At 33.7% G+C, this 72,089-nt stretch overlaps 1 long non-coding RNA gene and 1 pseudogene across 1 annotated transcript in view; both read left to right on the forward strand.

Annotated features, from left to right (window-relative positions):
* LOC116662758 overlaps nt 1-1,606 on the forward strand; it is a 15,971-nt gene extending 14,365 nt beyond the window's left edge. Inside the window, exon 3 of the long non-coding RNA XR_004318781.1 lies at nt 1,299-1,606. This is a non-coding gene — a long non-coding RNA (uncharacterized LOC116662758). The remainder of the gene's footprint in view (nt 1-1,298) is intronic.
* A 32,894-nt stretch (nt 1,607-34,500) lies between these two features.
* Nucleotides 34,501-35,764, forward strand: LOC102510811 (annotated as a pseudogene).
* The last annotated feature ends 36,325 nt before the right edge of the window (nt 35,765-72,089 follow it).

Consider the following 72,089-nt stretch of genomic DNA (forward strand, 5'->3'; position numbering starts at 1 on the left):
GTGGAACATGGAAGAAGAACAGAAATCACTTCAATGACACTAATACCAGTATTTGGGGGGGGCTCTATTGTTCAATTCTACTTTATGCTTCATGGCTTCAATACATGTTATACATATTATCTTGCATATTTCAAATATTTCGTCAAAAAACAAATTTGTGAAAAGCCCTTGTTCACTGAATTTTCCATTCTAAGTACTGGGCTATGAAACCAAAGGGCACTTGACCTCCAAAATGAATACATGTGCTGCTTATCATCTCAGAGTTTTTAAAAAGATTTCCATCATCTTTTCTCCTTAACAGAGGGGAAATACAAGAGAGTAGTTGTTCCCTCATGGGAAAAAGCTTCTTATTGCTAACATCATTATTCTTTTTTGTTGCTGCTAACAATATCATCCACTAATGCTAAAGGAGTTCTAACTCCTTCAAACATCCCTTTGGGAAAGAAAAAATGATCACGCAAATGCCAATGACTTAGATCTATTCAATACCTAGAATGGCTACCTTTTTCAGTGCCCTTTGGGACACCCTCAGTCATTTAATTTTTAGAGAATTGCTATTTATTTATTTTCTATTCCCTGTCATGGGTTTCTTGTTTTCCCTTCCCCAGTTTTTCTACTAAATCAAATCAGAGTCCATTTGGGTCCTACTTGAGCAAGAAAAATGAATACTTACAAAGGAAAATACAATTTCTAAATGATCTCTAATTAATTGAAATTAAAAAAAAAAAAAGGACTGCAATTTGGAAGACCAGGCAGTCAATATTGGTAATGTTTATTAATCAAGAAAGAAGACAGACAACTTTAAAATTGACTTTGCCGTTTTATATTGTCATTTTTGCTTATTCTACGTTTCCAGTGAGGTATAGGTATTCATATTTGAGCAACTTCTTTATCATGTCAATGATCACAGTATAGCTGAAATTAACTATACTTATCTCTGTAACAGCTAAGCGTTGCAAAGCCTGAATTAATTTCACACTTGAGATATCAGATATGGGTAAAGTGAACTGACAATACCTATTTCTCTTGCAGGATTTTTGAAGATTTACTTCTCTCTTTTGGTTTCAAACATATAAAAGACCACTCCAGTTACTTAGCAGCTATGATTACACAGAAGACACTCTTTATCTAAACTTGTATTTCAAAATATTAAATAAGAATCTAAAGGGACCAGAAAAGATTGTAAGTCTCAAAATATGTGAAATGAATTTTTATAAAAATGTTTATTCTGGGTTATTATAAAGACTGCATAAATCCACAAATGTCCATAAATATCCTAGAACTCCAAATCTGCATAGTTCCCTATTATTTCTAAGTAATAAATAACAGTCCACTTCATTACCATGAATATCTTCATTACAAAATTTCATGCAGGAATACAGAGAATATTTCCCTTTTTGGGGGGGTTTATTTTTTCTGTGACCAATTCACTGTAATTCCTGTGCCATTCAGTTCAAGTGGAGTTTTCCAAAACATTGAGAACCTTGTCTTTTTGAAGTGCAATGTTTTTTGTCGTGATTAGAAGAAAGTATACAAAACTGAAACTTGGAGCAAAGGATGATTTTGAATGTCGGGGGCTTTTAATGAATACACTGAGAATATTGCCATTGTTTGAAAAACAAATAACACTAAGGATATTTAAAGAGGGTTTATTTTTCTTGAATACTATAAAATCAAGGAAGAAGAAGTTGCTGGAATTGATTTAGTTATCTAAAATGTTACCAAAGACTCCAGCTGTTAATCTATTTCCCTTATATTATCCTGAGGCACATTGACTTCCTGTTCACATGCTGCCTTGAGGAATCAAGATGGCTGCCGCAATTCTACATATTATGTTCCACAAATCAAGCAGGAGTGTGGAAGGGTGACATCAGCTACTTCCCTCCCATTTTATCAAGAAATTTAAAACTTTCTCACAAATTCCCAATAGACTTATGATTGTATCTTATTAACCAGAGCTCTCACAGAGCTGGTGCTACTGAAATGGTTGTTTCCAAATGAATACATAATCACACCCAATGTAATTTGTGACCTATTTTCAGATAAAGGCTTTTTTGTGAGATGGAGTTTGTGTAGACAAATAGTAATGATTGTCAGAGACTCAAGAAAGTATTCAAGCAGGTAAGAATCAGATCTAGAACTGAGAATGAGGAATATTAATCAGACAGCAGGGTGGCTGCTTCTGTTTATTTTGTTTTAACACAGATTTATCACACACCTGCTCTGTGCCTAGGGTTAAGAGCAAGTCACAAAATAAGACAGTTTCTATCCTCCAGTAAGTTGCCCCTTAGAGGAGAAAACTAACAATTAAATGGGCAATGACAATGTAGTAAAATACGAGCCATGACTACAAAATATGGTGTTCATTTGAAGGGACCTTCAGCCAGATGTGGAGTCACTAGAGGTGAAAAGTTTGTGGACTTAAAGAGGTAGTATCTTGGCTTAAAAAAGATATAATCAAATTCATGAAAGCTTTAAAAATAATGTTTAGTATTCAGTTGTATATGTATACCAATTTCTTTTTTTTTTTTCATTTATCTGTCAATAGACAATTAACCTTGTTTCCACATCTTGGTTATTAAGAACAATGCAATGAACATGGAAGCATAGATATCTCTTCAAGATCCTAGTTTCAAATCTTTTGACTATACACCCAGAAGTGGATTACTGAATCATGTGCTTTTTGAATAAAATTTCATACCATTTTCCATAGTGGCTGCTTCATTTTATATTCTCACCAACAGCGTACACGGGTCTCAATTTCTTCAAAGCCTTGTTGACACTTACGTTTTGATTTTTAATTTTATTTCTAATACATGAAGACATTATTTGCATAAACCATGACAATTATGAAAAAAAAAGAGTAATCTTAAGAAGACTGTGTCAACTGATAGAGATGCCAAGAAAATGAGGCACTTACTGGTATACCTACAACTCTACAGGAACCAAGGAGCTTAAAGATATTCCGCAAAACAGTATTGATGATTTGGTGCAGGGGGTAAAGAGGACAGAATGCAAGAAATATTAAGAGCTGTGTGGATAGCGGGGTAATTGAGGTAGGGAACACTGTTCTTTTGAGAAGCCTGCTGTTGAACAGAAGGAAAGATAAAGATATAAATAAGTATGAGCGCGAAGGTTATGAATAGTATCTATTTTTAGGTGCAAGTGAGCATTGCTTTGGATATTTAATATATTTCTCAAAAAATACATAAAAGCCTATATGGCCAGTTTCTTCCTTACAAAATTTAAACTCTCAGATAACCACAGCAATATCCGTTTTTTGTTTTCTTAACTTTCTGAAAGGTTGAAATCACCTCTATTTAGCAAAACAGCAAGCATTGCAGAAACACTGTTAAAGTAATACAAATTTGTATTTCTGACTGTGTATCTGTGAACAGTGTGATGTCACCCAAATATAAGTTAAATAATTACCGATTAAATAAAGGGCTGCATGATGACCCTCTTAGTGGTGTGGTAGGTAGAAGAGGTATAGACCACTCAGCCTAACCTTGGCTAGACTCGTCACTAACACCATGCAGCTGGTAGCTTGGCAGTAAAGAATATTACTTTTACTATGAGCAATATACGCAAGTTAAGTAGTTTGAGTTTCTGTTTATTTTAAAAATTCTGGTAGTTTAATGAGTCAGGCTATTTTTAGAAAGCCAGAAGTGTGTGTGTGTGTGTGGGGGGGTGCATGGATTAGTGTCACAGGCCTCATGCAGAGCCACCTGGTACGTGCTTTTTTTAATAGCTGTCCGTCCCCAATAAGGGCTTGAATACTTAACTTGTAAGACACTTTATCAGAGTTGTGCAAAGTGATTACATCTTGAATGACAAAGAAGTGCAGAAGCTATAAAATAAATTTTTAAAGTAACTTTAAAATACTTCTTACTTTCACTAATTTGCTACTTCTAGGAAAATGTTACCTGCAATCTGTGAAGTTTCTATCCATTTTCCCCTGTAGACTCCATTAAGTTAATCAAATCATTGTAACTTGGTGCTTGCCAATCTCATTATCATGTATTATGTAGTTGTCTTTTAAATTCATTAGACAGAGACCTTCCATTTAAAGCACATTAGTTTCTCCACTCTTCTGAAACCTTTAGCCAGAGGTGGAAATTTGTAAGGTCTAAGGCAGTATCCAGAAAGAAAGATATGTGACTTGGGATTTTGTATTGGAGTAAAAGCTGAATCAGTTTTCCCTATCAAATTAATGGAGCTTATTCTTCAGAGTCACTCACTCCTGTGTTTAATTTTATACTTTAATTCTTTTAATTAAAGCAGCATTTCTCAACAGAGGCACTGCTAACACTTTTGAATGGGTAATTCCTTGTTGCGGGCTGGGAGGGGCTGTCTTGTGCTTTGTAGGCTACTTAGCAACATCGATGCCCTTAATCACTAGATTCCAGTAGCTGCGACAATAAAAAGATGTCCAGATAGTTTCAAAATCCCCAGCTGGGAGCCTGTGGATGATCCCCATTTGAGAATCACAGACGTAAAGCCTCCCCCTTCCCTCAAACGATACAAGCTTCAGCCACATAACACCTGCACTTGGCCTGGACAGCAGTTATCAAAAGAACCATCAAAGAAGGTATAATATTATTTTAGTTATAACCCAGAATATTATGTGTGAATGAGGTTTTTTAATTTATGCATTTTTGTAAGTTTAACTAGCGAAACATCTTAGGAGTTTGATTTGTTTTGTCTAACTTGTAAGTTTGACAAGCTTGCTAACCTGAGAGTACTGCAGTTAAAAAAAGCAAAAAAACTCCTTTCAACTAAATAGCACCCACTACACAGAAAACGTTAAAATGACTGTGGAGTATGGCTATATACCATTTACATGTTAGGTGCAATGAAGAGTAAGTATTGTGACTAGAAGTAAATGCTTCTATAATTGATGAAGTTAAATGTAAAACACTAGGCCCTTTGTACTATGTAATAAAGTCTTTATTCCACAAATTGAAAACTTCATGAAGAAATGTAAACCTGCAAACCTAATAATACACTGTATCAATGCACTCGGTAGCGATGTAATAAGATCATTTTTTTCCTTTCTTAGAGAATTCATTAATACCTTGATATTCCTAAAACAGCAGTATATAAGGACTGTTGATCAAGAGACCCTTCTATGCATAGGATTTCCTTGATTTAATATGTTTGTAGTATATATTTTTCCTAAGAAAAAGATAGTCATTTGGAGATGAAATAAATAGCACGGGGTGAAAATGTAAAATACGGCAGGGTAAAATAGCTAAATTATTTCCTTCTGAATCACTGAAAAATCAGTCAGCTTACATGATTTCTAAGTTTTGTTACAATCTCTAAAAACAGTCAATAAAGTATAACTTTCAAATAGGTGTATGTATTTAAATATACTTGTGATTTAATAAAATAACGAATACAATTTCACAATAGTGTAAATTAATGTCTGGTAAATATACATTATTTGTTTTAGATTTTCTGACTTCTTTTTCAATATAACCTAGAATTCTCTTAACCTAAAATATGCATAAAATTTTTAAAATATTTACTTGTAGGACAATATATTTTATCTGAATGCCATTGGATTAAAATCAAAATGTCATTAGTTTAAAAAGAAAATGTCACCATAAAGTCTGATTAATGATACTGTATTGGTTAACTAACAGCAGCAACAATGAAACTGTCCCCTAGAGTCTCTCATTTCAATATGTTTACTGATGTCAAAGGAAAAGGTATCAAGGGAAGCCTCTAGCAATAGTCAAAGGTGAAAAAGTGTTTTTCCACCACAGAATAGACTCTAGAAATGAACACTGTATTTAGGAAAAAGACTGTGTGTGTGTGTGTGTGTGTGTGTGTGTGTGTGAGAGAGAGAGAGAGAGAGAGAGACAGACAGAGACAGAGAGACAGACAGAGAGACAGAGAGACAGAGGGAGAAGAACAAACCATTGGGGTTTATGGGTGAAATATCTTGTCAGATCAGGGTTTCTTGATCTGGATTTCACTGACCCCTTAAGACCCCTCTGGGAGATATGAAATCCTAGAGAAAAGAGAGTGTTGAGGTGGTCATGAATTATTTTCTAAGAGAAGGAATTATCTGAGTTCCCCCCAAGCCAGCGTATAAAGATCCAGTTGTCTAGAGATGTAAATTAACTGTTTTTGGTAAAATTAACTTTGATGGAATAGTGTTTAGTGAAATAGAGGGAAAAAAATTCTACCTAATTATTATGGTCCACAAGTGCTTAACTAGTATACAATTGACTAGTTGGTACACCTCCAAACCTAACATTATTTTGTTCCAAAAAATTTAGAGAATGATTCCTCAAAATCTGTCATTATTTTTACATGCTGTGCAACACCACAAAGACAACAAGTATCATTTTCTGTAAAACTTAATACATAATAATGGTTCATACTTATTGACAACTCACTGAATGCTCAAAGCTGGAATGGTTGCTTTCCATAAGATCTCATGTTTCTTTTAATTTTTCTAATACTTTAGCAAGTAGGAACTATTATTATATGCATTTTATTGATTGGAAAATTTAAACTTAAAAAGATTAATTCATTTCCTAAAGTTCAAGGCAACACCATATGAAAAGTAATATGTTTCAAGTGTGGGGGACTTGCAAGTCCTATAGTGCTATGATAGATTTCTCTGTCACTACCAGATGTTAATATGGTGTTGAATTACTAAGATGAGATTAACCAAAGGGAACCATCAAAACAATGTAGTCAAACTTATATCAGCCATTCTGTCAGCAACGTTTTTTCCAGATACTCAACTATGCCAATAATTTCTTCCTTCTAGACTTTGCAGCCAAAAGGAGTACAAGTACCTAAAAAAAATATTAAACATTTTTTTTCTGTAAATCTGCACCAAAGCTTTTTCTAAGTTATTGTGTAGGAATCTGAGGAAGTCACATGCAGAGATACAAATCATTGAGCAATTGGCCCAATTCCCTTTACTACGCTGGAAGCAGACAAGAAACACTGGAAAGGATTTGTAAGTTAACTGACAGTTTCTCAGCTCCACCCAATGAAGGAACTGGTTTCAAAGCACATCCCAATCAAGTACTTGCTCTGCACAGTAAAACGGCTTAAATAATTCTCCCTTTGTGGAGGGTGTCAGCAGAATGTAGAGACAAATGGCCCAGGATCACCAAAATCTAAGAATACGAGATACACCCAAACACACACAAACACTTCAAAGTTACTAAGAGACTAGATCTTAATCGTTCTCACTACAAAAAAAGAAATGATACTTAGGTGACATAATAGAATTTAGCTACTACTATGGTGACAATCATACTGTATTATATAAATGTATCAAATCAAGATGTGCACCTTAAACTTACACAATGGTATATACTAATTCTATCTCAATAATAATAAATAATAATAATAATAATAATAATAATAATAATAATAATAATAATAATAATAAATAATAACACTTCCAGGCAAACACTTCTCTTTCATAAGACTGCCTTGACTCAGCTTATTGTTTTCTATGCATGTCACTCATTTCATATACTCTAACTTTATCTCAGTTAATTCAAACACACTGAATCTAAGTAAAATCAATGTGAAGTAAGAGAATCTTATCTTTATTTCATATACATGGAAACTAAAGTTTAAGGATATAAAAACAGTTGCTCAAACCTGTTTTCCTGATGCCATCTTCTGTTTTTTATCATCTTTTCTAGCCTATTCTAAATTATAGCAGTCATCTAAGCAATGGATAGTTACTTTTCTGTTTAATAATGTAAACTGAATCATATAATTTCACAGTTGAATGTGCCTTTGAGAACATATAAAGTGGATGGATAACCAAAGGATGAAATCACCTGAACACTAAATTAGGAACTCTAAAATCATAAACTATCTTTAAAAGATATACAAAATATATCAAAACAGACATACAGAAGATAAAATTGACTTACTTTACTCTAGGTCAAGAAGCAAAACTTAGAACAATAAACAGACTCAATGGGGAATCATATTTTGGTAGAATTTTCTAGTAGCCTAAAAGAAACGACTTTGCTTAATGAGACACATAGGTCCCTGGAGTGTTGGCTTTCTAGCGAATGGACAAGGGTTTGGAAGATAGGATGTGCCGTCAACCTCGGTGTCTAAAAGTTTCTTCTAGATGATACTTTCACTCATACTCAACTCAGATGCTCTTTGAACTACTTTGTCATCATTCTACTCAACGAAATTTAAGCAAATATAAGGCTCACATTCTAAAAAAGCCAGTACAAAGAATGCCCTATATATACAATAGTCTTAGAATGTAAAGTATCCCTGATACCAAGTAATCCAGTTCAAATGACTACGTTAATCAAAGATTTTTGTCTTTGGCATGGAATACTTTTGCTCCCACGTTCTTCATGTAGTTTAATGTTTTAAATTTCCAAATCAGGCGTTGCTTACTTTATGAAGACTTCTTACACCCTCTAATCTCTTATTAATCCTGGCTGAGACAATCACTTCCTCAGCTAGACAACTTCTCCATTGTAATTATTTGGTTCCACGTTTACCTCGTCTACAAAATAATGTTGCTACATAGATAAGAAAATAAAAAGTCATTTCTCTTGGTCTTTATTCTTACCCGCCTAGCACAGTATTTTACAAGTAACTGGGTGTCAAAAAAGTATTTATTTTATAGATGAAAAAATCAATGATTGCATGAATAAAGGTTATTTGATACTGATATGTAATATGTCGGTTGCATGAAAGTGTAATAAGGTGCTTATATTAATATTTCATAAAGATACCCAATAAATTAATAATCAGATACCCAATAAATTAATAATCTATTCAAAAAGAAATAAATTATCTATTTTTGAAGAAGGATGTAGAAGGAAACTGGACCAGAAGCCAGACAACTTGGACTTTCATTCTTGTTTTATCACTTAAGAACTCTTGAGTCCTCATTTCCTTCAGCTTTAAAGTCAACGTATGTTATGCCTGCAGGTTATCTACAAATGTCCTTTAAATACACGTTGTAAATTTCCCTCAAGCACTGAAAACACCTAATTAAAATTTCAACAAACAGATTCAAGTCCTCTGATTACAAGGGAGCATGATATTTCTAGAGTGAAGATGCTATTTTAATAGCATGCCATATGCTAGAAAATACATTTAAAGTGTTAAGATTCAGAAAATTAGGTATGTTTACCTCAGTAATTCATTTTAATAATATCAAAAATACTATTATTAGCAAACTTAGCCCATTAAGATGAATTGTCTTAAAAGACTATGGAGAAAGGAGTGACTTTTTTTTTCCTTTCCCCTCTTTGTTGCAAACATTAATTCGAAACATGGGTATAATGTGTATACCCAACAGCCACATAACCATAGGTTCAAAGATCTCATAAAACCTTACTGATGAATCATAACAGGTTCTAACAAACTGTTACAGCCTAGTGGGCCAAAACATCCTTAATATTGATTTGTAAAGCTGTAAGCATTATAAAGAACAAAACATGGTAGAATTTTAAAAATTCTTTATTGGTTTACCTATTAGCTCAAAAATAGTAAATAACAAACATTTTTACTAGTGTCTACCTGTATGAAGAGTTTGTATTTCTATACATTACTGAGCAGATACAGCCATTCAAAAAGGGGAGAGTAGGTTGATTTTTATAGCAAAAGGAGAAAGTTGAGAAAAGAAAATAATAATTTGAGTTTTAAGTCAACCTCCATAGTTTTAGGTTCATATGTTTTAGAATATATTTTCTTTAGATCAAATCTCTGTCTTTGGGGCTCACCAAAGTGCAGCTAAAGGAAAAAAATATATCTTCCATGTATAAGAAAAGGATTCTCATTTTTAAAATTCCAAATTTATAACTAGGTTCAAAGATGGAGCTCTTAAATCAGGATATGGTTTTAATTTTAAAAACATAATTCAAAATGTCCTTAACTGTCCTAAGCAAACTTTCTGATTCAGATTATAAAAAGGAAAATCGTATTTCCCAAAGACTATAATTTAGCAGCTCTTTTTTTTTGCTGCTAAATAGATATATCTTTTTGAAAACAAGAGAAAAGTAATCAATCATATATAAGATCATTGGTTTTGAATATTTTATAATTAAAAAAAAGACAAATGAACTTTGCAAAACAGAAACAGACTCTCAGACATAAAGAAAAAACTTGTGGTTACCAGTGGGGAGGAGGGTTGGAGGGGAGTTAGGATTTACAGACACTAACTGATACAAATAGAATAAACAACAAGTTAATGCTGTATAGCACAGGGAATTACATTCGATATTTTGTTGTAACTTATTGTGAAAAGGAATATGAAAATGAATATATGTATGTTCATGTATGACTGAAGCATTGTGCTGTACACCAGAAATTGACACATTATAAACTGACTATCCTTCAATAAAAATACATACATATAAAAATAAATAAATAAATTTTTGTTTTTACCCTTTTCATTTTTTTAAGGCTTATGCAGTTGTCCTTGAAAAGTATGTGGCAGGTTTGCCATCTAAGTCACCATGGCCTGGATATAGTAAAAGACAGGTAATTTTTTTCTCTTAATTCAGTGCTACCTGATATGTACATGTCACTAAATATAATTTGGGAAACACTGTATACCTAAAAAGCTATTAGACTGCCTAATGGTCAGAGAGAATCAGAACTTTAGGTAATAAAGATAAAAATTTATTTTAATTAGGCATTTTGTATTTTAAGGAGTTATAGTGGGGTATACAGGTAAATTTTTTTTTCAGATTATACATGCTTTGTTTTATTAGTTGCATTTGAAGAAAGCTGTTCTTTTGTCATTTTTATCCTTTTGCCCAATGCAGCTTTTGTCATCCAAAAGCAAAAGGTTTTAAAATAATAATAATAAAGAAGTAAAGGCAAAAAGGTTTCTATTAAAAACATTTAAAATACGTTAAACATAAAATGCGTTTGTTGTTGAGGGCTCTTCCTACCAGCCTGCAAGAATTAAACGTATTAGTTTGCTCATGGTGTAAAATAAACTACCCCAAACTTAACACCTTAAAAAGATACACATTATTTTAGCACATAGTTCTGTTAGATCAGAAGTCTGGCATGATATGGCTGGATTCTCTTCTTAGAATATAGCAGGATTAAAGTCAACGTGTTGGCTGGGCTGAGTTCTTGTCCTGAGGCTCCAGAGGAAAGTTTGCTTTCATGCCCATTCTTCTCACTGGCATTATCATCTAGGGAGTCAAAAGAAGACACTAACTCTTCTAAGTCAAAATGTTTTATACAATGGTCTCTGCATAAATCTGGTATTTTCCCTTCCTTTTGTTGCAGTTAAAACTCTGTTTCCTTGAGGCTACAGGACTGAGGCCCACATATCCTTGTTACTTGTCACCAGGTGCCACTTACAGCTGCTTGAGGCCTTCCTTATTCCTTGACATGTGGCCCCTCCATCTTTAAGCAGCAATGTTGCTTGGACATCTTTTTTTTTTTTTAATGAAGTACAGTCAATTACAATGTTTTAATTTCTGGTATACAGCACAATGTTCCAATCATGCTGATACATATATTCGTTTACATATTTTTTTCAATTAAAGGTTATTACAAGATATTGAACACAGTTCCCTGTGCTATACAGAAGAAACTTTTCTTAAGTGTAACTATTATTAAGTAAAACACCTAGGTATGATTGAATCTATGACACTAAAGACACAAATAATCTGAGCTGAACATTTCTAATATCCAGAGGAATGACAAGAATAGAATAATATTTTTTGACTTTCTGGTTCAAAAAGAAGAAAAAAAAGGAATGGTTAAAAAGGGTCAACAGATCAAAGTAGTCTTGAAATCCAGACAGGAACTCAAGATGGATTCCCTTGATTAGGAGTCAAATTCTGGGAATAATCCTCTATATTATTTGGATCTACCCTCTAAGCTCTTGGCTCTGACACTGGAATTTTGATTGTGCAATCTGAGTCATAAACCTTTTTCATAAATGGTGGCAACTTTTTTTTTTTTGTATCTGAATTGTTTTATCAGGCTAGTTACTGGAGGTAGAATTTTGGGGTTTTAATAGCCTTCTTTTATTTTCTACTTTCTTAGTCCCTGTCAGTCCAAAGCTGCCAGTGTTGTTGCTTATATAATTTTCTCAAACGCCTTATGGGCCTTTGTGGATTTCACTAGTTTTCATTAGTAGAACAAAGCCATGTTTATAAATCTGAGATAATCCCTCTGGTTTCTACTGATGTGAATTAGGGACAATTCCCTTAAATCTCGTAGATGCCCTATGGTTAATCATGAATCTCTTGATGTATTTTTTCTGTTTTTCTTTTCCACCTGGAGTCAGATCCTTAGCATTTTCTCTCTATGCAATGTTTCCAGAAGCAATTTAGGAATATCAGCATCTTTGCTATTTGGATAGACTGAGAATTTCCCAATTCACCAAGGCCTCTTTCATTTTGTTTAAAAGATTTTCCCTCAATTTACCTCTTCCTCTTGCATTTTACTAAAAAAGATAGAGAAAATCAGGGTACATCTTCAAAATGTTGCTTAGAAATCTTCTTAGCCATATACCCAGTTAGATCACTTACAATTTCTGCTTTACCCTTACCTATAGGACATGATTTTGCTAAATTTTCTGCCACCACAAAACAAGAATCATCTTTCAGTTTCCAACATTGTTTTTAACTTCCCTTGGAGTCTTCTTCAACAGCGTTTATAAAGTTCACATTTCTACTAACATTCTGTTTATGGTGATGTAGGCTTTCTCTAGGGTTATTTAGAATTTTTTTTATAATGCTGTTTATTTTCTATGAATCTTCAACTATAGCATCTTTATATTTTATATTTTTACTAATAATCTGCTCAAGAAAATCTAGGCTTTTTCTACCATGCTGTCTCAAATTCTTCTGGCCTTTCTCCCACTGCCCAATTCCAAAGCCGCTTACATTTCAGGGTTGAGTTAAGGCAGCATCCTACTTTAGGTACCAACATCTGTATTAAATTCCTATTGTTTCTTAATAAACTACCACAGGCTTACTGGCTTAGAAAACACCCATTTATTAACTCACAGTTCTATAAATCAGCAGTCTGGCACAGCATGACTGGATTCTTCACTCAGACTACAACAGGGCTGAAATCAAGTTGTTGGACAAGCTCAGTTTTCTTCTGGAAGCACTTGTAAATAATCTTCCAAAATTAATTTTGTTTTTGGCAGAATTCACTTCCTTATAGTCATAGGACTGAGATCTCAATTTCCTTGGTAACTGTCAGCTGGGGGCTGCTCTCAATTAGTTGATGTTACCTGCATTCCCAGTTAGGTGGTCCCTCCCATCTTCAAGTGTGCCACATTACATGAAATCCCTTTTTGTGCTTCAAATCTATGACTTTTCCTTCTTCAGTCAGCCTAAGACTCTCTACTTTTAAAAGGCATATGTGGTTAGGTCAGGCCACCCAGACAATCTCTTTATTGTAAATTTAACTGTATCCTATAAATAACCTAATTACAGAACTAAAATCCATAACACTTACAGAGCAGGGAATTATGGAGGTCATTACTATCAGAAAATCGGGCAGCCATCTCAGAATTCTGCTTACGGCACCAAGTTGTTACATTTTAAGGAAATATATGAGCTATTGATGTCACTTTGATGGCTTATCTCTGCCATTGTGATAGTACTTATACTGTAGATGTTGGCAGCACCTAAAAACCCAGGCTTTTTTTTTTCTTGATTATTGTCTTGTTGAATTTGTGTGTGGCTATAGAGAGTTTACTTGCACAGCATCACTTCATGTATGTATGCGATAACTCTATTCATCTATATCCATTTATAATAGATAAATGCATATATACAACAGATAAACACATAGATAATAGACTGAAATAGATGTACAGATAGAAAAGGAGGAAAAATACTATACACCACTCCTTTTACTAGATTCACCGAATGCAACATTTTGTCACACTTGTTTTCTTTCTTGCTTGCTTTCTCATATGTACACATATGCATATTATTATTACAATTCAACAAGAAAGGGTTCTTCCTTTTTTTCCCTCCACCACTTATGTGTATGTTTTCCTTTGATTGCAAAAACGCTGACTCCTACAATATCAGAACATTTAATAATTTTTCAATTCTGTAACACACACATGAACACAAAAACAGCTTCAGAATATCTATGCCCATATCACAACAAACAAAGGTACTCAGTAAAATTCAAAATTAGTATACCATTCCTTTTTTTTATTTGACCAAGGATATATAAGCAAAGTACTGAGTTTAAATTAATTTAGATGCTTTATATGGTTATTTATTTACAATACAGTTTAATTTGTTTATGTCTGTATTCTATTTGAGCAATTTTTTTCTTCATCCTTGTCAAATTTCATTTTTCAATATATGAAAATTAACATGGTTATAAAAGTGAAAATTATAAAAAATATATATACTGAGCAGATTATCATGCCCTCTCCCACGCCATCCTCTCTGTTCCCATTCATCTACTCCTTTACATATTTCATAACTTCCTGATTATTTTTTGTTTTTTACAATTACTCAAAAGCACAAAACTATTTATGCTTTTTTTGTTTTGTTTAGTTAATATATCCTAAAAAATCACTCTATATCTGTTCACTGTTTATTCAACCATAATTTATCTAACCAATTTCCTATGTGGGCAAGTAATGTTTTTATTTTCTCTACATTTTGTAATAATAAACATGACAAAGTTAATATCATACATATGTATTTTTGTCATTTATGAGGTTTACTATCTTGGTATATTTGTAAGACTGCTGAATTGAAGAGTAAAGGCATAGATACTAATGATACTGTCTAATTTCCCTCCAGGAGAGATTCTATCATTTTGCACTGCCACAAGCAATGTGTCAGAATGTCTATTTTCTCACAACACTGATAACAAAGGTGTTGTCAAGCTTTCAAATTGTTGCCAAACTAATAAGCTAATAATATGTATTTGTGATTAATCTACATAATCTATGTAATACAATGCTTTAGCATTTATATGCACTCCACAAATATTAAAAATTAAGACATAAAAATAAACTCATTCTAAAGAAATATGCATGCATACATATTGCTCATTTGGAACAAACATCATATAAAAACTTTAGGCTAGATGTTGATTAATTAGGCATGTAAATGTAATTTTAACATGACCTTTTTCATCAGAGAAATATTACAGGCAATATACTTCCCGTTCCATAGACAATTAGTATATGATGGTCAATGACCGAGTATATGAAATTTGTTGGAGAATGCAAATGTAGAAACCGTACATACCCAGTCACTGACAAACGTGTGTTTGTGTGGTGAGTGTGTGTGTGGTGTGTGTGTGTGGCATGTGTGGTGTGTGTGTGTGGTGTGTGTGTGTGTGTGCGGTGTGTGTGGTGTGTGTACATATATAGGGGAACTTGCCCCATTTTTCTTCCTGTCTGATTGCTTAACCTAGGATATTGTTCCTCTGCCCCCGGTGCTCCTGTTCTCAGGCCTTCTATTTGGACTGTATTACATACACCACTGTCTTTCCCAGATCTTCAGCTTACAGATGGCAGGTTGTAGGACTTCTCTGCCTCCATAATTTCAATTCTGCTAAATCTTTTCCTATAATACCTCTTATTGATTCTATTTCTGTGGAGAATCCTGCCTAGTACAGCCTCCTAAGACTGTGGCCACCAGTAGATTCTTATTTTCAAACTAGCTCACAGTTCATTTTCCAGAAATTTATCAAAATTTTCTATAACTAGATGGTTCCAGCAGCTTCTGCTCCAGGCACTCTGATCTTGGCAGGATCTCTCTGAATGCTCCAAATTTGAAAAGCCAGATTTTGGGGTAGTTGTTTGCCCTGTAAACTTGATTCTCTGAAGGATTCAAGAAAAATATTTATTTTCAATTTATTCAGCTTTTTATTCTTTTAATGTTGAGAGTGATGTGTTCCAAAATCTTTATATAATAAAGGTGAACCTGGAAGTCTCATTATATTTCTTAAAAGTTTATTAGAGCTCTGTTCAAAGACTACAAATGTATTATCTCAGTGAATGACTACAAACTTATTATATTTGTGTAAACATGACCTAGACAGTTATAGAATATGAACAGTACCCCAGAAGTGGCCCCATGTCACCCTCCTAATCACTATGCCATCCTTTCTCTTTTTACTATTTAATGGCAGTTTATTTTCCCCTCAGTTTTTAATCCATTTCAATACTGCTGATCATTCTTGAATATGTTATTCTTTACACATATACACACATATACTATGGCATTATTTAGTAGTATGATTTCTAGGTCAGTTACATTAAATATTTTAATAGATAGTACCAATCAGCATTCCAAAGCAGCTGTACAAATTTACACACATTAATACATTTCATTGAATGCATTATATGGATTGAAAACAATTAACTTCTTTTGGTATACAGGGATGATAGAAATCATATGTAAGTTCATTCAGTATATTATTCAAGGTTTTACTGAGTCAAATTTTAGTATCTCTTACTGAGGATTTGTCATTTAAGAATCGATAACCATCTGCTATTATGCTTCCATGAAGTTGCTGGAATGTTGTGAAAAAAATTGTGATTTTAAGTCATTAACACATTCCCTTATCTATTATTTATCCTTGGTTATGAATCATTATTTTCTTCTAATTAAGTTAACTATGATGCACACCACTTCTATCATAGCATATGTTACGTAAAACATAGTTTCCTACTGGTATTATTAGGTTTAAAATCCTATTATGAGCACTATCATAGTTGTTTTACTTATTCTGGCATGCCTGCAGGCTGAGGTTAACCTCTTCAATTTAAATACTTCTACAACAATAGATATATGTACATATATATATCTGTATTATACATATTATAGATATAGATATATGTCTATACATGTGAGTGTAAGTGTCTGAGCAAGATGGCCCTGTGAGTGAGAGTGCCGCCGGCTCCCAGTGCTGGGCCGTGGTGCTGCTGCTTGCTCCCTGTAAGCTGGGGGGTCTCCAAGAAGGACCACATTGCCTGTGTACCACCAGCCAGAAGCCTGGGCCACCTGGAGGCTGCAGCAAAGGCCTCGGGTCTCACCCACCTCCCCCCTCAGCTCAGTCTAGTCTGCAGCTGTGTAGGGGTGGGCCTGTGTAGCAGGGATCCACACTGGGCAAAGGCCCCGGCTGAACACAGAGAGAGGAGGGTTTGAGGGAGCAGGACAGCCCTTGAGAACAGCCTCTAGAATGGGCTCTGACGAGTAGCCCAGATGTTCTTCCAGAATCACCACGTGTGCCCCATGGTCTGCATCCTGACTTAGCTGACCGCAGACTTGGAGGATGGAGGATGAAGGACTCTGTGCCAGAGTATTGGCCAGAGAAAGGCCCAAGGGTGCCCACTTACTGTGGGCCTGAACCTTTGAGTCCAGCCATGCCTCTGTCACCCTGAGCCCTCTGGAGCTGAAGTTCAGACAGACAGCCTGTGCGGACAGCGACTGGGAAGGTAGGCTTTCTCGGCATGTGAGGGCCCCAGGCATCATCTGTGACTTTCTTCTTTCTCCTGCCTATAGTGACTACCAAGTGCAAAAGTAGCTTGGAGTTGTGTCCACTGGCCTCTGAGGACCTCCAGACCCTTGGTTACCTGGTCCCAGCCCAGGGCAATGTTCCAGGCCAGCTTTGCTTCCTGTCCTGGAGGCAGGTGGGCTCTGGGATGGACAGGTGAGTCCCTGAGCTGGAGAATCTGCACCTCCTCCCAGGCTGGATCTGACGTCCTGTGTCCTGAAGGCCCCCAAAGGATCTTCTGCAAATGTGATTTCAGTGTCCCTGGCCCAATTCTGTAATGAGGTGCTGTGGATGCTTTCGTGGTGGACTGACAGGTGCTGTATCTCGGTTTTAGCCCCTTTCAAGGGGGTAAGGCCTTGAAAGGTGAGTCCCGTCCTGGGTGGGGGGCCCTCAGTGGTGAGCCTGGTGCTTGAAGCCCCAGCGTGGGGGCCAGAAGGGGTCCATGTAGGTGGGGGTCAGAATATGAGAAATAAAGGAATTGTGCCCACCTCCTGACAAATCTGCTTCACTGATTCAATTGCTGATCTTATTCAGAAACATCCTCACAGCCACAGCCACAAATAACGTTTAATCTGAGCACCCTGTGGCCAGTCAAAATGACACATAAAATTAACTATCAATGACGCCCAACTCTGTGATGGGCTTTACCCCCAGGAGTCCCACCATGTTCTTAAGACGAAGACCCCAGAAAGATGTGCTCTTGGCTCTAGCAGAGGGAAAAATCATCTTGAAATTCTTTCAGAAACTTCTGCACGACAACAGCCCACTTTTCAGTGGAAACACCTTTAGCAGAGTCTTTTCCCACTGAGAGAAGAGTGTCCCACCAACTGCAGCCCTTTTTCACCCTCCTGTTTTACCTCAAGTGTTAAAAAAAAAGCTGCATCACTGGAGGAAGACTTGTGAGGGTCAGACCCAGAGATGTAGGCCCATCAACAGACTGAAATTTGATCATAAGATTCTCCCCCAACACATCTTACTACCATACCAGTAGCAGCAGGATAAAATATAATCAATTCTCATTATTTGCAGATTTTGTACTAGTGAATTCACCTACTTCCTAGAATTTATTTGTAACCCCCAAATCAATACTTGTGAACATTTTGTAATCATGTATAGGTAAGGGCGGAGTAGTGACAAATTCTAGTTTCTCGGCCTGGATGCCCCAGCTACGACAGAACTAGGAAATACTCTGCGTTCCTGCTTCAGCTCTCATACTATAAATGTGTTCTTTTTAATAGTCTATTTAGTGCTAAATTAAAAAAAAAATTTTGTGCTGTTTTCAGTGATTTTTCCATTTAAAACAGCCCCCAACTGAAGTGCTGAAATACTATCTAGTGTTTCTAAGAGGAAGAAGGATGTGATGTGACTTTCCAAGAAAATGCATGCATTAGATCAGCTTCATCCCAGGCATGAGTTACAGCGCTATTTGTTGAGAATTCAACGTAAATGAATCACAATATGGTACCTCCATAAAATGGAGGAGGAATTTCACCCATCTGTGTATAAGGCTGCTCTGGAAAGTGCTAAAGTAAAATCTAGAGTGTGTGATAAAACTATTGGAAATACCAAAAAAAAAAGCTGCTAGCACAGTAGACAGCAGTGTTGTGAGGCTGAAAGCTAAAGAAATTTAGCGTCACGTTACCCAGGGTCAGGAAAGTGCTAAACCCTTCTCAGCTAGTGCTGGCTGGCTTGCAAGTTTCAAAAGGAAATGTGGCATAAAAATGTTAAACTTAGAGGTGAGGCAGTTTCTGCAGACCAGAGGCTGCAGAAAAACTGTTTAAAAAATGCCTGCTAAAACGTTGTACAGGAGAAGGATTATATAAAAGAGTAGGTCTTCAACGTTGTGAGACTGGCTGGGTTTTACGGACTGTTGGCAAGTGGACCTATATAACCCAAAGAGCACTTCAGCTGGTGAAAATGTTCTGATCAGACTCACAGGAACCTAACCCCATATGTCCCCTAGCAGCAGCAGTTCACTGTTAGTTCATTCAGTGTTCCCAGTGACTTTGTAGAACATAAACTATGGTGACAAAAATAAGAATGGACTGTATGATAACACTGGATTACAGCTCGAAGGACTGCAAGACACAAACTGTCCCCTGGGAGGAGTGCTCAGGCAAGACCAAAGGCAAAAAAGCTAAAAGGAGGATGTCAGAGGAATTTGCTGTCTCTGACATCTACAGATACAGTGAATGTTAAACACAGCCCAGCTCTTAGCCAGGTTAACACCGATTCATACATTAAATGACCAGCTGGACAACATCAAGGGTTCTAAGATACAAGTGAGAAGGAGAAAAGTAAGAGGAGAAAGAAAAGATACTTGAAAAATAATAGCTATATTTTTTCCAATTTTAGGAAAAATATAAGACCTCCCCTCTAAAAAAAAATCTCAAACCTGTTAGCAAGCACAAAATTAACACAAAGAAAAAACACCCAGGAATAGCATAAACATTTTTGAAAAATAGTGTTAAAAAGAGAAATCGTCAATTTTATAACATATCCAAAATCTCAATGATTCCCAAGCAGAAGAAATATGAATAGAACCACAAGAAACACCATAATCAGATTAAAAAAAAATCCCAATGATTAAAAGTATTAAAAGCAGCCACAGAAAAGTGATACATCACATATCGGAATTTCAAAAAAGAATTACAGCCAACTTCTTATCAAACATTATGCATGCCAGAAGACAAGGAAGTGACACTTTAAAGTCATGCGTAAAAAATAAACAAGTAAAAATACTAACATTCTATATCAGATAAAATATTTTTTCCAAGAATGGAAGCAAAATGAAATATTTTACAGACAAAAAATGTGAAGGTCATTTATCAATAGCAGACTGCAGTTTAACACATGTTAAAGGAATTTTCTCATGTAGAAACTCAGTTTTAGAAAGTGGTATTTTGTAAGCTTGTACAGAGTCTGTGATTCTAAAATAGGAACACAAAGTAACTAATTAATATTATTCTCAGAAGCAAACTACTCCACAATGTAATGATTTAAAACTACAGCCTTAAAAAAAAATATATATATATATATATATTCCTGTATTCTATGGATAAGGAACTTGGTGCAGCAGAGGCTGACTGTCTTTGCTCCACAGCGTCTGGGACTTGAGCTTTAAGACTTGAAGACTAGTGGTAACACGATGGCTACAGTTTTGTATTAACAGGAGGCCCCTTCGCTTATCTGTCTGGCACCTGAGCTGGAATAACCTAAAGATAAAGACTGCCAACCGGAGAACCTAGAGTTGGCCAATACGTGTTCTGGATCCTCACAGCACGGTGGTCTTAGGATACTCTGTCTTCCTACGTGGTATCCCATGGCTCTCAATCTGAATATTCCAGTGACCAAGGAGAAACTTGCACCGCCTTTCATTATCCATCCTCAGAGGTCACATAGCATCACTCCTGCCATACCGTGCTACAGTCCCAGCAGTTAAAAGTCTACCCAGGTTCACAGGGAGGGGGCATTAATCCCACTTCTCAATGGGAAGAACATCAAAGATTTTGCTGTCCTTTTAAAAAACGTACACACCTGCCTATAGTCTCTGATTAGCCATCAGTCTCTATCAGCAAGGTCTGTAGTTTGCTTCTGTCTGAATTATCTGCTCCAACTCCCTCCCTACCCTTCTTCTCAATCAGCTTACTTTTCTCCTTGAAAACCAATCAAATGACTACGAATGATCACTCTACATCTTAACATAGGGCACACTGTATACAATAAGAGCAATTATATTTTCCTGTCTCTTTGAGAGAGTATATGAATGGCCAAGCACCATTTTAAAATAAGGCCACTTAATTCATGAGACAGTGACCCTCACTGAACTGTAAAGGACCAGGAAAGGGTGGCAGGAATGGAGTGGAGGAAGTGTTTTACCAAGGTCATAGAGCTCTTGGTTTATGACAGCAGATCCCAAGGAGATGAAAGTCCTACTGCAACAGAAGTTTTACCAGCAAGAGTCAAAGGCCAGTTGTTTAAAACAGCATTAAATGTGAAAAATATGACTCAAAACTATGCAATTTTCTCATTTGAAATGTCAAGATTGTAACACATTTGGATAGACTATAGATAAGGCAATTAATTTGTGGTAACATTGATACAGAAATATTTTTCTGATCTTTTAAAGACAAATGAAGGATCCAATATTATGCTTTTATATCACAATAAAATCAATCTTCTTAACAAAGAAAATGAAAAAAGCACTATATTATACAAGTGATTTTTTCAAAATTCCAAGCTGAGAATAAGTTAGAAAAAAAAATCCCCTTTCTTATTGAAATGATACAATAAAAATCTTACTCTTCAAAAATTTAATTAAAATATATTCGAACATTTACTGGATAACAGATACTACATAAGCAGTTCACTTCTCCACTTCCATATTAAAAGTTGCAAAAACCCTAGAAGGCAGCTATTTTGATCTCCATTTTCTAGATGACATTACTAAGACTTAAGGGTTTAAGTAACTTAACTGGTACTGTATATTAATAAGGACAGAAGAAGAAATTAGATTTAAATCTATCTTATTCCAAAGTGGAGGAATTAAAAAAAAACTGCCTGAAAGCAAACATTCTACCAAACTGGTAGATAAGAGGCTAAAAGCCTAATTATAATTTTATTTGGATAAACAAAGAAATGTGACTTTTCTTACATTCAGATATTAAAAAGATAAAATAGCATAAGAAGCTATAAAAATATTCTGAAGCTCAAGAAGTTTTAGTAACTTACTAAGTGCACACATCTTGAACCATGGGCTGCAACTAGAACTCAAGTCTCATATTTCCAGTGATGCAACATGCTCACCTTTTCACTTTGTCATAATATTACATTCATTTGGTATTCTATTACAACTCCTTTCACAATCACTGCATAACTTATTTATGACCTACCTAAATCCTCCCTCCTCCACAGGCCTTTTTCTTATTACTTCATATAACAGTGACTTCCTAGAGCACTTACTCATGAGAGTAACCACTAGTGTATTCACAGTAACGTGGTATGTGTTATAGCAATCGATTATCATAGTAGTATCACTTTCATGAATTCGGTACTTTCAAAAAGATATGGAAACATGTTTCCCAAAGAAGACATACAGATGGCCAACAGGTACATGAAAAGGTGCTAACAACATGATTCATTAGGAAAAGGCCATCAAAAACACAATGAGTTATCACCTCACAGTGGTTAGAATGACCATTACCAAAAGGACAAGAAATAACAAGTGTTGCTGAGGATGTGGAGAAAAGGGAATCTGGGCATTGTAGGTGGGAATGTGAACTGGTGCAGCCACTATGAAAATCAGTATGGAAACTCCTTAAAAAATTAAAAATAGGACTGCCATGAGATTCAGCAATTCCACTCTGGATATCTATCCAAAGAAAACAAAAACACTGATTTAAAAAGACACATGCAACCCCGTCATACCTGCAATAATATTTACAATAGCCAAGACATAAAAAGAACCGAAATGTTCACTGATGCATGAACAGATAAAGAAAATGTGGTCTAGACATACAATGAAATATTTTTCAGCCACGAAAAAAATTTAATTGTGCCATTTGCAACAATATGGATGGTACTTGAGGGCAGTATGCTAGGCAAAATTGGTCAGACAGAAAAACAAAAATAATATTATCTCGTATGTAGAGTCTAAAAAAAAAAAAACAAAAAATGAGCTCATGGATGTAGAGAGCAGATTGGTGATTGTGTGAAGTGAGCGATGGGGTTTACTTCCTACAGTACTTACAAGTGTGCCTCGTGCACAGATGTTTATTAATGCAAACTAACATGGGAATGGAAGCAATCTTAAATTGCTGGTTTAAACTAACAAAAATTGTCTCAAGTATACTATGCAGAAATTTCTGGAAACAATACAATTACCCCACGAGCACAATACATTTATTTGCTCATTTATATTAATTGTTGATGTTTTATTTAAAGCTCTTCTTTAAGTATGCTGTGATGTGTTATTTTGTTCTCTTTAAAATGCATTCAATATTTTAATCATTGCCACAATATTATTAATTATAAGATATTAAGAATAATATTTTAATAGATATCTTTCCAGTGCTCTTTGCATAAAGATTGTAAAGAGCACAAGTTATGAGCAACTTTTATCTGGTGCAAACAGTATATCACAGAATAACAATTAAAATTATTTTTAGCAGATCATTTCTGCACTTCAGAAAGACTACAAACAGATTTTTCCCTTTTTTAAGTAGGTAGTTGAACTTATTCTGCTTGCCTCATCAAGATCTTACCAGATAATTCACTCTAAATTATTATATACATGCTTCCAGGCACTACCAAAAATTATTTAAATATATTAGAATAAAATGTGTTATATAATTTCATCATTACCCTGAATTGGAAAAAATGATATAGCCATTTCTTTCTAATTAAAAAAAGTTTGCTTACAAAATATTAAGAGACTAAGATGATTGCTTTAAGCATGTCAGATTAATAAAGTCTATTATTTTTAAAAACATTTATTTTGGATCAACCAAACATTTGCCAAAGTTCAAGATTCTTTAGTTCAACACACACACAAACACACAGACACACACACACAAGTTCTGAGGGTATCTCCACTAGGAGGTGGTTTTGTAACCTTGATAGCAATACATCCTTTGAAATGTATATGACTCAAGAGATATTTAATATTTGATGGAAGTACCACATCCACGCTCATCTCTGAGAGATGTGGCAACCCTTAAAGCTATTTAAATCATCCTCAAATCTGTATTCTTTTTTTTTTTTCTTTTTTCTGTTCAATTTGATTGGTATCTTCCTCCTTGCTTCTATTTGCACATGGGACTCAGTCACTTTGCATGGATTCTTTAACATGAATTATGTGAAAAGTGAACAGGCACATCCTTTACCTTGCAACATATAATAGTCAAGGTTTTGTTCTCTGGAAGCATTACTGAAATCACAGATGATGGGACTCTGAATGACAACACAACAGAAAACAAAATGAAATTGGGCGTTTTGACGGTCCACAGTTCTTTTCACTCTGCTGTTTGTATCCTCCTACTGTATTCCATCTCCTGTCTGCAAAAGCACACCTCCTCCTTCCCCATTACTACCACCACCCCAATGCCTCCATTATCACCACCACTTGTGCCATTTCCCTGAGGAAGCACCTTTAAAAAAAACACTAGACTAAGTAGAAATGATGGGAGAGTTTCCTATTTGTGTGAGCAAAGCACTCCAGCTCTTATAGAAACGCCTTGCCTTGACCCTCACTTTTCAGACTCTGTCTAGGTCCAGTAATTTAAATGCCTAATTAGATTAGCAGATGCTTTCTTAACTAACTCATGGTCCTCCACTAATAGGTGTCAGCTTTTAAGATACATTAAACAATTTTTTCTCAATTGCATGTATTGAACAGTACATTTTATATGTGACTATATTAATGATAAATTAAGTATATCGTTTCTATAGGGATTTATAAAGAAAGCACTAATCACATAACTCTTTCTTTAAGATGTAACTGAATTTAATAATCCCTGCTATTAGTGATTACACAGGATACCCTACTTTAATAGATTTGGGGATTTATTAAAACTTCAGATATTTTAATTAAAATTTTTGTTTGTATAGAAATATATCTGTAGGTAGCAAGGTGAAAAATAATGGTTTCTCACTCATGAAATAGTATTACAAGATAGAAGTGGCTTAAAATCTTGTTCGTGGTATAGAAGGGGAGTGTATATTTTAACACTGAAATCAAAGGGTTATTCTCCGTTGAATAAGAAAGGAAGTACAAGAGAGATTTTTTTCTTGCATTTTAGCATAACATCTTTCTTACAAAACTTCTTGACTACCTGTGATTTATGCAGCAAAATAAGCTTTCTTATGACACTTATGTTAATCTTTTTTCCCTTTCCATTACCTGAACATATCAGTATGTTTTCTTGTTGAAATAATTTGGACTAGTAATTTGCAAATTTCCTCTGACAGCCCTTAAGGTACAATAAATTTCTCAAATCGGTAGGAGCCCTTGAAATGTGTCTTCAGTATCCCTGCTGCAAATGAAACTAGCGAGCTACAAATGTGCCAGTGCACAGAAAATCAGAAAGAATGAATTTTCCCTTACATGGAATTGGATGCTCCCTTAATTATTTGTAACCCTGGGCTATAAGGAAGTTTCTCATTTCAGAATTAGATTTTACAACTAGGATTTTATTTTTTGTTTGTTTGTTTATTTATATGCCTGTACTACATTTAATGAGTTTGGATCAGGAAAAAAACATAAAGACAAACTGGACTAAAAAACACATCACTCCTTTAAAATGTTTGAAGATATTTCCCATAAATAGTATTATTTCAACATATAAAACTTAACTTTACTGAGCTTCCATGGAATAGGAAAACAAAAATTTCTGTCCAATCTATGTTTTGAAGTTATATTAAAGATTTTCTTCTGTGATTTTGACCACAGCAAGTGCAGACAGCAGGGAATCCAATATGCTACTGATGGCATTCCATATACTCCATATTTTTAGACTCTTGTGATTATAATATATTTTATAAATTTTTGGTATTTAAAAATTTTGTATTTTTCCCCATTTTTGACAATTGCACTTTTGCAGTATGCTGCAGTGATTAAACTGTAGGTCCTGAAATCAGACAATCGGGGTATAAATCCCTGCTCTTCCATTTACTAATTTGGGCAAGTGACTTAGTTTCTTTGCATGAATCATGTTTAGAACTGGTAACACATACAAGAAAACCCATTAGAATAATGTTTTAAATGCATAAATAGCTACTTTTCCACCATATAGTTAAATTCCAAAAGCCAGAGGTTTTGAATTGCTAGGATGACTCCATGAAGACATCAGGAAAGCAACTACTTTCTATTATCTATCTCTATCTTCAGTTTCTATCCTCAGGGCTACATAGTAGTTGCTGGAGCTCCAGCAATTACTTCATTATTTCAGGAAGTAGAAAGGTGAAAAAAGGAAAGAATTAATGGTACAACCTAGCCCAAAAGGAGAAGAATAATTAGATTCCACTCTTAATGGGGTAATGGCATATTCTTAGAAAACCGTAAGTTGTGAGAGATGTTGTTTGAGTCATCTTTGGAAAATTCAATCCCCTGCCTTTACAACTGAATCTCAGAAAATCTAATGCTTTATCTGAGTGTGTTTTAACCCCGTGAAAATTATGGTTTGGGTGACTCTAAGCAGAATAAGAGAAAGGATATTCAGCAGTCTTTGAAAGACCTCTATTTACCTATTTGCAAAATGATTAATGTAACAGTATATATCTCTAAAAGTTATCATCGAGGTACATGAAATGATTCCAGTTAGCATTTTGGGGATACTGTAGAGTAATCTGGTAATGAAGAGAGTTCCCCACAGCATGATGCTTTACTCCACGTGGATACCATAGGCTCTTTGGTTATACATTGACGTTTTACTGTCATGGACATCTTCCAATGTATTATCAGAAACCAGTGATTCTCAAATTTTTTATATCACATCTCATGTAGACAATGATATTTTACAGAAAATGATGTGTCAAAGGTTGCTCATGGCCTGAGATGACAGAACAGAAAGACCTCTGGGTCACTCAGGCCCAGTGCAGTTCACCTGTCTATGAGGAAACCAATGCCTTTACAGACTTTTAATACGTTCACTACCATTATCAACCTTTCTTAGCCCAAGCACCTCTATTTCATAAACTACTTCAAATAATTTTCTCTTTTGCCTCCAAACTAATGAGCTATTTCATCAGTCAAAGATACAAAGTTCAACTAGACATTTATGTATCCCGAGCATTCTCTTTCTGCACAACATTCTTTCTTGATAATGACATGATTATGAGAATCAAAGTTGAGATTTGAGCAGAGAGAGAGCAGAAAGAAGATGCTGGGAGCCAAGATCACTAGCTGTACTGAAGGGACATAGGGAGAATACACCTGGCCAATAACTATAGTTTTCCCATGATTTGCTGAGCAGCTGCGCTTATTAACTGCATTCCTGGTGTAGAGCACATGGGTTCCAAATAGAGCCCTAAGGAGTGTCACCAATGGGCATCTAATTTAGGGATGTCTGACTGTCAAACTGGAGGTGGTAGGATTTGTGCTTATGCTTATTTCAGATTTTCTTGCTCTTTTCATCTTTATCTATATATGCTAATCTTTTTTCCCTTTATCTGGAGCATTTATTCTCTTTTACATTATTTTCCATTCATAACACACTTAATGAATTTTTCCTTTGTCTTAAAAGTTCCTTGCTTACTCATTCTCTATGCTTAATACATCCTGTGAATTTCAACTTTTATATTTTTATCACCTTTAGCAGAATTGTTATTCAATAATAAAGCAAACAAACATTGCACTTCAGTAACGTAACTGTTTGAAACTATGGCTGTATTTAATGAAAGAGAATGTAGGCACCATAAGGATTCTGAACTCCAGATAGCCCACACCCCATTCTGAACCTCACCAATACTGATCTTGCTTCATTTGTCATTGAAATCCCATGAAATTACTTTTCAGTAACTAGTGACAAGGATAATGTGTGTACTTACTACTAGGGCACTTCTCTAGTTCCTTGACAAGTGGTGCCTTTAAAAAATTTTACATGCCCTTTGGTGAAGTTTAAATGAGGACTGAGGCACCCTCCCAGGTCATCAGTCTATAGTCGAAGATCGCCAGAGGCACTTGGCAGAAGGTTAATGTGTAAAATGACACTTCAGCAAATATAAATGTCTATTTTTTCCAGAGACAATTCATCTATTCATATGCATTTGTTGACAACTACCAAGACCCAGGTACTATTGTGGGTGACAGGGATAGGGAAGTAAACAAAGCCCCTCGGCTTGAATAGGTAGAGATGGCCTGTGGCATCCCTGAGTTGTGCCTCTCAGATCTCACGCAGGACTGTCTTTGCAAGGAGTGTAATTGACTACCAGCTACAGCTATTACGTTCTGAAACCTGTCACTAGATTTGTGATATTTGAGGACAGACATGCATTCTGCGTGAATCTCCCTGCCAATGACTCAGGCTCACCCATTTCTGGGAGACTTGGTAATGCTCTAATGGGATATTTTGACTCAAAGACTCCACAACAGCCTTGTAATATTTTTAGGTTTGTATAGAAGTCTCAGATATTTCACCCCTTCCTTCTCGCATTCCTTCTTTCTCTCCTTAACCCAGAGCCAACTGACGTTAAGGTCTGACAATTTTTCAGACTTCCCCAGATTCCTTCTGTTTTTCCTCACAGGCATTGACCCGTACAGATCACTTGCATAAGTAATTCCTTCTCGTCGTCTTTCTCTCACAAGAATCAGACTAATTCACAGAACAGCAGCAAAGAAACAATAACAGATAAGTGCTATGGAGAAAAGATAAAGCAGGAACACAGAGATGGGTTGTACAAGTAAGCAGAATTGCTCTTCTACAGTATTTAGTCACAGACTTCAGGGAGTGAAGCACCAAGTACAGCAGTCCCCCCTTATTAGAGGTTTCAGTTTCTGAATCACAGTCAACAGTGGTCCAAAAATACTAAATGCAACATTCTAGAAAGAAAAACCATAAGCTTAAAATTGCATGCAGTTCTGAATAGTGTGATGAAATCTCCAGCAGTCCCACTTTGTCCCTTCTTGGATGTGAATCTTCCCCTTGTCCAGTGTATCCTTAGTCCCTTAGTAGCCTCAAAGCCAGCTGGATTATCAGATTGATTGCCATGGTATCACGTGTTTGTGTTCAAGTAACTTTATTTTACTCGATAATGGCCCCAAAGTGCTAGAGTAGTCATGCAATTTAGATACATCAAAGAGAAGCTGTAAAGTTCTTCCTTTAAGTGAAAGGTGAAAGTTCTCGACTTAATAAGGAAAAGAAAAAAATCATATGCTAAAGTTGCTAAGACCTATGGTAAGAATGAATCTTCTATCATAAAATTGTAAAAAAAAAAAAAAAAGAAAAATATTGTGCTAGTTCTGCTGTCACACCTCAAACTGCAAAGTTCTGGCTACAGTGCATAAGTGCTTAGTTAAGACGGAAAAGGTATTAAATTTGTACAATAAGATATTTTGAGAAAAGGAGAGAGAGACACCACATTCACATAACTTTTATTACAGACTATTGTTATAATTGTTTTATTTTAATATTAGTTACTGTTGTTAATCTCTTACTCTGCCTAATTTATAATTTAAACTTTATCATAGGAATGTGTGTATAGGAGAAAACGTAGTATATACTTGGGAACAGTACTTTTTTCCCCTTACAAATTGGCTTAAACATAAAAACATTATGAACATGTATAAACATTAAATGGAGCTGGTAAGGCCTGAAACTGTTAAACTCCTAAAAGAAAACGTAAGGAAAACTTGCCTTGACATAGGTCTTGACAATGGAAACAGTAAATAGATGTTGTTGATGTCATTAAAGTCCCAAATTTGCTCACTTTGAGTCAATCAAAATAGATTATCTTGGATAAGCATGATTTAAAATAGGTTAAAGTTCTTAAAAGAGGGACTGGAAACCTCCCTGAAGTGGGAGACTCTCCAACTGGCATTAAAGAAGACAGCTGCCACAAGGTCCTCATCAACAAGGAAATGGTTTCTGCCAACAATACAAGGAAGCTTGAAAATTAATCTTTACCCAGTATTGGCTCTAATGAGAATGCATCTCTGCAGAGAACTTGACTGCAGCCTTTGGCTGCCCTGGGCAAAGAACGCAGGTGAGCAGTAACCAGCATCTTGACCAATGGCAACTGAGATAAAAATATGAGAAATTTTAACTCAGTAAATTTGTGGTAATTTGGCATGCAGCAATAGAAAACTAATACAATTACCCAAGAGTGTAGGAGTGCTTTAAGAGTAACAGAAAACTCTTAGTAAATAAATCAATAGTCAAAAAAATTCCCTCTGAAAACACAGGTGTTCCACATATTATTAAATTTCAATTCTAGAAAAATAGCTGAGACAGGGATCATCCTATATATTACATAAATAATTTGGAGAGAGTAAAAATTAAAAGCTGTTGAACTCATTACCTAGTACAATTTGCCCTAGGAATGCAAGAATGGGTTGGTATTTCAAAATTATCACTGTAAATCACCACATTAACTGATTAAACACAAAAAGAAAAACTCTCAGCACATCCAGAAAATATATCTAATAAAAATGTACCAATTATGATAAATCCTAACAACTTGATAAACCTCCCTGCCAAGAATCAAAGCAATATCATACTTGAGTGGGAAAAATATAGTCATTTCCTTTACTGTAAGCAAAATGCCAGCTTGCTCACTAATATAGCTCATAATCAGCAGGGTACTGGAAGTCCTAGCCAAAGAAATATAACCAAAAAGTTGAGAGAAGAAAGTGGAAAATAAAAAGAGACAAAACGTAACTTTCTTAAAAATCACATAATGATGCTGAAAATCTAAGAAAATAAACATTAACTCCTCAACAGTGAAGATCTACTTAGCACAGTAATCGTATTAAAATATAACAGTAATAGTATTCCAATGAATCAGCAATAACAAAGGATTATATATATAAACATATATAAATAAGAAAAAGTATCATTGAACATGACAAGCAAATCAATATAATACATGAATCTACAAGAAGTTTTCAAAAGTTACTGAAGAAATTTAAATTTGTAAAATAGATTAACAAGTTTATACCATATAGTACAGGGAACTATTACCAATATCTTCTAGTAACTTATGGTGAAGAAGAATATGAGAATGAATGTATGTATGTTCCTATATGACTGAAGTATTGTGCTGTACACTAGAAATTGACACAACATTGTAAACTGAAAATACTTCAATAAAAACATATTTTTAAAAAGTTAATGAAGAAATTTGCTAAATTTCATTGCATATACAAGTTTGAGTCAAAATTTTAAAGCTTCTGTGATGTCAAAAGCACAATCTGCAATCTAAAAAAGTTAAAAAGAACTGGGGGAAGACATTCGCACATAGGACAAAAAAATGGCTAATTTAAATACAAAATTAAAAAGTAATAACTATATATCCCCTTCTCCCAAAAAGAAACACATCCCAATAAGAGAAAAAACAACAAAAAACAAACATTAAAAAAAGATAATCAACATAAGAGCAAACCAAGGGCTAATGAACATACCAATATATCTACAACCCTGATAATATTTTATTCTATTTAGTAAATATTAGATACTCTCAAAACCCCATGTGTTGGACAGGAAGTGGGAAAACAGAAAAAAAAGTAATAATAAACTGCTGATAGGATTGTAAATTTTGTTTATTTAAGAGACAATTTCTTTAATATAAGTTTTAAAGTCCTTATTCCCTACACGAATCAAGAGTGTCATAAGGAAACAGAGATTCCATGTAGCATTGTTTGAAAAGGCAAATCTGTAAGAATTCTCATTAGAAATGGAGAAAGGAGTAGGAAATACACATAAATGATAATCCTATAATCTATGTGTATATTATTTATTCTACCTTTATACTTTTCTGGATAATTTCTGTATTTTATAATATACTTCTCAATAAATAATAATAGTGAAAGTCTTATAAAGAGTTTAAGCAGCCATATACATAAGTAATAATCTGAAAAATTTATCTACAAATGAAAGGCTGAATGGCTTCATGAAGCCTCAAGTCCTCAAATCCTCAGATATAGAAAGGAAACACCATTTTCCTTCAAAAAACAAACATTCAAGCTAGAGACTCTAGAAAGTGTTTGTTAGTAGAGTATAGCAAGTGACATGTGAGAGTATCACCAGAACACAAAGAAAGAAAATATAAGTCAGATTTGCTTAGGAAAAGTGAAGGAGGTAAAACTCAAACTAAATTTTAAAAGACAGTGATAAGATCACATCCTTCAAGACCAGTGATTGGAGTAAGAACCAAGCTCTAAATGAAACCCATAGGAGAACCTAATTTCAAAGAGTTCAAGAACAGAAGCAGACACTTCAAAGAAGTAGCAGAAGTACATACTCATTCATCTTGTGCCTGGCCCTGTACTAGGCCTTTCACACATATTTATTTCCTACAGAATTCTTGTAAATCAATATTATTTTGTATCAAGATAAAATTAAGTCTAGAGAATTTAAAATGGTAAAATAAGTAACTCTTGATAGAAAGACACAAACATAAGCCCTTCCTGATTTTTAAATTCCTCTCTCAAAAACTAAACTTGGTAAACATTATGAAAGTGTGGCTTCACCAAAGGCAATAAAGACTCTCAAAAGAGTTACAGATACAATAGAGGAGTGAAGGGAAAACTATATAATTTGAAGGAGTGATGGGTGGCTTTTCCAATGTCATAGAAATAGGCTGGCGGAAGTCAATATATGCTCAGTTGTAAAACGACTGAAAAGTGTAGAACAAAGTATAAAGAGTACTATTTTGAGCAACTCCACTAGGAAAGAAAGAAAATGAGACAATGTTTATTAAACTTAATAATATGGATTTTTTAATCTGAGAATATGTTATGGGTATTTAAAAAATGATATTATGACCTGTCATTATCATACTGGAGGTCATAGCCAGTGCAATAAAGAAAGACATTTTTAATGTGGTAGAAGGACTGGAAGGCAATAAGTAAAAACACATTTCTTTTATAAATAACATGAACACATATACATATATGTAAATTAGATAAATCAAAATAACGGCATTTAGCAATGACAATTTACAAAGATCAAGTTTACATATGAGGCAAAACAATTAGGAAATAAAAGATAAAAGATAATATTTCTGATAGCATAAGAAAAATAAAATGCATGGTAATAAATCTAACAGAAGAGGAACAATAGCCCTCCCCTAAGAACAACAAAATGTGAATAGCATTAATTAAAGAAGACCTAAATAAATACAGTATTTCACGTTCAAGGTTTGGAAAAATCAATATTGTAAACATGGAAATTCTCTGCTAATTAATATATTGATTCAAACAACCGCAATAAAAATCCCAGCAGGTGTCTTAGCAAAACTCGATTAGTTGTTTTCAAAATTATATGAAAAAAGACTCAAGGAGAGCTTGGGTGATCTTGCAAAAGTATAAAAAAATCCGAAGAACTTTTATTCTCAGATATAAAGATGAATTATATATAATAAAAATGACAGTATACAATTGTAATGGAGCAGGACCCTGTGGGGCCTTCCGAGGACAAACCTTCCCACCCCTACCACCATGTCTTCTGCCTGTCTCTTCTCTTTAGAAAAACTTTAGCGTCTTAGGCCTTTCCCGAGTTGCAAGACTAAACTTCATCAAATAAGTGAGAAAATGCAGAAGCAAAGGAAAAGAGCCAAGCAAGACAAAATAATAATAGTTTAGCCACTGCACAGTCAAGGACCTATAGTTCCTCCTCAAGGGCTAAGGATAATATTCTGAGCTATATCCTTTGAGCTGTTTTGCAGATCCTAAAACACCCACCAGTGTTTAGAGAAGTTAACCGTATGTTGTCCACAAGCAAGCAGACCACAGAAAGTTTGGAGCCAGAAGTTTGATGATGTAGAATCCCGACTGCCTCACTGCCAACCAATCAGAAGAATGTCCACAAGCTGATCATGTACCCCACAACCCCCTTCCCTCACTCTGTATTTAAAAACCTTTCCCTGAAAGCCATCAGGGGAATTCAGGTCTTTTAAGCACTTAAGCACTAACTGCCTGGACTCCCTGCTTGGCACCCTGCAATAAACGCTGTACTTTCCTTCACCACAACCTGGTGTCCGTAGATTGGCTTTACTGTGTATGGGTGAGCAGATCCAAGTTTGGTTCATTAATACAATTAGCTCAGAAATAGACAAATAGACAAGGAAAATATAATTAAAAAATCTGAGATTAAAAAGTTGATGTAAAGTGGAGAAAAATTTGGTTTTGATAGTGGGTCAATTGGATACCCACTTGCAAAACTATGAATCTTGAGGTGGCAGCACTACAATTGTGCATTGGCCTTGGTCCCAGTGCTGTGTGGCTCTCCAGCTGGGGCCCTACCACTGACAATCTGAACACAGTGGCAACAGGGAGAGATGAGCAACCTCAGTACTAAGAAAGCTCCAACAGTAGCAACACAGACACTGGAAAGAGCTATCTTCGAATTAAGAAAGACTGGTGTCTTACATATGTGCTCAGCCCCTTCCTTCCAATATTCATGAATGGCACTATGGTCCAGATGCATCTGTATTTAACATGTGTCAGATTCAATCAACTGCAGATGGAAAATATCTGGGAAAAAAATTCCATATAGCTCCAAAAAAACAGAACTTGAATTTACCACCACAGGCAACTCTTTAAATAGCATTTACAACTATTTACTATTTACAATTATTTACATAGCATTTTTACTGTATTAGGTATTACAAGTAATCTAGAGATGGCTTAAAGTTTAGGGGAGGATGTGCAAAGGCCATTTGCAAATACTAACCCATTTTAAATAAGGAACTTGAGCATCCTCCAATTCTGCAGGGGTTTGGAGTCAATCCCTGGCAGTTATCAAGGGATGACTATATATGCTCTGAGGCCCTGGGATGAACCTTTTTGAAGGTGGCTGTTATTATGGATGACTAATTTTTCTCAGATAATTTCCTTTTAAAACTTCTAGTATTTATACAGTGACTCCCAATGGAAGATTTAAGTGCAATACAATACTGAGTCTTTCCATCACATATTTCCACCCAGATAACCTAGCCTGGTCCATCGCCACCATGTTGTCTCAACATCCTTAGCTTCATGATGGAGAAGTACCCACCCTGGGCAGTAGAGAGACTTGAGACAACTGGCAACACAAAGTTTAATGTTTATCTTAAAAGACAAAGTCTTTTCTGAATTATTGCTTGAAGTCATGGAGGAAATTAAACAAAAATATAAAGCACAAGACAACTCGGTAACAAATCCCAGGCTTTCTCCTTCCCAGACCTGGTTCAGACAGAGAGGGAGATTCACCATGGCCAGAAGGGGCTTCAGTTCTGGAGGCCAGACATCCTAGATCAAGATGTCAGTAAGGTTGGTTCTTTCTAAGGACTGCAAGGGAAAATTCTGTCTTTATCTATCTCCTAGATTCTGGTGGTTTGCTGTCAATCTTTGGTGTTCCTTGGTTTCTGCTACATCAACTTCTATCTTCATCTTCACATGGTAATTCTTCCTTGTATGTGTGTCTGTGTCCAAATTTCTCCCTTTTTATAAGGACACCAGGTGTATTTGATTAAGGTCCACCCATAACCAATAGGCCCTCATCTCACATAATTATATCTGCAAGAACACTGTTTTCCAAACAAGGACACATTCTGAGGTAGTAGGAGTTACGACTTCAACTTATGAATTTTTGCAAGACACAATTCTATGCGGAGCAGAAAATGCAATGGATTAAAACACATAAAACATGTAAATGCTGGAAGAGATCCTTACAAAATGAATCAGCTTATAAACGTGTGAAAAGGTACTCAACTTCATTATTCAACAGGAATCTGCAAGATGAAATTAAATTTCCATATACCACCACTAAAATGGATCAAGTGAAAAAGAATGGTAATAGTAGGTGTTGTCCAGGATGTGGAGTAACTGGAACTCTTACACATTGGTGATGGTAGCGTTAAGTCAGTACAACTGGTTTGGAAAACTCATTGGCATCCTGTACTAGAACTAAGTGTTCAGCAATTTCATTCTCAAGTATGTGTTGTAGCAGCACTGCTTGAAATAGACAAAAGCTTAAAAAAAAAGCCCGTTAACAGTGTGTTTGAGCATTTATATACGTATATATATTCATATATGTATAGATACATATATGTATATATGTTTTTACAAATTTATAAAAAGAAACATATATAAGGAGATAAGATAACTACTGCTTGGATGCATCTCACAAAAAAGTTTGAGTAAAAGATGCCAAACACAAAAGAATACATATAGTAAAATTCCATTAGTACAACATATAAAAATAGACCAAATCATTTATGGTGTTAAACATCAGAGAGGTTATTATATTGGTGAAGAACTAACAATTCTGGGAAGAACCTAGCGAACCTGGGGGTGGCTTCTGGGAGCTTATGATGCTTTATTTCACTATCTAACTGCTTGTTATATAGAGAATTCACTGTGTTAAAACCCATCCACCTGTATATTATGATTTTTGTACAGCTTCTGAAAGAATATTATGCTTCAATAAGGATTATTTAAAATAATGGAAAGCTATTATCTACTGTAATTTCCAAAGTCACTTACAAAAGATTCACAGAATAAATGAAATCTTTCTATATATTCAGCTGAAGAATAAATCTGTGTTTCAAATGAATGAATTTGTTTTTAATAAAAAAGATGAACAAACATGTAAAACATAATATGATGTTTCTTTTTAAATTATCTTTGTGCTTTAGTTGCAAGCAACACTGGAATAAAAAATACACATTTTCACACATGAGTTCTTCAATATTTTTCACTTTATCTTATTGTATTATTTTCTAATGAATTCACTGTTTCATTACAAAGAAACAATGCTTTGAAATACTGGGATACTAACATATATTCATTTACTAAAAGTATGTTTTCGAACTCAGCACAAGTACTCTCTCTATATACCCAGTGAAAAGTTCTCCTGTGGCTCTTAGTTTATGGGAAGTACGCTTAGGTTTCAAATCCAGCTTCTGGACTCACTGATGAGGTTTTGTTGTTGTTTGTTTATTTAATTAATTTTTTACCTTTTAACATTTTTACCTTTTAACCACCTACTGTATCTTTAATACGTTTTATTTAAAGTTGTTGAAGCCATTTCTGTTGCTCCCACTATTTCAGACAACAGAAAGTGTACTCAGATCTGTTTGTACATTAGGATATTTACACTTAGATTCAGTTTTGGGTCAAAAATATGTAACTATGCATAATTAAAAATAAACTTAAAGACAGGATCAAATACTTGTAAAAATGTATTTTTTCTTTCTCCATAGCCCATAACTAACACTTATTTCCATATTTTGATCATGAGCCTAGCTGTGATCTCACAGTTTTCTTAACACAATACTATAGAAATAAAAATTAAAAATTCAGAATTGGCCTTAGATGAAAACATTATTCATTCAAACTAAAGAGAAGTAAGGTATATTTCAGTGAGATAAAATAGTGTATACATATTCTTGTGGTTAAAATCTCTCCTATATTTTTTACCTAAAATGAATGTTATAAAATATTTCTTAGTGAAGAAAGAAGATTGGATATCCAGGGCCCTCATTTTATGTTTTATTTTAGAGTTTAGGTTGAACATTGAACTAAAATATAAATATACATGCAATATACAGATACATTCATTTGCACTACATGTAATCTGTATATGGAATATATATAATGTAGTGCACATGTGTATATATCTAAAATAGGATGCATAAAGCAGCACAGCTAACGTATCCTTGTGGAGAGGATTCACTTCTGTCATGTTCCCAAAGACTTCTAAATCTCTGGGTATGGTGGTTGAGAAAAAGGAAGAACAAAGACAATTAACTTAAAACAAAGCTGGGGTTTTTAACTCTTGCAATCCCCAGACCCACACATCTGTAGCTTACCCTGACTTAATTTGATAACTATAGTTTTATTTTTTTAAACTATTTATTCCACGTTTTTTTAATTCTTTGTTGGAAACCTGATAAAATGGGTTATTTCTTGGAGCAAGGGTAACCTAACTCTTTTTTTCTGAATTATCTGGGTCTAATTCATTACCACCTTAATAGAAGTAATTCTCCATTGACCAAATCTACTGAGCAAAGGAGTATTAAGAATGCTAGTGAATCCCTGGGGGGTTCTTTTTGCTCCCAGTTTGCAGCAGTGTTAGTTTCAGCTTGTAGCAGTGTTAGTTCACAACCTTCTCAGGAGCTTCCCTTGTGTAATCTGAAACCTGCCCTGTACGTGGAGTTTTAAGAAAGAGGCAGCCACTCCAGATTGGTAGGTGGCAGCTTTAAGAAGCAAGGGAGGAATCTTCACACTGTCCAGCAATCCCACTCCTGGGCATATATCCAGTTCAAAAAGATACATGCACCCTAGTGTTCATAATAGCACTATTTACAATAGCCAAGACACGGAAACAACTTAAATGTCCATCAACAGATGACTGGATAAAGAAGTTGTAGTGTATTTCTACAATCAGATATTACTCAGCCATAAAAAATAATAAAATAATGCCATTTACAGCAAATGGATGGACATGGAGATTGCCATATTCTAAATGAAGTCAGAAAGAGAAAGAAAAATACCATATGATATCACTTAGATGTGGAATCTTAAAAAAAAAATAAAAAGACAAATGAACTTATTTATAAAACAGAAACCAACTCACAGGTAGAGAAAACAAACTTATGACTTACTGGAATTGGGAGGAGGGGGGATGGATAAATTGGGAGTTCAAGATTTGCAGATATTAACTAATAAATATATAATAGATAAACAATAAGTTTATACTGTATAGCACAGAGAACTATATTCAATATCTTGTAGTAACCTATAATGAAAAAGAATATGAAAACGAATATATGTATGTATGTGTATGACTGAACTATTATGCTGTACACCAGAAATTGACACATTGTAAACTGACTATATGTAAATTAAAAAAAAAAAAAAGCAACAAGGGAACTTTCAAAGCTTGTCTTGGGCAGCTGCAAGAGAGGCTTTAACTGGGTTCAATCATGTACACAGTCCAGATGGTCTCAGCATCATTTTACTATCTCAAGGCTGTGTCTTTGGGTAGCTCCTAGCTTGGGGTAGACAATCAGAGCACACATTTGAAGGGATGGGGGGTGCATGGTGGTGCCAACAGCCTCCACATACTTGGTCCAGCTTACAGGTCAGACTGGAGGTCACATATTTTTTATTACCTCCTTAAACAGGCAGCATCCCAGCTCATGCTTGGTAATGAGAATTATTCACCTTGGCCACTAAATCCAATGACCCCTTTTTCTGCCTGTTGGATTAGTGACATGAAATTTCAAAAACATTGGAGACTGGGTGAGAAGTCAGTCTCAGTTTCCAAACCATTGGAGATATGAAACTTTTCCTAGGGGATTTATCTGATCATCGAGCACCAAAGCATCCAAATACTCCAAGCAATTAGATTCAGGATTTGGAATAAAAAAATATCTGAAGTAGATAATTAGTTGTAACAGTGAGAAGGCCCACATCCCTGTCTTCCGCCTGATTCTTGGACCCATGCTGTTTGGCTAAGGAGTAGATGTCATCACATCTAACCTATCAGGCGTGGGTCCTATTACTAAGTCTTTAGTACATTATTCCATTATTCTATTAAACCTGCTCTTTCTGACCATGTGTTCAAAATAATGAATCCTGTATGTGTGATCCCAGTGTTACACTCACTTTACCCTAAGGTATGCAGAGATGTTCTATGGGATTACGTGTTGAAGGATAAGGCATTCTGTAAGATCATGAGTGGTGATAATGGCAGAAGCACTGCAGACAGGAAGCGAATTTAATATTTCGAATATATTTAAATCCATGAGAGCAAACCTCTGCCCCTCTCATGATAAAATAGTCCAATAGAGTCAACTTTCCTGCAGGTTAGGGTTATTATCCCTGAGGAAAGATTGTCCTTTAGGGCTGAATGTCAGTAGGTTAGGCACTTATTAGTGACAGTAAACAGATCATTCATGGTGAGAAGAAATCCATGTTTTAGTGCTAATGAATTGCCTCTATCTTTTCCACCATGGTCAGTTTGTACATGGACCCACACTATAAAAATGAGGGTGCCTGGGGGAAAGGACACACATATGTCCAAATAACTCACAACTGACCAGTATAAAATTTCTATTCTCCCTGAATCTTTAGATTTCTTCTTCTTCAATACTCCAGGAATAATTCAGAATTTCTCACTGACTAAAGGTCATGTTGGAGTTCAGGATGTAATTAACCAACTTAATCCACACAATTCCCCAGTGCTTAAACCAATCCCTAATCCTGATTTGGTGTATCCATATCAATACATTTACCTACTTTCATATTTTGTCCTCCTTGGTCAAACATCTCTTAAGTCTACTCCCATATATGTTCCCTCAACTCCTGCTGATACAAATTGGCAAGGCCATGTTATTCTTTTAGTGTGTGGTCTACTTTGTCCCAGATCACTTCTTGTACTTTTCCATCTGGACTTTGATGGGTTCCAATTTTTAAAGACTGAAGGCAGAATGAGTAGTTGTAGCAGTGAATTTTGACTAGAATAAGCATCTCCTCATGAAGAAACTCTCTGGTGAAGTCATTGGAAGAATTTTATGAAGAGAAAGCCAATTTCCAAGACAAGGAACATCTGAGTTATTTTGGAGATCAAAATTATCACCCTCATCTGTGTCTGCCCAAATGTTTTGATACAATATCTCAATATTCCACTCTTCCTCCTGTGTATTTATTTTTAAGTGTGTATTTAATTGGCATTTCAACTCTGCAGCCCTGAAAAGAAGTCTCTTGGTTTGGTTAATAGCCGCATTAAACAAGATTTTTGATTTATCATGTGTGTTCTAAATTTGATATTTAAGACCTTTATACTGATTCTCTTCCACTCCCTATTGGAAAGTTGAAATAAGTTAAACCATGTAGAATGTTTATAATTGCCACAACTACTGGATCATTCAACCCCTGCCTTTGCCTGTGTTCCATTCTATACCAACAGCAGCGATGCTATTTGTATCAGTGATATCATAATGTTCTACTTGCTTCTAGCATTAGAGGTTATCCATGTGTGCTATAACAAGTATCTGATAAGAAACAGGTAGTATATGCAGAAAGAGTAATTTAAAATGCCTTAATGAAAAGATGGCTAATTAAAGTATAGGTAGGAATGATGTAGTACCCTGGGGCTATCTACAGAGGAGAAACATTATTAAAAATACCTAGTATTCACTATCTAGTATCCACAATGATTGCTTCATCTAAGAGGCATTATTCTTTTCTAACTGCTACATTTGTTTGTATAAATTTAAAAAGAGAGATTAATACTATATTTGTTAGATATAATATAGTAAACTATAAACACAGATTGTGTACTCCAAATGTGTAGCAGCTAATGTTAGGGTTTTTCTCAGTTGCACATATCCAAAATATGTGACTTCAGCAAGGTAGAGTTATTTTTCCCTCATAGTAGGCAAAACCTAGACAGCTTAATGGTGATAAAGCCTAATGGTGATAAAGTGTCTACGTCCAGAAGTCTTCAGAGATTGAGGTTCCTTTGTGTTCAACAATCCATCCCCCATTAAAGATGGTGTCCATAGCTCCAGGCAATAGGAACAAAGAAAAAGTCTTCATTTGAACTATCTTTCATAGGGTGTTCTTAGAAGTTTTCTTGTGACAGTTTCCATCACTTCTCATCTGCAAGAACTTAGTCACAGGTCAGATCTCATGAAGACAGACTGAATACTATATATTTTTAATCTTTGGTGGTTGTATTAACAGCAAAAGAGTTCTCTTACCATATAGGAGGGGAACACATTTATTGGAGTTCAACTAGTTGTCTATGACTCACAACAACACTGACAAATTCTAACCTAAGGCAAAATAAACATGAGTAGGAAAAGCTCTAGATAAGTATTTTTGAGTTTTATATTTGACACAGGCAAGCCATTGAATTACTGTTCAAGAAACATCAGAATAGGGAAAATGATTTTCATACAAATAATCTATTATAAATATACTCATACTTGAAAGAGAGCCCTAGGGTCATTATATTGCAAAAACTGTTGTGAAAAATAAAATGTTTGAACTTCCATTAATATACTTCTTTTCTTGAAACCATCATTATATTTTTCATAAGAATAACTTTTCTAATTCACTGACATTCCATACTTTGTGCAAGTAAATGTAATTTTGTTTATGGACATTAGTATTTAATATAGCTCATATATAAAATTTGGTGATTTAAAAATTATCTCTAAATGATTTAATATTATAATATCATTTTGACCATTTAAGGGTATTATTTACATACTGTGAATTATAAGAAGAATTAAAATGAAATCAGTAACACCATCATGATTTAAGAAAACAAACAGTATATAATGGACAATGGCTTTATATTTTGATTCAAAACATTAAAAAAATCTTCAAAATCATAAACAACATTGTTACATGTGTCCTTAATTATTCTAACATTAGATAACAAAATTCACCATTCTGGTGTTTTCCTGCTTCTGTTTCTTCTTTTAGTCACTGATGTTTTCCAACTGAACTTGATTTCCCAGATTAAAAAATAAACATTAAAAAATGCCACGTGATAAAACTTGAGGTTTCCTTTTCTTCCCCCCATAGAGCTGTCTCTCAAAGATGAGGGTGATTTCTTTTAAGGGTAGTAAATACTTAAATAAATAAATACTACAAAGGGCAGCATTTAAGGAAGTAAGAAAGCACTGTAACCCACGCATCATAAAATCGTTAACTATAAGTAATACTGTTGATATAAACCAAAAAAGAAAAATGGCTATTGTTTCTTAATGAAAACTATGAAATCTGTTAAAATGTAAACATTATTTTGCTTAGGGAAACTAAGAAACTTTGTATTTCATTTACCAAGTTAGGAATAAAACGTGATTTTTTTTCAGGTAAGTTATCAAGATAAAATTTGAAAAATGGACAAGTAAGGCAGAAATAACAACAAACAGGAAATAAACCAAAAATCATTCATGACACAAAAATAACAGTTATATATATATCAGACAAAATGAAAGGGCCATATAATTTTTACTAAAACCTGCATCAGATACCACTGAAATATGTTAATCTCTAATGATTCATCTTTGAAGTAGTTTAGAAAGGATGACTCTATTAAGCTATAATGAATTTGAATTACAACACATTTTATAATGTATATCTACTTGTAGAAAAGTTTACAAAACAGAAAATATTAAGGAAGTCATCCTAACAAACTGAAGAGATGATTTTAGGCAACAACCAGACATTTACTTAGGTGTGATTCAAAAAACTAATTAAATAGAAATTTGTTTTATCTTTCAAAAAAATAAACTAACTCCTGTGTAATTTTCTTTTTTATATTTTGAGTTGAGGATAGTACACAATGATCTCTGAGCTTTCATATTTGGAAATGGTCCCGCCTTCCTGATAGTATCTTTTATGTTAACTTCTTCTTCTTCTTCTTTTTTTTTTTTTTTTTTTTTTTTGGTGGGGGAGGTAATTAGGTTCATTTCTTTATTTTTAGAGGAGGTACTGGGGATTGAACCCAAGACTTCATGCATGCTAAACATGCGCTCTACCACTTGAGCTATACCCTCCCCCTGTTAACTTCTACAAGAGTAAAATAATGAGGAATTAAACAATACACACATTAAAAATCGCCTCCGTAGTAGAAATGATAATGCTTTGCAACTGATAAAAATTGGCAAGTCCATATGAGGAAAACATTATTCATAATTTTTGGTTAGCAGGTGGCTTTATATACATTATTCACTGATTCCTATATTCATTTTATCATTTGCTCTCTTATTTCTCAATTCTTAATTCATTCCATAACACATTCATTTATCTTAAAATCTTCTTAAGCGCCTACTCTGTACTCTGTACTTAGCTCTATATGCACAGGCATTAAATATTTTGCTTCTGTGCAGCAATTCAGCAGGAAAAAACAGTATTGAAGGGGATGGTAATCAATCCCACCTACATCCACAAAAAAGAATTGGACTCAATATTAATTTGGGAAGCTGTCGGTTTGAGATATGATAACCATTGCAGAAAATGCAGGAAAATAACATATAAATGAATATGAATGAGCAATAATGCTGAGTGAATAGACTATAAAAACGGACACATTTTTCACCAGCATTTTTATTTTTATGGAAATACTAAATGCCTTGTGTTTGAATATATTTGATATGGAGAGAATATAGAGCAAATAATTCACCTAGAAATTGCAAATACAAATAACAAAATAAGCAATAAAACATTCATATAAAATGTTTTTATATATTGAAATATTATTTTAAAATAAAAACAACTTTTTTAAAGTTTAATTTTGTTTTCAGAAATGGTTTTAGATAGACTTACAAGTAGTGAGTTCAAAAAAACTAAGAAAAGGCACATAACTGCAAATTACTAAATTGAAATGGAAAATTAAATTTCTTAATGTTGAATTTAAATGTGACAATAATCTCTTATGTCATGGTCATTATGTTAACTTTGTAGAATTTTAAGATATTAAGTTTCTTTTTCCAACCTCTTACTCTATTAAGTTCTAGTTCACCAGCCACTCTTGATAACTGTTTTGATGATTTGTATTCTTTCTCTGCAAAAACTGAGCCATCATTTAGCAGTTGATATCCGTGATAAAATGTCACTTTCATTTAAATGTTAGTTTCTTCTTTCACATTGAGGTTGAAACTATGTTGGGAGAAGAGTTCTTTATCACCATAAGGAGCTGAATTGTGTCCTTCAAAAATTCAGTCGTTGAAGTCCTATACTTCAGAATGTGACCTTATTTGGGAATAAGGCTGTTGCAAATATGGTTAGTTAAGTGAAGATGAGGTCATACAGGAGCACAGTGGGCTTCAATACAGCATACATGGTGTCCTTATAAAAAGGAGAAGTCAGCCTTCACACAGTTGCCATGTGAAGATGAAGGCAGAGATCAACTCGATGTAGCAGAAGTAAGAGTATCAAAGACTGTCAGAAAACCACCTGAAGCTAAGAGGCACGGAACAAATTTTTCCTCACAGCCTTCAGAAGGAACTAACCCTGGCAACATCTTGATCTCAGATTTTTATCTCTACAATAGTGAGAAAATAAATTTCTGTTACTTAAGTCACTCATTTTGCAATACTTTGATATGGCAGCCCTAACAAAGTAATACAATAACTATGCCTTACAATCACTTAACAGATACCATCTTTCTATTTAGTCACTTACAGAAATGTCATTTTAAAGATCAGAATTTAATCAACTAACCTCATCATTTTTATTTTAACAGTGTGTTAGTTTATTAAACATCTGTCCCAAATGCTCATTTTCAATATTGTAGATCATCGTGTATAAATATAACATGTAGCAAAAGAATTAAACTAAATGTTTCATTTATTTTTCTATTATAGCCAACCTACATGCCAGGACTTTTCTTGACTAAAACCCTTTTATTTTTCCCCTAAATTAAGCAGTTATTGTCTTAAAGTATACTTAAAATCTGTTAACTTCATGTATTTATTTTCCATAGAGAAATGGTCAATTTAAGCAAACAGAACCTAAACAGACTTTATACCCTCCACAAAAATAAACTGAAAATAGATTATAGATAGACCTAACTGTAAAACACAAAACTACAACACTCCTAGAAAATAACATAGGAAAAAAACGTGAAAATTTTTGGGCGTGATGATGACTTTTAGTTACAACCTCAAAAGCATTGTCCATGAATTAAAGAATTGATAAGTTGGACTTCATTTAAAATGAAAATTTTCTGATCCGGGGAAGACAATGCAAAGAGAATTAGAAGACAAACCACATACAGCAAGAAAATGTATTCAAAGACATATATAGTAAAGGACTGTTACCCAAAATATACAAAGAATTCTTTAAAAAACAACCTTATTAAAAACTGGGCAAAGACATGAACAGACAGTTCATCAGGGATGATATGCATACATATGCCATACATATATGACAACTAAACATATGAAAATATATCTCACATCATGTCACTGAGATATGCAAATTTTAAACAATGAGATACCACTACACACCTATTAAAATAGCCAAAATCCAGAACGTTGACAACATCAAAAGCTGGTAAGGATATGGAGCAACAAAAACTCTCATTCACTGCTGGTGAGGATTTAAAGTGGTACAGTCAGACAGTTTGGAAGTCTTGTAAAACTAAATATGCTTTTAACTATATAGTCCAGCAACTGCATTCTGTAATATTTACACAAAGGAGTTGAAACTTGAAACACACAAAAATCTACACACAGATGAGTGTGGCAGCCTTACTCGTAATTGCTAAAACTTAGAAGTAAGGGAGATATTCTTCAATGGTGACTGGAGAAATGAACTGTGGCACATCTAGACACCAGATTATTATTCAGTGCTAAAAATAAATTAGTTATCAAGACACACAAAGACACAGTTAGAAACTTAACTGTATGTTACTAAGTGAAAGAAGCAAATTTGAAAAGTCTACATATTGTGTGAGTCTAACTCTGGCATTCTGAAAATGGCAAAACTATGAAGACAATAAAAAGATCAGTGGTTGCCAAGGGGTGGGGGGAGAGAGAGATTAATAGACAGAGCACAGAGCATTTAAGGCTGTGAAACTGTTCTGTATGATACTGTAATAATGGAAACATGCCATTATTCATTTATCAAAACCCACAGAATACACAACACCAAAGGTGAACCCTAATGTAAACTACTGACTTTAGGTGATGAAGATGTGTTAGTGTAGGTTCGTGTATTGTAACAAATGTACCACTCTGGTGCAAAATGTTGACAGTGGGGGAGGCTGCATGTGTATGTGAAGAGGGAAACAGAAAGTATATGAGAATTCTCTGTACATTCTGCTCAGATTTTCTGTGAACCTAAAACTTCTCTAAAATTGGAGTCTATTTTAAAGGAAGAAAAAATACACATGCATGTGTATGTACACACACATATTTAGGTATATTCAAAATTAAAGTTTTGAAATTTGTAGGTACCATTATGACAGTTATTTTTCTTATACATGGTTTATAGCTAATAATAATTTTGTTGTCTAGTTTTTGTAACTAAAGCAGTTAGCTATATATTGATATATTTCAGTCTGTCTAATTATAAAGGAATTTGTTATTTTATAGTTTCAAATAACCCTTCTGTGTAAGTTCTAACCAAACTCTAAACTTTTTTGTTGTTGAAGTCTTCAAAGTAAACAGTAAAATATTCATCTAATGCATTTGTCTTTCTGTAATATCTTTTCTCCATGATGTTCTGCTTGAGATAAAAGAAAGATCCTCCCGATTTTGAAGGTAAAATGCATCTTGAAAACTCATATTTTTAAAACAATGGACTTCAGGCTGCTGTAGTAATAGAATTCTTATTTTCATGTAATACTACAATGGTTTTAGCTTTTTGAATTAGTAATAAATACATAGAGAGAGAGAGAGAGAGAGAGAGAGAGAGAGAGAGAGAGAGATAGATAGATAGATAGATAGATAAAAATGAAGCATGGACCAATACACACATGGCTCATTTCACACCTGTAAATTTCTGTTTAGATGATAAAATGGAAGATTTATAATTAGATTATCAGTATAAAACTAAACATTAAATCACTGCAAATAGAAAAGCCTAAAATATATTTAAGAAACATGTATGTCTACTTTGTAAATCATCCTTTTTACAAACTGTTGAAAAAGTACAGTTTGCAAAACTTAATAAGTTTTGAAAAAGTTATATATACAGTATGTGTCCACCACTGTTCTAGAAAACAGGTTTACATCAGAGAACAAAAGAGAGATTCTCAAACTCACAGAGTTTACATTATTGCAGGAGGACATAAAATAATATTAAACATGGTGATTCACTAAATTTTACAGTATGCTACAAGGTGATATGTGTTATATCTATGAGGTTCTTACATCTTCACTTCTCCAGCATTTTATGCCTAGAGTTGGCTGAAAAAAACAACTGTATTCCAACGGACAATGCACACATTCCTTTCATCAACTGGAAGTTCTTTTTCTAATGGACCATTTCAAATGATCAAAACAACAGAAAATTCACTTGCAAACACAACTGAATTATCTGAGTTACTTTTAAAAGGCGGTATTGGTTTTCCAGTCTCAAGAGCATCAGTTAAAGATACTATACTGTATGAGACAGCGTGACTGTGAAACTAGGAGAATTTCGCTATTTCACTGCGTGGCATTCTATATTCAACCTCAGATAAACTTTAATAAAACACTATTGCCAGAGAGTATTTTAATGTAATGGGATTATTTTCCTATTTCCTTGTCCCTGTCTATATTAAGAATCTTTTCTATATGACATGCATATGTTTGAATGGAGTTTGTGGAAGGTAGGAAAGAATAGAGTGAAAATGAACCAGTATATCCTAATAGTGCTTGATCTCTCTTCTCACTGCTGTGAGGCTTTAAGATACTTCAGGTTACCCACATTGCCATTATCTAGAGACAATAAGACTTTTTTATACAAAGTTGAAATATCAGCACTTAATCACATTCATCAGAAGAGTTCAGTAATGACAATCTCATGCTATACAAATAATGTCACTCAATAATTAGTAACTGAAATTGATGCTATAATGTAAATAGTAGGATTAGCTCCTCATTTAAAATGTACAAAGTAGATCAGCAACCCTAAAAATAATCACAATCTTCACTCATATTGCTAGTTTGAAAATACATATTTTTAATTTATTATAAACATAAATAATGAATTAGTCAATGTAAATGAGTATTTCATTACTGGCACAGAGTTGCACCACATTGTAAAGGAAGATATTTTCATTAGGGCTTAGCCTTCAGATGGTTCTTGTTATTTATGCTTCCCTTAAAAATATAATAAAATATCTAGGGATTTTTGCATACTAATTTAGAGGTACCTCCAGTCATATTATTTACCTTCTTCAGGTATTTTGTGCTATATTTAAATGGAATTTTTCTCTTTCTTAATACAGTACTTGAGTTTTCCTCTGTGGTGGACAGAATATAAGACCATTCCATATGTTTCCCACCTACTGATATTCAAATCTTTGTGTAGACCACTTCTCTAGAGCACTGTTCTAGATCTGTGACTTGCTTCTGACCAATATGATACAGCAAAGGTGACAGAATGTCACTCCTGCGATTGTATTTCATTGTATAAGATTCTCACTCCCTTGCTGGAATTTAAGAAGCAAAGTACCACGTTGTAAATGGCCTGCGGAGAAGGCCATATGGCAGGGAACTTCAAAAGGCAGCAATTTGCTGAGGTCAGCCTCCATTTGACAGCCTGCATGGATCCCAGGCCTATAGTCAAGAAAACAAAACCTGTCAACAGTCTACGAGCTTGGAATTGGTTTATTCCCTAGTGGACCTCATAATGAGGACACAGCCAGGATGAACCCTTGATTGCAGATTCTGAGACTGTGAACAAAGGACTGAGTTAATGCCCTGTCCAGATTCCTAAAGCACAGAAATGGAGATTAAATTTGTGCTCTTTCAAGTCACTAAATTTGTCTTATTTGTCATAAAACATGTTATTTATACATTTCCTTACATTACATTATTTATGCTGATCCCACTATGTTACTGTTCTGTCTGATCTATACAAGTCAAAAATCTAAATCAAATAATACAGTCTACATTAAGTCTTTGTTGACTTTTCCTAATGTAAACAAAAACTATTTTTTGAAATCCCTATAATATTTAACTTACTATGAGAATTCAATAAAATTTGTATTACCCATAAAATTCCACAGCTGGTGCTAGATACTGGTAATAAAATCATACTCCTCCTCTTTAAAGATCTCAAAAAGTATTACAAATACAGTGATATTTTCCAACTTGTTAATAATTTTATTTATGATAAAACTTTCTCACATATTTTCAATTTAAGTGTCAATATATTAATATTCATTTTTGTCCCTTAAAACAAATGTTTCTCACTTTGGCATGTATCTTGTTTGTTTTCATATGATTTATATCCCTAATAGGAAACACATGCATAAGGTAATGAGCATACAATTTTCAGAGGATCAGATCATCCATTTCTATGAGTTTGATGTTAAGAACTGTAACTATCTTACAAAAAGAGTATAAGTAAATTATTGCTTTTCTTACAAGTAAGATTATACCAAGTACATTAGTCTAAGGTGAAAAAAATTAAAGACTAACTTTCAGTTAGAGTTAGTTCATTTTTATACTCCATCAAGTTACATGATATAAAAGACAAAATGCTTTTGCTATATAATAAACTGTAAAGACAGCTTGTTTCACATGATTTTGCAAACACATAAGAAAAACTTCAAGTGTATATATAATAACTGAAGTACTAAAAGTTCAAGCCAGGATATATAACTTTAAAATTAAAAGAAAAATGCTTTCTTATAGGTGACAAATTCATAGAACTGTTCAGAAGACATTTAGAGCTCTCAGAATTGATGGTAAATTTTGAAAGTATTAAGTTTATAAACATAGGGTTTGGTTTAGAAGTAAATGGTTTTTTAAGCATTTATTTAATATGCTTAAAATATATCCAGTGCCATTTTAATGTTTTTTATCTCCTTAATATTTTTACTTGGAGATATAGATTTGTTCAATACAATATTACAATATATATTAGCACATTTTATGAATGTGACTTTATGACTGGGAAAAGCTTTATTTCATAAAAGTGTATAAAGGTGTATGTGTGTATACAAGACCATACATTATTAAAATATATTTACAAAATGGGATCATAATATGCACACTAGTTTACATCTTGTTTTTTCACTTCAATATGTGTGTCTGTATAAAGACATATATAAACAAATACATATAAAAATACATATGTTCAAATATCTATATACATATACATACCATACATATTTATACAATACACATACATAAAATTTTTCCATGTCCACATATAGGTCTATCTCATTCTTTTAAACAACATAATTGTATTCTGTATTATGAAAATACAGTTACCAATTGATCAAAATTTTTGATATTTTCAGAATTCTGCTGAATACATAAGCACAAATCATTCTAGTTTCAGGCTAATAAGCATGTATATCTACAATGCAAACAAATAAGTGAATTTTCTAGGTCAAAGGCATCAGAGTATATAATTTGCATAAATATAATCAAATTTTACTCCAAAAAAAGTTGAAACTAATTAATCTTTTATTTTGGTCCAAAGGATTCACAGTCCACAAAATACCTAACTTCCACTACTTAGAACTCAAAGCCAGCACTCCCAACAGACACTGGACATTGAATGTTGACACTAGACTAACTACCAGCTTCAATTCTGCAAATGAGACTTGGCTCTGGACACAGAATTCATCTGCATGACCCTGGCTCCTTGAAATCATTCTGTTTTTATTCAAAATCTGGACTGAGTATATCTGTTTGACAAACCATTGCCACGGTGTAAATGAAGTTAGTAAAGTGAATATCTACCACAATTGGCTTCATCTGTAATTACATCACAGTGTTGCATATGCCCAAAATAGTTTTTTTAGAAGTGCAAATGTCCATTTTATATATATCTCTTCATCTATCATCTACCTATCTAGATAATTTGAGACTTGCTCCAGTATGTAAGATGTAGATATAGATATAGTCAGAGGCATGTAAAATATTTGAAAGAACTTGTGAGAAGAACTAAGAAATGTGTGCCATTTACAGATATAGAAGTAGGAAAAGCAAGGCACGTCTGGGAGACAACAAGTTTAATTTTGTATATGTACACCAAAAACAAGTGTAAATACACATATGAATTTGAATTAACTTCATGGATACAAAATTCACAAAAGATAAAAGATCCAAAAGTTGATTTTTGATTCGTAAGAATTATGTTGTAGTTACCATCAGGAAAGTGAAGTAGGATGGGTATTGTGGATATCAATTGACTAATGATGGAAACTTGAAAACTACAGCATTTGAAAAAAGTGTAAAAGAGAATAATGTATCAAAAATGTATTACACATATCAAGTGAAGGGAGGTTAGGATACCTGGAAAGGAAGTAGACACTTTAAAGAAAGTTAAAAAAAATGGCTAATAGTATTTTTTAAATTCTCAGAAAAGTACAATTATATAAAGACAGGAAAATCTCTATTTTTATGTTGCTATTGGTATGATATTGGATATATTTGCAAGAGCAGTTTAACAGAAAAAAAAGGCAAAAAAACCAATGTACTGAACAGTCGCTGTAACTGTTCAGCAACTGTCAGATTGCTGTATAGAGAGGAAGTAGAGGGGCAAGTATAAAGTAGTCTTTCTAGAAGTGTGCATGTGAGGATAAACAGGGAGGCAGACAGGGTGCCAGACTAAGGAGAGAGCAGCTTATCTGTTTGGATGTATGTATTTTGAAAAGTGATACTCTTGCATATTTATATGACTAAAGTGTCCAGATAGAGAATGAAGTTCAAGACACAGATGGATGTGGACTGACATTTGGAGGAAGGTCCTGTTAGAAACAGAAAGAGAAAGTGCTTCAGGTATATATAAAAGATGACAAGAAGCGTCATAATTTTTAAAAAATAAAATCATTAAATATATTTTTTTGAAAAAGTACACACTTTTTGAGTTGAGGATGAGGGTAAAAAATGGACATTCTTCCAGGGAGAAAGGCATGGCTGCCTTGAGATATACATAAAACCAATCTAGGTCATCTAGGTTTGTTTCATATTTTTATTTCTTTGGGCATAAAATCCTCTGCATTTACTCTTTTCCAGCTTTTCCTTCTAAAACAAAAATTCCTATTTATTTTATAAAATAGCAATGAGACACACTTTCCTCTGAAAAAATTTCCCCCATATTCTCAACTCTTCAAATAAAATGAATCTCACCTCTTATTCATTCTCCCTTTCTCTGTCTGTTTCCCTCTTTACCAACATATGCATACATTTTAGTAAATGTAACTGTCCAGGTTCTAAACTAATTGAGAAATAAAGCAAAATTAAAAAAATTGGTTGACTCTCCATTCCCCTGCAGCCTAAGTTGCAGAAATAATCTAAGGTATTACCTTTATTACTGTTAAGTATTATCTAATTTGTCTATGTAGTTCATTATAAAATAAAGATTTTTTTTTCCCTAGGAAAGACAACACTGGACCCAGATGGACTTCAACCTCTCTACTCTTCAATTCCCAACATCTCAGAAGGAGAATTTTCCTGAAAGGATCAGCAGAATGTATTTTCTCTGCAAATAGCTTGCTCCCAAGAATAAAAGTACATCAAGGAATGTCAGCTTCACATACTCTGCAGAGCCATCCATCTGGCCTTCAAGTCATTGCCAAAGCCTCCATGACCTGGGGAGCAGGTCCCTTTTCTACAGCAGACCAAGATCAAGATCCATAGTATGCCAAAGCTCAGTCACCTCTCTACAGGACAGCAATCCAAAGCAGGGTAAAGAGTCTTCTAAGAACACCCAAGGTCAAAGTGTAACACCTTTATGTTGAATTTTGTTCTTTATAGGTAGATGCTTAGTAGATGGTGAGCTGTGATTGCATTATCCCTATGGTTTCTCCTCTTGTTGCCTAACTTCTCATCAGTAAATAAAAAAAGTAGTTTATCAACCAAGAGTGGGATAAGAGAGGAGCTCTTGGTTGTTTGATGACAGCAAAGAATATTGAGGGAAAAAAGGTAAGCTACCAGCAATCATGTTTCCTGTTTAATTTTTAACATTTCCCTGCAATCTGTTAAATGTTGGTCTCTCCCCATAAAAGAAAGGACCTTGCACCTTCATAAATCTTGTAGCATAGAAAAGTACAATGCTGAGCAGTGTTCTTTCAGACTTGTTTTAAAAATATATTAAAGTAGTGCTTTAGGCAGAAGAAACATGGTCCCAGAGGCAAACACAGAAATGTAGAAATAAATGAAAAGCAACAGGGATGCTAACTATACAATTCAATTAAATTAATATTTACTTAAGATTAAAATAATGTTTTATAACAGTTTAATTATATAGAGGAACAGAATTAATTAAAACAATCACATAATGATGAGAGAGTGATAATATTATCTGAAAAGTGGTAAAATTTCTCATCTAAATTCACATTGAGAGGGTAAAACTCAAAGAGTAAAGTGTGTACATCAGTACTAACAGAGGGGAAATCAAAATTTAAAACAAAATCTTGACTAATCCCAAAGGAGCTACTATAGAAGAGAAAGAATGTAAAAAGTTGAGATAAACGGAAAATGTAAGACAGTAGACATAAATCCAAATATAAGAAAGATAACAATGTATTTCAATGAATTAAATATTCCAGTTAAAAGACAAAACTTGTCTGTCCCAGTTGTATCTTCAAATAAACCAGAAAACAGAACTAATAACAGAACTAATAAATTTTCCATTGTTTCTTACAAACATCTTTTTTCTTGTAATTTTCTGTTTACTCTTTTCTCTCTGGAGATTTCCCACACTGATGATAATAAGATTGATAGGGAGTTGTCAAAAAACACATGATATATTTTTAATGCTAAGTTATATGAATATTCAAAGATTCTGAGTCAAAGCAGATTTTAGATAATCAGAATTCAATCATTTCATGCTATTCAGATTTAATCATTCCTGTCAGAAAAGAGATCATTTTCAAAATAAAGATGGCCCATGTATGATACGAGCCAGGGTCATTCTTTTAGTTGCCCTGCACTTGAGATCCTGACCACATATTCCCTACTCATTATACACAAGTAATTGGCACAAAATGACCCTAACACATTTCTGAGAATCTACTGTGAGCCTGAGAGAATCTTCAGTAGGCCATTCCTCAGCAAAACCAGATTTCAACCCTGTGTGTGGTTTATTCAATCAAGATTCTCTACCGTTTCTTTCTGTGGTTTATTTCATCAAGTTTCTCTACTTCTCTAAAGAACTGTCTTGAGTCATTTCCAGACTCTGATTTTCTTTTTGTCTCACTTACAAAGTTCCTTTATAAAAGCCTGTTAATTTTACCCTTAAAATTATTTTACCCACATACTTCCATTTTGTGGAATCAAAGTACTTTGGTTCTTCTAAAAGTGATCTACTTGCTGACCTCCTCCCCCATCATCCTCTATCATTCATTTTGTTGCCAGAGTATTCTTACTTATGCCAGTTCTCTTTATCTCACCTATCTCATCTCATCTTGTCATCTGGAAAATAAATTCAAAAAATTCACTTTTCTTGAATATGGCTCCCTTCATAATCAGCTTCCAATCTGCTTTCCCATTTTCCTATTTTTACATTTCCCTATGCTCCTCCATGTTACCTATGATATTTGTGAACTGGTTGGACAATATCTGATGCTGTAACGGGTTAACTCTCAAATATCAAAGGTTTAACACCCACACAGACTATGTCTCACTCATGTAACTGTCTGTCATGGATATTCACTAAATGGTATTCACCCAACATAAGCATCACGCAGTCAGGATCTTTCCATTATGGGGTTCCACGTTTAATGGCTTTGAGTCTTTTGCTTCCAGCAAGAACATGGAGGAAGAAAGGAAGAGGATAGTATTATGCAAGGGTCTGGAAACATTCTCCAGGCTGAACCTCAGTAACATGGACACACTCAACTGCCAAGGAGGCTGAAATGTAGGTTACTCTTACTGGGTACCAAGGAAGAATAAGAACGCTATTTCTGTGAACACACTGCCTTTGTACCACAATGCCAAGTTCATATTTTCTCTCCATAAAATGCTCTTCTTCCTAAATCTTCCCCTGATATTCTCTACTATGATTCAAAATGCAATCTCTTCACTTGCATAAAACTTGATTCTAACAGGTTAATTTAAAATTTATTTTTATGTAAGTTGGATTAGTCTTTAGGTCAAGTACTGTATTTTAGTCAGTAGTTAATCCCATACATCATTTAGTATATTTACTTACATATGGTAGTTATAGAATGGAATTGCTTATTGAATTGATTAATTAATTATGAATTATTTTCCCTAAAAACAGAATTTTTTTCAGGCATATATGAGATCTTTGTTTCAGCTAATTATTTTTGTATGTTTTAATGATAAAATAATTAGTAAAAATATAACAAATATTCAATCATCCTGAACAAAAATAATCTCTTAATTATACTATGTTTTTCTCTCACAAACGAATTGGCTACTAAACATTTTATAAGCCACTAGAAAAAAAAATCACCATTCATTCTTGTTCCAGATTTTTAATTAGTTCTGCCACTTTTGTTTTCTTCAGTTAATTTAACTCTCAACACATTGCAGCAATTATTGCTGTCTACTCAAGCACATTTGTAAAATTGCTATGTATTATGAATATTCATGCTGATACATAAAAGTTAAAGTAAAATTGGCCAGCAAAGGACTTGTACCAGAACATTTACCATTAGACTGATGCCTCATACATAAAACATAATGATCAACTATCAGACACACACACACACACACACAAGCACAATTTATGTGTGCACAGAAACAACTAAAATGTATGAATATAAACATGTCAATATTAACATAGCCATTCAAAGAGAGTTTCAAGAAGGTATTATTTAGTTAGTGCCATGACACTAACTCTTAAATAAATGTTGTAAATCATCCCCTTAGATAGCTACATTTTCTACTGAATAATAGAATGCAAAGCATAGTAAAATTGAGAAAACATTCATACAAATGAAAAAAATCTAAACAAAACTTGAAATGTGAGTCAGGATTTTGAAGACTCTATTGAAGATTTTAAATAATATTATTAAGGAAAAGCTCAATCAAGTCTGTTGCACAAAAATACTTAATTGATAGGAGAATCTTGGCATCTAGTTAATAAAATCAAACAAACACTCATTTTTCAAAGGTTAATTTCTAACAAGGTGTATAAATGGTTGGAAGAATAAAGTAATTTGATGTGTGTAATAATTCACTAGGACAATTAATAGCGATTGATTATAGTGTTAAACTGGAAAATGCACGGTATGGAGTATCAGGCAAGAGAGTTTGAGAGTAAAATATACAGTCATACTTTAGGATGTTTTACGTATTTTTTATTTGTTTACTGACCAGTAAGCATTTAAAAGTGAGTATCATTGAAAAAACATTAAATACAGAAATAAAATGATCATGTCTGTAGAAGACACAGGAGTCAGAAAAAAACTGATGGTCTCTAAAATGGCAATATTACTAAATGTTCACAATAATAAATGTCAAATTGCTATCAGTAGGACATTGTCAGGCAGAAAATGGCATTATTAACTGAAAAGAATAATCGTGAGTCTATAACTCCAAAACTGGATACTAGGATTAGCACTAATATTTTTCACTGGACAGAAAATTGGGAATAAAGAACAGTTTCTAGTAGGAAAAGGGAAGATTAGCATTCTGTTAGTCTTGTTGAGATTACTGTAGATCATCAGCGGGGAAAGGTAAAACTATGAAGGAGACAATAAAACCATCAGTGGTTGCCAGGGGTTGGCTGGCTGGATGAACAGGCAGAGCACAGAGGATCTTCAGGGCAGTGAAAATATCCTGTCTGATATTATAATGATGGAAATACATCATTACATATTTGTCTAAACCCTTAGACTGTGCAACACCAAGGGAGAACCCCAACTTTGGGGCAATAAGACTTCAGTAATCATGATGTATCAATTTAGGATTAATCTTTGGTAAAAAAAAAGTACCATTTTGGTGAGTGATGCTGATAACAGGGGAAGCTATGCACGTGTGGGGGAAGGAGGTATAATGGTAAATATGTGTACCTCCCTCTCGATTTTATTGTAAACCTAAAACTATTTTAAAAAATAAGGTCTTAAAATTAAAAAAAAATTTAAAGGTATACACTGAACTGTTATGAATGATTACCTCTAAGTAGGAAAATAGAGGTGGGGGTGTTTAAGGGCACATTTTAAATGTGGAGAAACAAAAATAAAAGTACTTATTCTGTATGTTTTCCTTTTTAAATGTACCCGTTACTTGTGTAACACTAATTACATAAATACAAAAGGGATTTAAAACGTTCTAAAGCACTGCCCAATGAAATCCAGTCTAGTAGCTAAGCATAAAGCTTTAGACTCAGACTGAATGGGCACAAATTCCAGTTTCAACTGTCTTAGATTTGTTTTTGCAGGCAAACAGCATCTTTAAATCTTTGTTTTCTCAACTATAAAATAAGGATAATAATCATATTTTTTTCTCACACAGATGGCTTGGATATTAAATAAGTAAATCATTGAAAGGATCTAGTACAAGTATTCAAAAATGTTAGTTATTGCTATTTATAATGTATAAAGTAAATTTTTGTTTAAATACGTATTCAAGAAGTTAGCATTACTGTAATGTATAAAGTATAGTTCTGAATGTTTAAGTCCATCATTTAAAACACTCATTTTGAAGTTGTCCCTTTACTGCCCATGTAGGTGTCTGCTCTCAGTGTTGCTTTATTTTATTATGTATCTGTAACTGCAGCAAGAGAGATGAAATAACTTCCCCACATCACGCACTTGGTGAGCTGCGGTTAGAAGCTGAATTCAGTACTTTTGATGCCATACTCTATGCTTTCATCAACACATACACAGCCATCCATGTATACAAGTATACATACACTTGCACTGTTCTACCTCAAATTATCTTTGGGTTTTTCTTATATGTTCTCCCTTTATACATCTCAACTTAAATGTCACCTAACTGGCTAAACAAAATCACAATATCCTTCTTATTTACTCACAATACTCATCATAAGCTGTACATTTCTTATTATCCTTATTTAATAATTTTAACACTTCTACCTAAATGTATCTTTAAAAAAGGAGGGAGGAAGGATATCTTGCCACTAACTATTCATGACCTAGCGAGTGAACATTTGGTGGTATATCTTGTTCCATGAATAAATACAAGTACACAAGGGGCAAGTGAAATTATTCTATCAGTGGACTGCATTACTGTCCTCACTTGTTTACTTTTTGCCATGAGACTACGTAGACCCTCCTACAAAAAGGGCTGTTCAACTTGGTATGCAGCCTGTGACTTGTTTGGGCCATTAAAATGAGACAGGTCTGACAGCCTGCCAGTTCTCAGCCTAGTTTTTAAGAGATCTTGCAATATTTCACTTTCAAGTAAAAGGTGTCTTCCATCACCTTAAATCTTTTAAAGGACATGTATTTATGCAACCTAGATCGCAGGGTTTTTGACCTGAGCACCTGAACATGTGGGGTTACTGATAACTTGTGTTGAGAAAGTCTGTTGGAGATCAGGTTTTTGGGAGGAGTTCTGAAGCTCCAGTTTGGATGTTATAGTTGATTTGTCTGCCTATCATATATCCAAATGGAAATGCAGGGGAGGTGGTAGGCTATAAATGAGTCTGAAGTATTTGATAAAGAGTCTATTACCATGTCTTCCCAACATCGTCTCCTAATAGTTTTCCTCTTGTTTACTATCTTCTAAAACAAGACTTAGCAAACTACAGACTACTAGCCATAGTAGCGTATAACAAGTATAACTGTTACAGAGTTATGCTCCACGAGACACTGCTACTAAAGATGGAGCAAGATTGCTAGTTTAGGTCTGTTTCATTTCAGTTCTGCGTTTTCTCTGAATCTCCAGGAATTTGGGTGGCGTGGATTGCTTATGGTTGTTGTTGCTTTTGTTGCTACTGTTTTTGTTGTTCATACTCTTCCTCATGATAATGCTCACAAGTCTATGGGATATGTTTACCACCATCCTTCCACCTGCACCCCCCAGCCTGAAACTTTGATGATCATCAACACAGCCTCTCTATGTTACCCAAACTGACGGTATCTAAGCTATCTCACTGGCTCATCATTGTAAATATAGGAATAACTAATTTAGCTCTGTACCTGACACTTTCCATTTAAGGAATTTATTTATCTTTAGTTTCATTGTAAATCTCTTGGTGAACTAGATGCTAGAATAGGATATGTTACTGGAAGATCCTTTATTTTAGCTGATAGTTTCTTTGGACTCAAAAAACAAGCCTTCAGGCAATAAATTTATACTTTGACCTTTGACGAAAACTTGGTCAAAGCACAAACATAATTAAAAAAGAAAAAAAAAATCATAATGGAAGAAGTAATAGCCTTAGGCACAGTTAAGGAGTCCGTAAGATTCTATCGTACCTGTAAACACCTGAAAGGGCTATAGAAGGCTTCATGTCTGTGTTTATTGACACTTGAAAATTGTTATCAGTTCAAGACCTAATAAAAAAGGATGACTGTGTTGGTTTCAATCACAACAGGTTTTGTTAAACTAAAGCACCCTCTCTTTCTTTTGCCTTTGATGAAATGTTGAGAAGGCCCTCTCTTCCCTTACCCTGGCAATCCCCATTTTGTTGAACTGTTTTCAGCATATATTGAACGGTGAAAATACCATTTAACAGAAAATACATTCATAATTTTAAAAACAAAAAAGAAAAATCATTGTTAAGCTATTTTAAAAATGTCAAACACTTTTTTTTTAAAAGGATACCAAGCAATGAGATCTTAAAATTTTAGAAATTTCCTCCTTAGAGAATGAAGTACATCTTTACAGACCGTGCTGCTTTATTTATTTACAAAGTTTTCTAGTTGTGCCTACACATTTGACTCAGAGCTTTTCTGTGATGAAACATTCCAGTTACTTCTGGAAGAAATAACTTCTATAAAATAGATTATTTATAAAGTTTAGCTCCAAATTTTTTCACTGATTTTTACAGTATTATAATACATTTCTGGATATTTTCATTTATAGAACAAGTACATTTTTACATTTTGATTTTGAAAGAAAGAAAAAAGATGTTTGTGATGTTAGATATTAAATATGTACTTATTTGTATATTTGTATGTATATATTACACATCCGAACTGCCAGCTTATAAATTAACACATAAATTAAATATTAAAATTTTAATATCTTTGCTATAAGATGATTTAGAGATTTTTAATTTTTGTGAACTATGTATAGTATTATTTAAAATATATTTCAGTTAAAATTACTTGACATTTATATCTAGTAGGGAGAGTATGTAGATGTAAATAATTATTATTTATGCACTTGTAAGGCATAGCTGTGATATATCTCACTTATCCACTGACACATTTATTCTCTAGACTTACTGTGATAGTGAGAGTTATTTGAGTAGAGGCTCCTATCTATTTGCATAATTATCATCCATGGAAGCCCCATCTATTATGCTTTCATTTTTTTTAGCACATAGTCTCTAGGGTCAGCCCACTGGCTCCACAATGTATTCCCATAGCATAAAATCTATCTGGGTGTGCAAATTCCATGAGCTACCACCTAATGGATATTTTGCTCCATCACTTGCTCTCTCTCCCACTGCTGTCTTCAGTCCCTTTCTATACAGCAGCAGAGAGTTTTATTTAAATTCTAATTAATTTAATTATTTTTCAACAAGCAGGTTGTGTTGTACTGTTCATGTTTGTTTTAACATCAATTAAATTTAACATTTGGATATTTATTTTCATAATCCTGCTCTAGTTGTAGAATCTTTTATGTGAATAAACATAATTTTGTGACATATCAGAAATTTTCATAATTTCCAGAAAGTATATAGTGTCCAGATCTTTAGGCATTTCCATAATTTATAGAAGATGAGGTAGTGAGAGGTTGTTATGTAAATATCAAGCTCAGATTCCTACTTTAAATTATAGGACACCATCAATTTCCTTTTGTTGGTTGACAAAATTAAACAACTAAGGACCTTAAGGAATAATAAAATTGGCTCTATCTTAGGAAACAAAGTTTCTAATTATTATTTAGGTTTAAATATTAATATTTTGAAGAAATTTTACATATATTAAACCACACATTAAATCCATTTTTTTCAGTTATAACCCAGCCTTAAATTATAAATATAGGAGGATCCTGAGTTGTCTTAAGAAACATTTAATGACTAAGTGCATTGATTTTCATAATTTCAGAGGATACTGATGATAAAAATTGTTAACATTTTATTGCTATTTCTACAGCTTACAAAATATTTACATATACTACACTTTTCTAAATAATCAGGAGTATTTCTTCATAGGCTCTACTTCTGAACAAATTAAATCTTCTTAAATAACTGTCCATATGTTAAGAGAAGAAATATATTTCATATTATGAAGAGATGGGAAGGAGTACTGTAGCAGAATCTAAGGCAAGCTAAATTGGAGCCAAGTTGGGAATATAATTAAATTCTATTTTAAAAGGTTTAAACTTCAAATTATATGCTCTAAGAAACTAGGGTGAGTGTTTGGAGTAATGGAGTGGCACTATCAGATCTCTATATTAGATAGTAAATGTGGAGGCAATTTGCAATACATAATCTAGCAACAGAAAACTGCATGAGTCTATTGCAATGAAAGTATCTTCCAAAACAATCACATTAAATACTCAAAAAATCAACTTTTTAAAAATGATGCAAGAGATATTTTCTTTTGTATAACAAGCTTGCCCGTGATTGAAAATAAAAAGAAAACCTTAGTATCTTCTTTTTAAATGTTTGTCAATATGATGAGCCATATAATATTAATATGAAATAACAGAAATGTATGCAAATAATCAAAAGGAAGCTAATATATACTGAACACTATGTGACAGCCTAAATATTTTTCATTTGCTGTCTCAATTTTGACAAAAAACTTTAAGTGATGTATAATATTTAAATGATGTATAATGATTTATAGTTTATATAAGTCAAGTTGTTATCAAAGGTACTCTCAGATATGAATTGCAGTGTCTATACCTGGTCCCACTTGCTTTCAAAGCCCTTCCTCTGTCACTCTTTGCTAAACTACCTCCTTTCAATTCCGCAAGACTTTGAATGGACAGATACTAGCAAAGACCATAAATTCAATTCATATCACTTCAATTTTGAGCACAGCAAAAACAGTGATAGTTAATTCTTCCTGATTCATAAATTCAACAATTCCATGCTTTTACTTAAATTTTTTTTTTTTTTGCAGAACTAGCCTTTTCTTTCTTATATTACTCATTACACAGGACCGATTGAAAGATCAATGTATTCATTAATCTTATTGTCTCTTAAAACAGTATCATTTTAACTAAAATAAATGTACAAAAACTCTGAATTAACTGTAAAGTAATTAAGTACAGAAAACAAGATCTTTTTGTGGTAAATCAAACTGTAATGCCATATCCAACCATGATACAGTGAGAAGGATATGGAGATATCATATTGGATCAAAGACAAATAGTTGAAATAGCACATACATCATATCTAGCTCGTATGAACAACAGGAAGTAAAGCTGTAAATGTCCTCTTTCTGGTGGTGATCTCAATCTAAAAGTTGGTTTAAAACCTTGCATTCGTTCTATGAAGAATTCAGAATCAATTTACATCACTGAAAATCACTTCATTTACAGGAAACTAATTTCTCATTAATGCTAAGATCGCTTATGTCACTAAACCCTCCTAAATTCAGTTTTCATTTTTATGCATGTAAGTCAGCTTCTCTCTTTCCTCAGTCTCATGAGTTGTCAATCATCCAGAAATGTATTTTTTTCTAATGTTACTCAAGTCTAGAATAGTTTTTCCTACTTGGTTCCAGTCTTCACAGTTCCCAGCAGAGGCACATAGGAGTTATACACCTGGGTCCTTAGCATTTTTGAAATACTAAAAATATCTTTACTATTCTTCAACATGTTTTTGAACTTGGAATTGACTTTTGTTAGTAGATATAAGTATCCCACAGATCTATAAAAGTGAGACTTGACTTCCTTTAGCACATAATTACACCAGCTTCTAGATAGGCTGGAGAGGGAGAGTTACCATCTCTCCCGCCTAAGAGGGCTAGCCATCATCTGCTTTAGCATCTAGCACTTCATCTTTCATGTCTTTACTATGATATTTATTATTTTTTTCACCTATATAATTCTCAGTCTCCAATCTATATATTTAAGATGAATATTTCAGAGCAGTGTTAGGAATTAAATGAGATAAATAAACTATGTAACAGACTATCTAGTATATAATTTTGCTTCTTATTAAATCTCATACATACTCGTAATACTTATGAATCAGAAGTTGTCCAAGAATAGTTAAATGGTTTCATTTAGATTTGAAGAAATAGTGTATGTGTTCAGTAAATATTAGCTATCTTTTATGTGGTCAAATGATATTAAAAATAAAGAACATTCCAGAAAAGTGTAGAGATAGTAAAAAACAAGTGACAGAACTACAGAAAGAAAAAATATATATATATAAGACAACTCATTTCCATTACAGAAACCAATTTTAATTAGAAGCAACAAAAAGATGAAACAAAAATTACTGGTAACAAAATAAGTAAATTGTACAATTACAAGAAAATTGTATATGTCAAAATAGAGAAAAATATAAATAAAAACTGACTTGAGAGAAGATGAAAGATTTGGAAAAGAGGAGTGTTGTCCTTGAAGAAGAAATAATTACAAATATAAGAAAATGTATACTGAAAGAAATATTGAAAGAAAACATTCCTGAAAGATCAAATTATTTACAGGGAATACTCAACTATATGTTTTTAAAAAGATACACATATTAATAACTTAATTCCAAAGAATTGATATTGCTCATCTGCATAGGGAAAGAAAATAAAATCACCTTCTTACGTAAATTACCCTTGAAGTAAAATAATACCTATTTTGATTTGTTAAGAAAAAAACAGATTTAAAGAAGTTGTAGTATATTTATACAATGAAATACTACTCAGCTATAAAAAATGACCACATAATGCCATTTGCAGCAACATGGATGTCCCTGAAGATTGTTATTCTAAGTGAAGTAAGACAGAAAGAGAAAGAAAAATACCATATGATATCTCTCATATATAGAATCTTAAAAAAAAAAGACAAATAAACTTATATATAAAACAGAAACAGATTCACAGACATAGAATACAGACGTGTGGTTCCCGGGAAGGAGGGTGGTGGGAAGGGATAACCTGGGAGTTCGAAATTTGCAGATACTGACTGGTGTATATAAAATAGATAAACAAGTCTGTACTATATAGCACAGGGAAATATATTTAATATCTTATAGCAGCTTATATTGAAAAAGAATATGAAAATGAATATATGTATATTCATGCATGACTGAAGTATTGTGCTGTACATCAGAAATTGACACAACATTGTACACTGACTATACCTCAATAAAAAATTTTTTAAAAAATGTTCAAATATCACTTTGGGGCAAAAGCATAACTGTTCTTCTGTCTAACACAGAGAACTTTTCCTTAATTTTTAAAAATGTTTCAGTAAGGTAGAACATTTAATAACATTTAATAATGATCAAGCCATATAAGGTGAATGATCTCAATTTCACTATGTAAGAATAGTCAGCATAACTATTGTGGAAACAAATTCAGAAATCACACAGAAACTCTGCAAAGCTATGCCTGTATCCCTATGCAATTTATCTTCCTCCTCCTATTAAGAAAAGACATACTTAAAGTTTGACTCAGCAAGTCAACACTGGCAAGGCCTGGTCAGTATATTTCATTCTGATTGTTTTACCTCTGCGGTGGATACATTTCTTTCTTCCTTTGCCACTTTGGCAGGTCACTTGTCTCATCAGTCACTTAGGCATAACTATGCTTGTTAAGCAATCATCAGAGTAAAATCAATACTAAGCATTATGCTCCCTGCACTGTAAAAGGGAGAGCAGACAGGATAGAGCTAATCACCACAAAACTTGGTGATGTTTTGACGTTAACTCTGTAAAGGTTTCTGAAGGCAAAGCAAGTTGCCTGAGTTGTGTGGTACTAGATTTCCAGTCTCCTTGTCTTTATTTATGCCTCTCAACTCCCCAAGATTTGTCATCCACTCATATTTATCGTGCATTCCCAGGTGCCTGACACTGCAGTAAGTGGTTTGAGATTTACAGTTTTTATTTGCTCCTTGCCCTTAAAAGGCAGTTTAACGGGATGAAACACAGACAAATAGATTATATTGTTGGGTTCACATGCTTAGAATAGGAAGTAAATAAACAAAAACAAAAACAAAGAAGACATTTACAAACTAGGGATGAGGACTGATTGAGACTTTCAGGTAAGTCTGAACAAGCTGAGGACAATATGCAGGTAGGCTTTACATAAGACAAAAGTGCTCATTGCCCCAGAAACAATGGAGTCACAGTAGACCTGTACATATAAGAAAATATGTTTTAGGTGGAAGGGATAATTCACTCACAGTTAATTTAGCAGGAAAACTAACTAACTAACTAACTAAAATAACTAAATAACCAACGTCATGAAGCTTTAAAAATCTTTAAGTTATATATAAGATGTAGTAAAATCAGATATCTAAAAATCAGGAAGTACATCAAACAGTTTTTCTCTTCTGTTTCAAATATCCACATGTGAAATTAAAGTACATCTCATTAACATATAGAAAAAATCTGATGTGACTAGAAAGTTAGAAGCAAGGAGAGTCCTGACATTCAATTTTTCTTTAGACATCTTGACGGTATTAAGCTCTTCTGATGATATCCCCTCCTGTCTTCTCTAATTTGATGTTTAACCTCCACCACTTCACTGTTAATGAAACTCAATCCAATAGCATTGTTACCATAACTTTGAATTTAAGTGACACAAAACATACACATATGTATATAAAATACATATAAGTAAATATGTGTAAATATATGTAGCTTCTGAGAGTAGAATTACATAGAAACTCAATTTGAGTTATATTTAAAACCTGTGGTCTCAAGGCAAACAGACTTGATAATACAGGTCAAATCCACTATCAATTAGTTACATTATATCTTAGAAAAATTGTTCAATTTCTCTAAACCTCCATGATCTCATCTGTAATATAGTAACTTTTAGAATACATTTTTCTTACAGTTGTTTTGAGGGTTGAATGTATTGATTTCAATAAATGAAACCAGAAAAGTGTTTGACACATAGTAAACCCTCATCTTAGTCAGTTTGGGTTGCTACAACAAAATATAATAAACTCAGTAACTTATAAACAACTTATATAAACTTATTTCTCACAGTTATGGAGGCTGAGATGTCCAAGAACAATGTGTGGGCAGATCTGGTGTCTGGTGAGAACCTGCTTCCCATCCGTCCATCTTTTCACCTTCACCTCACATGGCAGAAGGGGCAAGAGATCTCTCAGGGGTCTTTTTTATAAGGACACTTACATCTTCATAAGAGCTCTGTTTTCATAACCTAATGACTTCCCAGAAGCCCCACCTTCTAATAACATCACACTGGTCATTACATTTCAACATACAAATTTGGGGCAACACAAATATTTGGTCTGCAACGACTCTCAATCAATGTTAGCAATGTGTGATATCATTATCATCTATAAATTTGGTAATTACTTTCATATCATACTATTATATAATATATTCTGTTCTCATTCATTATGGCATGATATCAACTATATATGATATATTGCCATATATCAACAGGTTTCTCCCATGATAATGTCTGATGTACAGTAGGACTAGAAAAATAAGTAGCACCATTGTCATGGCAAGTTGTAGTATTGAAGAAAAAAATCCTTTAGTGTCTAAAAATTGGTACTTTATCTTACTTTTGCATTTGATTCAAGGTACCCTAACTTCTCTTGATGTATCTGTATGCCTATTGCTTTCCCTGGTGCCCAGAAAATTTACTCATGAACTGTCATGAACTCTTCAATTTCCATGCTGCCATCAAGATCACCCAGTTTCTGCTAATTCCCAATCTACTCTAGCCCATTGTGGGAATTCTCCCTATCCATTCCAATAATCCTAAAGTCAGATTTACAGAGTAGATGATTCTATACATGTTTCCTTATAACCTTCACTTAGTCAGTTTCAATTGCTAAAATAAAATAACTATATTCTGAGTAGCTTATATAAAGAAATTTATTTTTTTACAGCTCTAGTGGCTGAAAGTCTAAGATTAGAGTGCCAGCATGGTCAGGTTCTGATGAGAGCCCTCTTCTGGGTTGCAGACAGCTGACTTATATCTCACATGGTGGAGAGAATGAGCTAGCTCTCTGGCCTCTTCTTATAAGGGCACTAATACTATTTATGAAAACTCCACCTTCATGACCTAATTACTTCCCAAAGGTCCCACCTCCAAATACCATCACAATACTGTTAGGGTTTCAATATATTAATTTTGGGAGGATACAAATATTCAGTGCATTGAAACTTCCAAGGCACTTCTCAGAACAATGCTGCATTATTATCATAGCATGGTAATATCTACTTCTACTAGCAATTGTATGAATGTATCCATTTTATTTTTTCCCTACTACATACAATTCTCTAATTAATAGCCAAGAATACATTTCATTGTATAGAGTAGCCAAAATTTCCATTGAGTGTATTCCTAGAAGTGGTTTGGGTAAAATGTAGATATTCAAATTTTCAGTTTTACTAAGCACTGGCACACCTCTTTCTAGAATAGATGTAATATTTTCATTTCCAATTTCAATATAAATCATGTCAGGGTTTAACAGTCTAAGAGTAGTTTCTAAGTAAATTCCAATTAAAATAAGGCAAAATAATTTTGTGAATAAAAAAGGTAATGTATGGAGTGAATTAATGGATGGTGTTTAATATGAGGTTTTAAAATTTCAATTTTGCTGCTAGGTTTCTTATATAAACACAAGGAATACAAAAATGAGAGATATATTGTTTTGTAAATGTAGTGCACAATTACAATGAAAAAGATAGCCCTGAGAGTTTATTAACACATATGCAGTAACAAAAATCCAGAAAGGAAATCAAAATAACCTGGACAATACCCTGGTCTTTGCAAATGGACATGTGTTGAGTACGAAGGTTTGGGTAGACTTGTTGCTGGCAATGGTGAGAGTGATATTGATATTAAAAACTAAAACTTATCAATATCTACCAAACGCAAGTGATGTTAGTTGGTTTCATATGATGCTTTATTTCCAGTATATTATTTCTTCATAGAAGAAAACTAAGGCTCAGATATGCAAGAGCACAAAGAAAAAGAAAAGAGGGAGTACAAAAATTTTCTAGAACAGTGTCTATATGTTATCAGATAAATGCTATTGACATTGACAGGGATGAAGATTTGGAGGAGAGGTTCAAGTTTGGGCATACTGAATTTAGTTTCTGAGAGGATATGTTTTGTTGGTTATCAGAACATCTCTTCAATTTCACATTGAATGAGTTCCTTTAAAGGATTTAGATATGCCTATTCAGTTTTGAGCATTCTTATTGGAGCAGAAGTAGTATCATATTTACTTTAAGAAAGATTATGCTCAGTTCACTGTTTATCAAAATACTCACAACAATCTAACTAGAAAGCTGAGTGAAGAAATAAAAATAAAGCAACAACAGATGGATAAAAATCAAGAGTGTTTAATATTTAAATGTATAGAATTGTGCCCTCAAACAAAAATTATACTTAATGCATTTTGGATTCATTTATATTTTAAAATTCATAGTCTTGATTTCAAAGCAAAAAGCTGACTTTTGGAAAATAGACTGTCACTATATATTATGTCTGTAGTTGATACTGTGCTTTCTACACCGTTAACTTTTTAAAGCCAAAATGTTATTTTCTAGGATCATTAATAATACAACATATCCAATTGTATTGTTAAATTCACTTAGCATGAAGAATTCACTAAAAACTGCAAACTAGGGTACTCTTATAAAGCTTATTTTCCCTTCCATTCCTGACATAAATAATCTCAAAGGTTCACATATTAATTCAGCCACCCATTTTTATTGGTTTTGATTCTTCGCACAGAAACTGTCACTTGAACAACATTCCTACTTAAAAAGTATGTAACGTACACATATTTTTAGTGTGTGTTTGACTCATAGTTTTAATTTGTAAACATACTTACATTTTCTAGACATTCTCAAACTGAACACACTAAGATTTGCTGATCCTCAGATGCATGCTGCATTTTAGCTCTATCATTTAAAGTAATTATTTCTCACTACACAAACTATACCAACATTAACTTAATATGATTCCATGTTTTTTTCATTCCTTCTTTCAAAATATTGGGCCTACATTTTATGCTAAACACCTTCTTGGGCACTGAAAATACACAAATTAATAAAACTCTTCACTTATTAGGCTAAATGTTTAATAGAATAGATACCCTAGCTGTGAATTGTGATACAATATCATAAATTTTGAATCAGAGATAAACACAAAGTATAATGGATACAAGTAAAGAACTGAGTCTTAATGTAGAAGGACTAATAGTGAAGGCTGAAATGAGATTCAACCTGAGACAGCAAAATCACAACTTTGTGACATCTCTTCTCTTTCTAGTGTCCACTCTGCTGCCTCAGAAGTTATCTCGGACCAGGTCCCAACACATTCTCCCCACAAATGAATTTGACATGCAAGATGTGACTTTGTTGTCACCTGTAGAGTGAGAAGCATGAGGAATGTGGATTGAAAGCACCAAGATGCCATAGTAACTGAAGGTTCACTGTACCAGTCATTACACAAGTATTTAAGTTGGTGATGGGGAAGACTTAAGAACATTACTTGGAAACTCAATTGTAAAATATATTATTGGATGACTCATATAAAGGAGAAAATAAATATCAATGGTAATGTCCTAATAAGCAATACAACATGAGATAGTTTTAGAATGAGGCAGTGGGATGAGGTGTTATCAGGAACCGTATTAGATGACCACACTCAGAGGCTGAATGAAGCTTAAGGCCAGCATGATGTAGCAAAAGAAAAACAGGCTTTTGAAAATATAAGAAATTTCTATTCATTCTGAAGTAACTGCTAAACATATGTAAAGACTGTTGTTATATAATCTATATTTTATTTTTATTATATAAGATTACTAAATAAATAGGGAATTAGGAGTAAAGAGAAACTGAAACATGTACCACATTTTAGAGCTAAATTTATTTGCTGTTTCTTAGCAAATTAATGATAGTGCATAATTACTTCATCAGTTTTCTGTTATTTTAATACTTTTTAATAAACGATTGTTTTCTTGTTTTGTAGGTTTTGTTGAAAGAAAATAGAAGATGGTTGAGAAGTCAAAGGGATGCTTGTGTGAGAGCATGCAGAAGAATGCAAAATACATGTAAGATAAATTTGTCTTCTATTTCCATTATTTTATTTCTATTCAAGGAGAGTTGATTTGTGGATTTTAGTGAAAGAATCCTGTAAAAGAGATATTCTTACAGAAAAATGTATAAAACTTTGGCTACTAGGTAAAATTGATTTATTGTAAAACAACAGGTCGAGACTGAGAATCAGGAATCCTGGGTTTGAATCTAGCCTTAATCACTACTTACATCACTTACACTCAATTATCATTATTAGAAAAGTAAGAACTCTGAATGAATCATTTTTCTTTAAAGTAAATGCTATGGTTTCAGAGTTTACAATCTGAGAACTATTTGCATTCTGTAAGTGTTTCAGAAGACTGAAAAGGGTCTGAGAAATAAAGGAATAAATCTCAAATAATTGAGTTCAGAAACCGTAACAGGCTGCAGGGTATAAATTTTGGGTAGCTGGCCTTCCTGGTGCCCATAAACTAGCACCATATAGATGGTTTCTGAGTCCTGCCTACTTATTAAGGTCATTCCTAATAATAAGATGAAGCACGGATCATAAGTTAGCAAAAGCAGTTGCTGGCAGTTGGAAGTCATTTTCAGGGGTGTATTTAATAGAAACCATTCTTCAGTCCAATCTACTAATGCAATTATGATTGTCTAAAACCTTCTTAGTAAATAGCCAAATAATTTTCCCATTTGACACAAAGGAAAAATGAATACTAAGTTTCTATTAAAAAGTCTTTTATATTGAAAAAAAAAAGTGGCACAAATGCCTAGAGAATGTTTCAAACTGTGAAACAACCATCCAGTGTTAACTCACAATGTTTCCATTCTCTCTCTTCAAATATTAACAGCACAATCCATCTTTACTGGTAAAATGTATGTCCATTTTGCTTGAATCCCTCAAATTGTACATCCTTTGCTTATAAGAAACAATTGCTATTAATGATTTTACATATAGCCATTCAGG

Source organism: Camelus ferus, chromosome 1 (assembly GCF_009834535.1).
Source record: "Camelus ferus isolate YT-003-E chromosome 1, BCGSAC_Cfer_1.0, whole genome shotgun sequence".
Classification (NCBI taxonomy): Eukaryota; Metazoa; Chordata; class Mammalia; order Artiodactyla; family Camelidae; genus Camelus; species Camelus ferus.